General features: G+C 42.5%; 2 protein-coding genes and 1 non-coding gene across 5 annotated transcripts; 1 reads left to right on the forward strand and 2 right to left on the reverse strand.

The window, feature by feature from the left end:
• The first annotated feature begins 3,801 nt into the window (after positions 1-3,801).
• Positions 3,802-24,317, forward strand: PLEKHF2 (pleckstrin homology and FYVE domain containing 2). Of its 3 annotated transcripts, XM_009087009.4 has the most exons (3): positions 3,837-3,914; positions 4,716-4,767; positions 21,075-24,317. In XM_009087009.4, exon 3 carries the CDS (start codon positions 21,089-21,091, stop codon positions 21,836-21,838), a length of 750 nt encoding a protein of 249 aa, XP_009085257.1. In that variant the 5' UTR covers positions 3,837-3,914; positions 4,716-4,767; positions 21,075-21,088; the 3' UTR covers positions 21,839-24,317. The 3 variants fall into 3 exon arrangements, with proteins under 3 accessions (XP_018767743.1, XP_009085257.1, XP_050827188.1); XM_018912198.3 differs by lacking the exon at positions 4,716-4,767 and having other exon boundaries at positions 3,802-3,914; XM_050971231.1 differs by lacking the exons at positions 3,837-3,914; positions 4,716-4,767 and adding an exon at positions 4,166-4,318.
• A 26,547-nt stretch (positions 24,318-50,864) lies between these two features.
• Positions 50,865-62,384, reverse strand: CFAP418 (cilia and flagella associated protein 418). The gene is made up of 6 exons (XM_009090451.4): positions 62,241-62,384; positions 60,284-60,383; positions 57,836-57,906; positions 57,260-57,325; positions 56,365-56,460; positions 50,865-54,409 (listed from the first exon to the last, which is right to left on the reverse strand). Exons 1-6 carry the CDS (start codon positions 62,339-62,341, stop codon positions 54,250-54,252), a joined length of 594 nt encoding a protein of 197 aa, XP_009088699.2. The 5' UTR covers positions 62,342-62,384; the 3' UTR covers positions 50,865-54,249.
• Positions 62,385-62,541: 157 nt separating this feature from the next.
• Positions 62,542-62,623, reverse strand: TRNAS-AGA (transfer RNA serine (anticodon AGA)). Its single transcript has one exon. It is a non-coding gene; the product is annotated as a tRNA-Ser (tRNA).
• Positions 62,624-71,134: the final 8,511 nt, after the last annotated feature.

The following is a 71,134-nucleotide window of genomic DNA, read 5'->3' on the forward strand; positions in this document are numbered from 1 at the left end:
CAATTAAAAAAAACCTAAAAAAACACATGAGAAAAAATCTTAATGGAAAAGTGCCTATTATAACCCCCATCCCTAAAACACACTGCTCTCCTCAGCCAAACACTTCATGGATAACACAGCAGTAACAGCTCAAGTGTGAGAAAAGTCAAAAAGGGCTCCTTCACAATTCAACAAGGTAGTAAATTCATATAGAGGATAATGTGTATGTACAAAACATTGAGAAAAGAGAGTAACATTCCAGAAGGACACATCCAAAAGCTCTGCCATACCAACAGGGGTGGTTACAACACAGTGGAGCCAAAGAAACTGCCAGTGCAGAAGCTGAGACCAGGATAACTTAGAAATCACCAGTTCTGCATATTCATTCTCATTTTCACAAAAGGCAAGATTCAAGAGTAGAGCATTTAATTGCCCCTTAAATAGCTTTTAATTTCTGGGTTTGGTCTCCCTTGGTGGGTGATAAAGAAGAAGTAACCTAAAGCTGGGAAGGTATTCTGCATTTCTGCATTTCCATCAGCTAGAAAAACCAAGATGCTGCTACTTCAAAATGAATTTCGTTTAATAAAGAAGCAAAAGACAAAGATTTTCTTTTCATTGTTTGTAATACTTTTTAAAGTTACTGAAAGCAAAGCATTTAAAATCCCATTTCAATATACCATGACAATTTTGCTGACCAAGAATATATAATGTAAATAATTAAATCTCTAATAATTTTATTTTGTAACACAGAACTCAGCTGGTACTGATCTGTAAGAAGTGGATAGATTCTTATTCCAGCCCAAGGAAAACAAACTGCAAGGTTCTAGTTGCAACTTCTATCAATTGTAAAACTGATGCTTGAGTGTTTGAAAAAAACCAGAGTTTGTGGGAGAGACCAGTGGTCTTCCATGACCACTCCCATTGTACCTGAAACTCTAAGAGAAAAAAATATCCAACTCCAGCTTTTAAAGGCAAGGCACCTTTAAAGGATAATCTTGCCTCACAGTAAATCTCCGAACCTACATATATGATGGTTTCTATCAATTTTTTAAATATTACTTTTTAATTTTCTTAAAACTACTTTTTACTACTGCTAAAAAACCCCCATTCAACAGTGCTGAAAATTTTGCAGCATTTTTATATGTTAAAGAAAGCTGCAACCTCAATAAGGATCCATCAGAATTTCGATGTCAACACAAAATAAAAGTTCACAGCAATTTTCAAATTGCTGGAGAGAAACCTGTAAGCCAAGGGAGTTGTAGACAGCCCATTACTGGAAGCTTTCATAAATAGTGTAAATGTCTCACTGACATGATGAAGTAAAAATCCTTCCTGAAACAACTATTTGCATTGGCTCGAGCCCAGACAGATTTGCTTCAATTTTCATGTGATCCCTGTAAATATTTGAAGTGAAAATGCAAGGCCTGATACAGCTGTGTGTAAACAGTGTCCATTCAAAAAGCCTAAGGCAACTCAGGAAGCACATGTGTTGCAGCATATCACTGCTATTTCATATTTTTTGAAGAAGATATTTCCTCCACCCATAAAGCACAGCTCTGGCATAACTGGCAGTAAGATTATAATTAGACAGCAAACATAAATGTCATTTTAGACTACACTATGCTTTGGAAGAAGTTTTTTTAAGCTAAATTAAAAATACAAATAAATAATCACTCCATGGGAAATAGTAAAATAAATTTGTGTCTACATCTTCCAGTAGAACACCCCATGATCTTCCATCCTTTGCCTTCTATGCATCTTCTCTGTACAGCCAGTTTTTTGCGAGATTGCTTCTGCAGTACTAACAAAGTTGACATGTCAGAGCAAAGATAGATAAATACAAAAAACCCCATTGAAACTGACACACATGATCTGTACGACATTTCGATATAGTGAATACAAAGGAAGAATTACTGGCATTTAGCCCAGTTTTTGAAAACTACTTAAAATTAGGTCAAATGTTTACTTTTTTTATAGATACTCAGAAAGAAGTGTTTGAGGATTTGCAGAGACCATTTTCAGGTTTATTTTCCCCTCTTGCTAAACAGAGTAAAAAAAATCCTAGTCAGTAGGGAAAAAAAAACCTCTGAAGATATAGGAAGATAACAGAAAAAAGTTATGGTAGGCTTTCACAGCACTAAAGTTGCTTTGCATGATAACACTGAGTCACTTTTAGTTCCTAGCCTTCCTCAGACAACTTGGTACTTATGTTACTTACTACTTAGGTTACTTATTCTTCTCTTAACCTGAGTTAAGGCCTTGTGCTGATTTTCCATGACTACATATGGTAGAAAAAACATCTCACTGCTGTTGGTTACATTTTGAAAACCTTTCAGAAAACAGTATCAGTTTGCACTTCGTGGTGAGACTTAAAACAGACACACAGGCAAAAACACTAGGACTGCTTCACTTTGCCTATGTCCAGCTTTCTGCTGCATCTTAACTTGACTGGGTGTTACAAAATTAATTAACCATCTGATGCCGAGAAAATTGATTTAGAGGACAAGTTAAATCTACAGAAATTTACAACACAAAGAGATCTTTTTGGTTCACAAGAACCATCCCAGCCCATACATAAAAGATCCTCTGGTGTGAAGATGTCTCTGCAACTGAAAGTCGCAAAATGAAGACACTTGTAGCCAATTTAAATATCGTGCCCGAATTCTTTACACATGAAGCACCTGCCAAACACACCCTGCTGCACACAATCTGAGATTTGTGGCTTAAGCCACAAGCAGCTGTTTCCAAAAAACTCATGTTAAACAGCTTGGCCCACACCTTATATAAATCAGTGCATTAAGAGTAATTACATGACAGCTCAGGCTGACACACGGGATGGAGTTGAGGGAGAAGTGGAAGACCAGATTGTCATGCTGTAGGGCACTCAGACCTCCATGTCCTGCTCCCTTTCCGGTGTGCCTCTTTCACAGCAGGAGAAACTCAGCTCAGTGATGTGGCTCTTGCCTATCTGTGTCCCTGTCTGAGCTGAGATAGAAAATTCAACTGAAAGTCTGAAAGTTCAGCAGTTTCATGATTACTACTGGAAAGCCCCACTACCTGTTTTTAATCCCCAGAAAAGCCAACCACAATATTGCTCAATAATATGAAATTTGAAAAATGAAACTGCCATATTCCACGTAAGTGAAATTTTCTTTGGGAAAAAAAAAGAAAAAAGAAAAAGCCCATAGGGCCATTTTCCAGCGCAGACTTTGGCATCAGAGCTGCACCATCGAAGCTAATGGTGCTGTACCTTCTAACCTCTCCTTGCTCCACAGCTCTTCACAACCTTCCCAGCCACCCTTCCCCCCTGACAGCATCCATCAACGGCTGGAAATCCTAGAGGATCAGGTGAGCTGCCGAGCAGCCGTCTAGATTTGGAAAATACTGCTCTGGATGACTGGATGTGTACACACAAAAAATTCTGACACAGAAGGTGGAAGGGGCTCCTTGTGTTGACAGTGTTTCTCGTGACAGCCCTTCTGCCATAGCTTCTCCAGGCTGACCTGCAACTCTTTAGACTGAAGCATGTTACTAATTCCCTTCCATGTGCTGCGTAGAGAGAGGTGGTTAAAAACGTGCCCATCCTGAATTACCTCTGGGCGAGCATAGAGCCACAGGCGCGAGCACAAACCCGGGATCATCCACAAAGAGCGTCTCTTCAAAACACCCCCACGAGGCAGCTGTCCTGCCTGGAGTATCCCTCGTCCACGAGGTGCCACTGCTGGGTCGGGATGAGCTGAGCCGTCCCCGGCCCTCCCTCCCGCTCAGGGCGGCTCTGTGGGCAGCTCGCGGCCGAGGCGCTATTCCTTCCCGCCCAAGATGGCGGCGGCCCCGCCCCGCCGGGCGGTGTCCCGGAGCCCGTCCCCCGGCGCGGGGTGTATGACCGCGGCCGTGCGGCGAATAGGGCAGGCGGCGGCCGGAGCGGGGTGTACCGGGTGAGCAGCGTCGTCTGGCTGTGTTCCAGGCGGCCGGGGGATCGGCTTGGGTCGGGGCCGGCCGGGCAGCGAGAGGGAAACTTTTCTTGTGGAGCCCTTCTTCGCCGGGACTCTGGCCGTTCTCCCGCGGCCATGTTGGGAACCGGGGGCTGCCCGGGGTGGGGGAAGGAGCTCCCCGGTGGGAGGTGGCGCTGGGCTCCGCTGTCCCGCCGCGGGGCTGGGGCAGCGCCGCGTCCCGCCGGCAGGGAGGGAGGGAGGCGGCGGGGCGGGCAGGACCTGGGGAAGGAAACGACGGCGGCGGACGCTGGCTTGTCCCAGGGCACTGAGGGAGTTGGGGGTCTCAGAAACGAGTTTGTCTTCAGGAAAGTGGAGAAACAACAACGGCGGCGGCCCCGCGGCGTTACGTAAGTGCCCGAAACTCCGCGACTCGTGACTCCGCCGAGGCGCCTTGAGGCGGCGGGACGGGCGGGCGGAGGGCGCTTCCTGCCCCGGCGGGCTGGCGGGGCCGCGCTCCCCCCGACCCTTCGCTCGCCCGGTGAAACTCCGTGTCGTTTTCGGAACAAGTCGCCTGAAAAGTGTTGGCACTGTTGTGAAAAAACAGCGGAACCGCGAGTCGTGCGGCTGCGAGCATAAAGTGGTTTTTTTCCTCTATGAAATTCGCCTGTTTTTGAGGGCAATGTAACTGCTCTAACTGCTCTGCCAGAGATACGTATGGCTCATAAGCTGTTTTTTGAAAGTAGCTCGAGAAAAGACAGCTGCATGTTTTTCCTCTCGCCTCATTCGAAATACTTATGTTCATAGGCACCGATGTTTATATATGGCAAAACTGCTCATCACGGCAAGAAAGCGATGGGTGAGTCTGCTGAGCAGCACGTCCTGGCATCGGCTTTGTCCCTACTGAGGGAAATAGCTGTAACTCGAGTTTCGACGTGAAGCATCAGTACAGTGGTTGTTGATAATCAAAAGGACCTTTTATATCCTTAACCAGAGATCAAGGATTGTCTTTTGGCTCAATTGATGCAAGTGGTTCCAGAAACATCATTAAGTTCTAATTCAGGCTGTCCTCAGGCTGTGCTACGAGTTACTGAAAGGGTTGATGCTGTTTTGAGAAACACTATATCTGAAGCTTCAATGTGCCTAACAGCTTAAGGTCAGATGAGGTTAATACAGTAGGCAAAGTGACTCTAAAGCCAGACCCACAACACAGGAATCTGTTTCAGAACTGAGACTGCAAATTCCTCTTTCTCTCCTGAAATAAGGAGAACTTAAATATTCTGATCTTAATTTCTGATACTGGTATATTGAATTATTTTAGGGGTGCCTGTCTGAAAGAAGGGAAGTATTTAAAGACAGCAGTGTAATCGGTGCTGAGATCCTACAGATTAATTGCTTTGTGTGCAGTCATCAGCATGCAGAACGGAATCGGTTCTTTAGCTCAGAAGGCAGTGCTCTTGCTTTTAGCCTCTAATCTAAATACTGTTGACTAATCCCAGTGGGTAATAGGAATCCCGCTGTTATTATATGTCTTTTATATCAGCTTAGTTTCTAAAATAATACTTTTCCAAGAGTTTTAGTGCCACCAATTTTGTTGAAAACAACAGTGAAAGTGAAGTGTTGTGTGCCTGAGTCCCAAATTCTTCCTTCTGAATGCAAATCAGCTGTGTGCTGTTTGGTGTGTCTGAGTTTTGCTCTACATGGAAGCCCACATAGAGGAGGAAGTCCCTTAAATGCTAAATGAAAGCTGGTGTGTAGAAATTTTTAGCTGGAGAAGCCGGTTCACTTTCCTCTGTTGCATTCTGTAGAAAGAGTGTGGCATCTTTTTACCTGAAAAGCAAGTTTTCATTAGATTCAGTGATGAAATAATTTTTCAGTTAGAGCTTTGTCCTGTCTCCCTTAAATCAAGGGCTGAGCTTTAACGGCAGTAATTAGACGTGTCCCCATAGTGACAGAAGGATCTATCCATAGTATCCTAAAGCCCTGTAGTTTGCAAAAATTATCATTGGCAAAATGTTTGCTATGTTCAAAAGCTGTGGTGGGTTTTAAGTTTCACTTGGTTAGTGGATGCAGGATAGTTTCAGAGCATCAAAGAGATGGAACTGCAATTTCAGGTGAGGCACATATGACAGCGCATTGCCAAAAGCCCCATGAGTGCAATTATGGCAGAGTACAAACACTGGTTTCATACACTTACAGCATTTTTAGTGGCTTGTCTTTGCCAGAGAGGGCTAGAGGTATTTAAATGAAAGCTTTGGGTCAAGGCATGGTACATAGATAAGGCGGAGTTGAATTTTTTAGTACTTGCAGACCTGATTTTCTGAAAATGTATGTTAGATAAAATGTTGGAAGAGGTGTCCTAGCAAATAAAATGGCATGCCTGTTTTTGTTCTTAAAGTGCACCTATTAATGGGGGTTTTCCAATGCAGGAATCCCAGTATTAGCAACTAATATGATTCTTAGATGATGATAGGTAAGAAATACAAATTCTTGATTTTGTACTAGGAAATGAAATCTTATTCTGTACAGCTTCAAATTGTAAAGGTACGCTAATGACTTATTTCAAGCTGTGTTAATATTCAGGCTTACTTTCTCCATTTAATTTTTGGAGTTTTTTTAAGTTATAGATCATGCTTATACATGTATATTTTATTACTTTCATGAATTAATTCAGTATTTGGATGAAAGTATGATATTCCAGAAGAGAATACATACAGGCAAATATGGATTTCTGAAATAGAAACACATATTTAAAACTTCTTCCCTAATGCTGCAAGTTCCAAGTTTGCTGTTGTAGGATAACTTTTGTCTTCATGATTTGTTTTTATAGTCTGGGGGGGTGAAAAACTACTCTATAGATAGGTGTGGTAGAATATGTTTACTAAAGATTTTTTTATTGTTGTTGTGAACTGTAAGATATGTTTATGCTAGCAAGTAGAGTCCTGCAAATTCAGGGCTGCAAGAGTAGTCTGGTTGAAATAAATGAGTCTTTGCACATGAGAAATGGCTTGATTGAGACTTGTAGGACAAAGATTCTCCTTTTATGAAAATAAATACTATTGTGCAGAAGTGTTATTGAAGAGAAGAGTACTGCATGTTTTTCAGCCTGCCATTTTAATGCTACACAGTCAAAAATGCACACTGTTGACTTTTGCTGCATACATAGGTAAGAGTACTGCTTCTTTGGACAAAATCATATTTTGATTTTTTTTGTTGTTGTTGTTCATTTGGTTGGGGTTTTTTTAGCTTATTAGTGATTGTAAATAATTTAAGTATTTTAAAAATGAAATGGGAGTGAGTTTCTATTTTTTCCTCTTTGCATCATTTATTTTACAGTAAAACAGTGTTAAGCATATTGTGTATCTAATGTAGCAGAATTTTGGCATTTGTCAGACTGTTCTACGATCCTGCTACGTGTGTCAAAAGAAAAAAAAAAACACTTGAAAATTAGGGATTTCCAATACAGGAATGTTGTTGCTGCATCAGCCTGCCCTCCAATCCCCAATGTAATGGGGGTTGTAAGAATATGGGTGAATGTAATAAGATGGCATGCAAGCAGTTATTTACTGTGTTGAGAGGCAATCTCTTGAGAAATTTTACTGATTCAAACAGACACAGGGGGCTGCTAAATAGTGATAATTAGGATCTTTGTATCAGCAGCTTTAGCTTTTTTTAAGTGCTTCTTGTGCCTCCAGCATATCAGCTAGAGGTAACTGTTTTGCTTTTAAGTGCTTGGTATGCCTTCTGAAAAAGGAAAAGTTACAGCATGTTCTTTAACATCTGCATTTCTAAAGTGTACACATAATTTGCTAACCAAATTAACAGCGTACCATACAGCATCCGTTAGGGTTGCCAGCATCTTCCTTGTGCAGGTTAACTTCAGTGCAAGCCTTTGTGCAGTTTTCCAGTTGTCCTCTGTATTGTCTGTACTCCAGTTGCTTTCATATAACTAAAATAAATCAAACACATCTGACAAGCTGTGAAAGGGAAAAGGGCCAGTGAATGCATTTCCCAGGAAGGCCATCACCTACAGTAAGCTGCTGTGATTAAGGGGTTCTTTCAGGAAATAACTCCTTGTTTTTACCCTTCTCCTTTAAATTTCTCCTGCCTTAGCTGTCAATACTTGGTAATGTAAAACTTCTGGGAGTGATTTTCAGTGTACTTCTGTTCTGAAAGATGTGTGTGACAGTGATTAGTTACCCCTCCATCCCTCTGATCTAGGTTAACAGCATCGAGGCAAGCAAACTGCCCTTTTAACAGACAGGTTATGTTTGAAAAGCTGGTTACATTGAAGATGGACAAATTTTATTTATGGTATCATTGTTGTAGCTTTCCTTTTGGCTTTTATCAATAGCTGTCAGATGTCGGTTTTCTAGACCTTCATCATTCATCCATGTTTCACCAGGTAGCAGCATTTGATATAAGAAAGGTCTTATGTCCCTTGCTCAGAAAGAGAATTCAAGCCTTGCCATATTGGCTTATGTGTTTGTAAATAATGCTGGATAAAGATATTTTGAATACTGCTAGGGATCAGCAGTGACAGGTCCATGATTGCAGCACTTCAGTGTTGTCAAGCTTTGTGAAAATTACATGTAGTTTGATTCCAAGCCCTGAGCTGTGTTTTGGCTGCATGCACCTCTGGGATCTCCTGATGCTAGCCCTGCACATGGTTACTGGGGTATGAGCCATTTTTGGTACAAATTTGGGCAACTTGCTTTAAATGGTAGGAGAAGGATTCCCTGCAACCAGTCACGCTTGTTCTTAGTCCGTTCTTGCTGTGAACTAATGGTAGAAGTTACTTGGATCTTTTTTTAATTAAGGAGTGAAGAATTTGAAAGAGTTCAGTATGTTTTTATATTCTGTTTTTCCTACTATAATATTAAAAATGTGCTCCAGCAGTGTTTTTTCTGATCCTGTTAGGTCAACAATCAGCTGCCTGGCCTCCTGAAAGTATTTCTACAGTATAATATATTATTAGGGTTCCCTCTTAAAGTAGAAATTTCTTAGCTTAGGTGAGTCAGGAGCAGGAGGAAGTTGAGGTGATTGCATCTGCTTAGAGAAGAGAAGGTTGAGTGTTGTTACTTGGCTTGTCTTGTTTAGTTTTGTGGAAATGCTTAAAATTACTGAGCTGATAAAAGAAACCTCTTTGTTGTGGAGCTTCTTTTCCTATAACATGATTCAAAGGACACATGCAGGTGGAAAAAAAATTGATATAATAAAAATGAAATAGCAATGATGTTATGTTGCTGTGCTTGTGAATTGTGAGACTCCATGGGAAAACTGTGCTCTCTTTTAAACATGGTTTGCTAAAAGTGAAAGTCCTGTTGTGTTGTAGTCCTTAGTAGAAAATTAATGGCTCTCATCAGGCTCTGACTACTTGGTAACTCTCTGTAGTTTGGTCATGCTGTGAATTATTACCTGTCCTCTAGTCCTTGTTAGACTCTTAGTGAAGTCAGTAACTTCTCTCATAATAGTAATAAAAGTGAACTGAAGAGGACTTATAACAGAAAGTTGTTTGGTTTTTTTTTTATTATTTTTTTAAACTGTCTTGTTTAATTACCTATGCATAATAGAAATGCACGAGCCACTGAACAGGCTAGCATGTCTCTAGTTTGCATTTGGGGGGGGGGGCAGGGGGAAGGAAAAGTAAATTCTGTGAACTTGATGAAGGTCTTTGGAACATGTAGCTGGTCTGGTAGCTCTCAGGTGCTGAAACAAGCAGGTGCCCTGAGATCCTGGAGGTGCTATTTTTAATGTATACTTGTGTCTTACAGATGCATAGAGATCTTTCTGTGAATGTTCTGTACTTGTCAAAGTCGCTGCAAGAAGCATGCTGAAAAATATAATGTATTTCAGTCACTGGAAACCAAATCCTCTTTTTCACATTGACTGAGAGGTCTGGGTAGCCATTAACAAGTTACCTCCATGTGTGTGTTCTGTAATAATCCATAACAACAACAACAAACCACGCAGCCAATCTGGTTTTAGAAAATTGCTTGCAAGATGGATTTGGCAGTAGTTCTTGTAGAGCAGCTGCATCTGCATCTGTGCTTTTCTGTACTAATGATGCTGTGTCCCCTCCTCAAAAGAATTTAAATAGGTCTTTTCAAAAACTTAAAATGTTGATGCCATGGATTCTCTTTGTTACACTGGGTTGACAAAGCTGAAGTGGGCTCTAGCTCAGAAATTGGTCAGGTTCTTTTGGCTGTTTTTTTTTTTTTTTTGCTTTTGTTAAATGTCTCTCACCCAATGTCCATTTAATGTTAAGTGTGTGTGTCTGTCAAGTAATTTGCTAGCCCAGCTGTCCAGATGTGTGGCCCGGTGCTGCCGAAGTGGGCTCTCACCAGTTAAGCTGTTCCTTGAAAAGCAGCGTATCGGATGGGAGGGGCACCCGGCGCCTGTCCAGGCAGCCTGGAAGGGAGGGGTGAGTCCCTGCTGCCAAAATGGAGAGCAACATTTTGTGGGAGAGGCTCTCCAAACAGCTAAACAGTTGGAGCAGGGAGACGTTTAATTGTAAACAGAAAAATGCATCCCAGTGTTTGGTATCACTGCCTGGTCAAGTGATCTTTTAGGCACCCACTCAGCAGATGGGGTTTGTGTCTCCTGGAACTTCTTGAAGTGGAGCAGGATCCCAGGCTGCTGTCCTCTGCCCTTGACTCTTCAGGCACATTTTCAAGGTGCCTGATCTGTTGGCTATGTTTCTTCTGATGTCTTTTATCTACTTAGAACTTTGGAAAACTTCAGAATGAACTTCAGCTCTGTGGAAATTGATTTTGAAACTGTACTCTGGTGTATGTCCCCAGTGCTTTGGTTAAAACGAAAGATGCAGTTTGCTAGCACCAGAAGTTAAGCTAAACCACTGATAGTGCTCTTAAATACCTGCAGATGGCAAGTCAAAATACTGAGGTGTTCTCCCATGACAACAAAAACTTGATCTGAATACTGGACTTTTTTAGCCAGTTGTTGGTTAATTAATTTTAAAGGGCATGCTTGTGTTATGTAGTTTATTAATATATAATTTTTATATATACAAAATATCAGCCTTTTTACTTATCCCTGTTTTAGTATGCTGTGCCTGTAGTTGCCTGGATCGTGTTTTTTGTGCTTTCAGAGACAAGTTAATCAAAGTTGAGCACTATTCATGGTGGATCAAGCCTGCCTGTTCATCTCTGCAGAATGCAAGTTTTCAGGGTTTTTGGATATGTGCTGTGGTTTGGTGGTTTTTGGTTTTCTTTTTTTTTTTTTTTTTTTTTTGGTGTATATTTTTGGTTGGTTGCTTTTATAACAATTCCTATAATTCTAGTTATTTCACATGTTCATGCTGGCAACCTTCTCTTTCACATCTTGAACAGTGTTAAGAATTTCATCTAAATGTGACATCACCTCAGCTCCTGAAGTGCTGCTCAAAGCCATGTAAGCCTGTGTAGGTGCTTGGGAAATGCTCAGCTTATTGAGAGATGGGTAAGGACACAAGGAAGTTAGTTTAGATAGCTGCTCTGTTTGTTCCAACCACTGACTGCCAGGTGGGGGATGAAGAATTATGTGTTTCTTCCCAGCAGCAGCTCTGTCTTGATCATGCCAGAAGACAAAAACAGTACCAGCTACCATGGTTTATTGTAAATAGAAGCCTGACAGTGGTAATAAGCAGCTGACTTTATTAAAAAGTTGGACCTCTTACAAGAATGTTCGTCCTGGACTTCTGCAGTGAGGTATCTTCTCCCCAAGAGGCATTCAGGGATGACTTCTGGTGCTGCAGGGGACAGAAAGGAAATACAACCCCTTCCAATTGGTCTAGGAGTGCATTGAGGCCTCCTGATCATGTACTTCCCTTTGGTACAAACCCTTTAGTACTGCTTGCATTTCCATCTTTCATGTTTTCTCCAAGCAGCAGAAGATAGTGGGAGCAGCTTTGAACTCAGTAATTCTGGGTTTCTGTTTCTTTCATGGGTGCCACATGTTTCTTGCTTGGAGCAGGGGTGCTGCTATTCCTGCACGTGGCCTTGTGGCCAAGATGCTTCCTCTGATCCTTCATGCAGGGCAGGTTTAAAACAGGCCAGACATGTCTGGTGGGACAGTCCTCTTCCACATGCCTTTATTTTCTTTGTGGCTCCTCTGTGATTACTTGGAATTACAACTCTTCTGGTTGTGGGAGTTGAGCTTTCTGTTTACAGGCAGGTCGGTGTTCTATTTCCAGCTGAGGTTTATGGTGTTAAATACCAAACCCTGTGAGCAGCTGATGTGCAGAACTTAGATGGTTTTGCCTGCATACAGCAGCTCAAGGAGTGTGGTAATTGTTCAGCAGGGTAGCCTGGATATAAAACAGCATTGCTCTGCTCTTACTCTGCTAATACATATGCTGCTTGGCAAAATAAATAGTCTTTTGCTAAAAATAGCTTTCATTTGTACCCAAATGAGATTCTGAGTGGGTTAGGGAATATAAGGACATACATCTTGAAAGATCTCCCTAGAAATGATCTCTGTCCTGAAGATAGAATTGGCCTTTCTAGGCAATCTTAACTCAGGACTTCCTAACTCCTTTGGATAATGCAAATTTGAAAAGCAATGCACTTGCTGTGCAGATTTGATAATAAAGTGGGGGTTTTGGTTGTTGTTATACATTTAGAATTATTTACATTATATGAGCAATTATTATACAACTGATGAACTAAAGTGAAAGAGTTCTTGCTTGTAAGATAGAAATTGGATTATACAAAAATTAACTGTAATTTGTAGAAAGAATTACTAAACTTTAAGATGTCAGCCAGTTAAAACAAAAATTTCTACACTGTACTTTTAGGAGTAATATTAGTAGGATTTGCTTTGTGACAGTCATGTGCAGAAGTTAAAAACAAAAGAGTTAATTATACTTTGTATGAACTGTCATATGGTTCATTATAGTAATTATAGGTTGATGATGACATCCAACCAGACAAATGCATGGATTTGCTTTCATGATGTAGTTGGACATGACTATCTGCTGGACTCAGAAATAATCTGAAGGTTTCTAAAGTTTTTGTCCAAGGCAGAGTATTCACAGGCTGCACAGTATGAAGTAATGTGGTTGCTGTTAACATATTTCCGGCATGGTTTCTGTGGTTGATGCCACAGCACTGGCCAACAGGTTGAGACAAATGAAGGGTTAAGATTGCTGGGTCATACTGGATATACCAGTAAGGGGGTGAGTTAGCTAATCTCTGTTTCCCCACAGTGGTGCTATTGCTCCACAGGCTTGCACAATGCAGGGGGAAGAACAAAAATGCATTCTAATAGAAAATCCTAAAAATCATGAGAATCATAAAATGACACTTGGGAGAGATCCACAGTAACAGCCTCTTTCCTGCCAGTGTGCTTCTGATTGCTGCTTACACTGTTTCTTTATAGTGTTCAGAATAAAATGTAGCAAGCAACTTTGCATCTGTAATCTGAAGTAGCCTTGGTGTTGCAATGATCTTTCCTAGTGTTTTATCTTACAGCTTTTTTGCTTTTATTAAATACCAGTATTTATTAAGGGTGTGAGAAATGGTTTGAGGATTCAATGGCTTACATTGCCATAAGGAAAAGGTTGTTTGGGTTTTTTTTTTTTTTTTTTTTTGTCTGTAAATCGAGTCAAAGTTTCTGTCCCACTATTTCTGAACACTGCAGCCATTAACCAGATCAGTAAAAAGTGTTTATCTGGATAAAGAATATGCTGAAGTTCAGAGGGATCTTATTGCCTCATTTCCTGCTGTCATCTCTACCTTGATAAAGTCTCTTTAATATCTCTGGTCTTCTTTCTTTTCAGTATTGCAATGAAGCTTTTTGTTGCACTTGGTATGCGTTTGATATATTGTCAGGGTTATCCTCTATATCCTTACCAGCTGGTTATGATAGTGATAGCAAGACTGTTTGTTAAATACAGCAGTTTGGGGAATACTTTTTTGAAGAGAATCATTAAGAGAACTGCTTGTTAAAAGGCTTTATTTCTCCTGAAGTGACAGTTGTTGTCTTATGTTTTAAAAACCATCCACCTAGCTCCAGCACTGGACAGGCATTTAGTTGTTGCTGTCATGTCAGCATTTAGCAGTGATAAGACCTTTAGAAAACATTTGTCATACCCATATGTCCTATCAACGTAATATTTTTGTGGGTTTACTTCATGCTCAAATTGGTCTTTTTAGTATTTAATAAAAAGCAACTGGTGAGTAATGCAAATATATAATTAACACTAAAAAAGCCATTAGTTAATTGTTACAGATGTATTTAAATAACTGTAAATTGAATGAAATACTAATAGATTAAAAATTGGGTTGATGGATTAACACCTTAACTTAACACCTTATTTTCCTCAGTATTCTATTTTACATGCTAAATTATAGAAATAAAGTTTAATTAAATGCCTCTTTCTATATTATGTTTAATCCAGCTGTTATTAGCCCTACTTGTCAAGGACCATAAAGGTGGCTTGTGCCACCTTTGAATGCTCGGATTCTGATTACAGCTGATGAGATCTAAGTCGATAGAAAATGTAATCTTGCCAGCCAGGACAGGCATCAGTATCATCCTTCTCTGGATGTACTGAAGGATGCGGGGTAGGTGATGTAACTTGTGAGGCTGATGTAAGATTTAAAACATGCTGATTTGTCTTTTCACTTGTATCAGATTTGCTGTGCATGTTTTTAGTTCAGCAATTTTCCACACTAAAACTTTTTTCAGCATGTTAAACATGGATAACTTTCCTTAGACAGGTTGCACTTCAGTAATTTACACTTGTGTTTTACTTGGTAGTAGTGCAAAATGTCAAATGTTGCTCTTAAGAGCATATATATAATACTGATAGAGGACACCATCTTGTATAACAGTACTGAGATGCCTTTATAGCTGGAAGTTTGTCCACACAAAGTAGTGATACTACTGTTTCAGACAGAGCTTTGAGTGAGGGATGTATGAGGGTTCTGGGTAACTTAATTGTTGGTGTTTATGCAACTGTAACTCAAATTAGCCTGTCTTCCTTGCCTAGGTAAAGTGAACGAGGAAAATTGTACGAGTCTGATGTGATAATATAATATATAATAATTATTTGAAATTTGTTGCTAAAATACTTCTGTGTAACTAAATGACTGATTCTGCCTGATGAACTCTTTTTAGGAAGAGTGATATTTTCCTCTGTGAATCCAAATAATGAGTCATCTTACAAGCCAGTCATTTAATGCACATTAGATATCTGGTCTGCAGATAGTTCTTGTCTGTCTTTGGTTTACAATTTACTTGTTTCTGTCTTGCAAAAATTTTTTTTTTGCTCTTCTGTACCTTTTCTATATGTTTGTGTGATTTAAGTCTAAGGAAATAAAATGAATTTCTGATGGAAATTTCTGGTTTATTCAGAACCTTAAAGTTGTGGGGTCAAACCTGATTAAACCTGTAACTTTTGCAGACTTAGAAACTTTAATGAAGCTTGTGTGTTACCTTTAGGTAAGAAGGAGAATTGGTTAATTTTAGTGTATGTGGTGTTGCATAGTTGTATGTGCAGGTGTGAGAACTGGATAATTTAGAAGTTTATTGGGTGGCAGTGTATAACGTGCTTTGATTTAGATCTGCTGTTTCTGCCTTTTCTATCTTTATTCCTTTTTGTACTCCTCCATTTCTTACTCTTTTCTATTCCCTAAATTTGCTTCAGTGCACCCATATCTAGATCTCACTTGGCCGTTCTGATGGTGTGGTTAGTGACACTTTGTTATTGGACTTGTGTTACTGAATCTGGCTTTGAAACATCCAGGATCCTGCTGCAGCTTTAGGGCTGGATGGGCCTCTTTGTGATTAGTCCTGAGCTCTTGTGCTTTTTGCAGCGGCTTAAATGTGCTTTGTTTTCTTTAAAGCTGTCACCTTAACTATGAGTATTCATAGGAATGGATAAACTGACTGTGTCCTGATACCATGTCTCTGAGAAATACAGACTGCCTGGTTTGTATTAATGCAGTGTGTTAAATGTAGTTGTTAACAGCCTAAAAGCAAAGATGATGATAGATGAACTGACAATTATAACAAGGCCAGTAATATTTTTCTCCCTTGAAGGAGTGTTGAAGAAAAATAATGCTATAAATTAGATGCTTATTAATTAACAGCTGTTAGCAGGGACTGTACACTGGACTTGATTTGTTCTTGCTCGAGGCTGAAGTAATGGAACACTGCCAGTTCTGCTGCCTTGCTGAAGAAACTTGGGAATTTGGGTTGTGTCTCTCTTCTGCACACCCTTTGTGCCTGTCCTACAGCCTGAAGGAAGTGCTGGTGATGGTAGTATGCACTGAGCTGGGGTGAGGAAACGTTTTCGTGCTGAGCTGTATGCAGTCTACCTCACTGTGCCATAACAGCTTTTTCATCTCATTTCTCCCCTCCAGCACCTTTGTTATTTGTGGTTCTGCTTATGGTGCTAATGCTAACTGCTACAAGTGCTAATGTACTGGTAGTGAATTGGGTGTAACTATGTCAGTCAGGGTTGCATTCTTTTTGGTTGACTCCTAATGTCTGTCCTCAGCAGCAATTCTGTGCAGTTTAGTCTGGCCACTATCATGAATAGAGCTGTTCTGTTTTAAATAAGACCTGTAGAAGTATTGAGTCTTGGGAGATCATTGGTTTGTTCTCCAGGCTGCAGTGGCAGAAAGAAAAAATTATGTGGAAAATGACTTGTCAGTGTGCAGCAACCCTAATAGAATTATTTTCCTGCTGGAGTAGTTTGGAATGTTAATAACTGTAGTAAGGGCATGACTTCCTCAGCATGGATTGTGTTTTAGGTAAGTGGATATCTTGTTCTTCAAAAATTTCAGTGATGTCTATTGTGTGATCACATTGGAGGTGGTTGTTCTCACCAACAGGATACAAGTGTAAAATTAGACTGAAATGGAGGAGCAAGAAGATCTTGATATCTTGATAACAGATTTGTTCTTTCTCTAGAAGCTTCTTGTGAATAAAAGTGGAAATAACTTAAATGTCAAAACCGGTTCTTTATATTGTAGAAGTGTTGGGGCTTTCTGTGTCATGAGTATTTTATCACCTTTATATAGCGTATTATGCCATGGAAATGAAAGCCTTTGCCCAGCATTTTCATCATGAAAGCTACTAAGAGTGTGTGTGTGAGAGGGACAAACTGAAGGTATTGCAGCATTTTGAGAGTTGAGATTTATTTATTTGGAAAGGCAGCTAAACCCTGCTTAGGAAGTAGCTCTTTGTAGCTAGTTTTCTTACAAAGTGATCTGTTTGTGTTCTTTTGGTTTGTTTGGGGACAGGTTTTATAATATTTTGACTACCAGCTAGTATTGTGCTGCTGTCTGGACACAGCACATGAACCTGATGTCTGTGAGGACCAGTAGTCCATCACAAATGGAGTCCCCCTTGCATAAAGGCCTCAGGACTTTTAAGAGTTTGTGTGCCAGAAGTGTGAAATTAGTCACATATGATAGAAGTGTGAATGATTTCACAGCATCCATGAACTGAGACTATATAAGTGTCTTACTAAACTATAAGACACGCTCCCCTTAAGTGAGCTGACTGACCTTTTATTTTAAAGCCTGTAGTTCTGGTTTGTTCCTCACTTGCTTGAGGAAGGATTTGGGTATGTTTTCAGCAATTTGCCATCAATGAGGAATCGCTTTGTTTGATCAGGTCTTGACATCCTGCATCTTCAGGGCAGTAATCCAGTATCTGCTTCTCATGGTAGCCAGCAGTAGAAACTTCAGAATAAAGTGTAGCTGGAAGAGAGGAGGATATTGCCACCCAGTTCTAGGGCATGATGATCTGCTATCTCTTACAATAGATCTGAATATGCTTTAAGACAAGATTGTAATTTTTAAAGACTGGTAATTGATAATCTTGCTTTTTGACTGTGACATCTTGGGATTAAAAGTTCCTTTGTGTGTCCAAACAATATTTAATTTAGATCTCCTTGGTCAGTGTGCTCATGAGAGGAAGAAGGTGCACTTCTTGTAACTTTAGGTCCTGTCAGTCAGGGATGTCTTCTCTTGTATTTCTATTTTTGTCAGGTTTTATGATTATTTGTAATCAGCATGTATTTTGGATAGTTTCCTGTCCATTTCTGAACTTACTTCCTTTCTTAGAAGAGGCTGGTTAGTGAAGGTGTCTGAGCATAGGTGTGTGCATAGGATTTTAGATGGATTTCTAATTTTTAGTTCTTGAAAAACTCAAGAGAAAAATATCTGAATGCTTATTCTAAAAAGTCCAATCCGTTAGTGTGGGAAAATACAATTAATGCGTTGGAAAGGTGGAACTGGCAGCAGCAGTCTCTGGCATTTACGGCCTTGAGGCTGGCAAGAGGGAATGTTTATCCATCACAGGAAAAAGTTTCAATCTAGAAGAGATGCAATTTATCTTGTTTTTCGTAATAGTCTTTAACTTTCCCAGGATTCTTGTTTAAGGCCAGTTAGTGATTATTTTCACAACAAGCTCAAAATAGTCTTAGGCAGAAGTTCTGGAGCCCTGTCTCTTGATTTCAAGCCATGATGATTATAAAACGATCCTGGTTGGAGTTGTTTTCTCTTAAATTGTCCTAGGGAGCAGTTAATTAAAACCTTTAGGTTTTTTCATCCTTGTTTTCTTCTCCCAGTGACTTGTATTTTGAAAGCTTTTGCAGTGGCCTTGAACTGAGTTTGCAGTTTATTGGCGGGGAGTGCAGTGGCCGAACTGGAGCTGTGGAGCAGCGACTGCTTCCTACAGGTGGCTGTGACTTCGCACCAAGAGCTTGCTTCACTGAAACCCTTCAATATGATTGTGTTTGTGGGGGTGGGGTGGGAGTAGTGTTCCCCCCTGCAGACTACCAAAAGCATTTAACTTTCTGTAACTTGTTGATAATTTGTATAAAAGTGAAAGTTCGTAAGTGGTGCATATGGATTTGTACCTGCAGAAAAATGTATTTTCTGGGCTGTCTGCTTTGCATTCTGATGACTGATGTCAGTTTCCCCTTTGTGGAGAGCATGGGATTACTAAATAACTTTAGACTGACTCTATGACTGAGGCCGTGCTTTTTAAGTTTGAAGGGCTGTTGGTTCAGTTTTGATGTTTGCAAAGGCTGTTGATTTCTCTTATATTGTTAATGTTGTTAATGGGGATGGTTATTTGGCAGTTAATGGCAATTAACCATCGTTCCAGATTCTGGGCTTCAGCTTTCAGGCAGCTGAATTTGATTTTGGAGTCTAGGACAGCAGCAAGTACACATAAAAAAGCTCCTACTTTCTTTTCCATTCCCTTCTTACTACTTTTTACTGGGCAGTTTGTATTTGTCTTCACCTTTTGCAGATGAAAATTGTTTTGTATTTGGTGGCTTTAAAATTCTCCTAAACATAAAACCAGTTAACACAATACTCATGTATTGTAACTAATGCTGTGAGGCATGTAAAGAAAAGTCAGAAATGGTGCTGAGAAATAACTTTTAGAGGTTCTTCTGTCTTAAGTGTCAGACTTCAATACAAGATAATGTATGCAGAGCTTAAAAAAGCTAGTTATATCTGTTCAAGCTCACTTGTCAAACTACTTTAGTATGAAACCACACTTTCAAAGCAGCAACTTACAATAAAATGTGTGTCATCACAGGTAGCATACTTATTTAGATGAGGCCTGGTGAGATGTTTCATCCCTATTTTGTAAGGAAGTATCTGGGCTTTGACTGGTAGGAAGAAGATTCACTGGATCAGGTTGTAGAAGAGCAATGGAGTCTGAGCAGCATCGGGTCTGAGCCTTGTTTCAGCCCAGTTTCCTCTCAGTTGTAGGCTGATGCTGTATTGATGCCAGGCAGTGCAGATTAAAGAAGTAGGTGATGTAGAGGACTTCCCAACCTGGGATTATGTTGTGAAGCACAGGTAGAAGGCACTGGACTATTTGCTGCTCTGCTCTTCTTCACTGTTCAAAGCTGTGGCTGTAGTTGTGAGCATCAGCCCTGTGCGAGGCATGGGGGAGCGTCTTCTACGTGCTGAGAAAGTCTGTCCATAGTACTTGCCTCTGCCAGATATCTCACTGCTCCATCAAGCACAGCAGTTCAGGTTCATGGCTGTACTCACAAGGGGTTTGAAGGGACCAGATCTGGATCAGGCTGGCGGGATTTGCCTTTGCCAGACTTCTGCCTGGGAAACTCCAGGGCAAAAGAGGCTGAAGAGTGGTTTGCCAAGGTATGAATCACTATAATGACTTCTTAATTTTAGTTCCCTGTTGGATGCCTTAGCTATCTCGCACAAGAAAAAGATGTTATTTGCTACTTGGGGAACAACAGGGTGGGGCCTCAATCTGTAATTGGAGCACACAGTTCATTAGCACTTGCTGAAATAAAAAGTAATCTTTTTTAAACTTTGAGCTGGTGCGGGTCACTCTAGTCTTTCTCAGGAGCAGTTGTGAGCTGTGTGGCTTATCCTCTGTGTAGGTTGCCTGAATGTGATGGATGCAGATGTGGTTCATGTCGGTGAGGAGGGAGGGACTGTGGGACTCCTGAGAAATGAAGGCAGCAGCCAGCAGGTGATGAGCCACCAGCCATGACTCATGCCCTGTTCCTGGCTCAAGAGTTTGCCATGAAAGCCGATGTAGTGGGGGGGTGCAAGCTGTTGCCTGTACAAAATGTTTCCAGCAGGTAGATTCATGGTTTTGGCTCATGATTTGAGGTTTTCAAACTGGAAAAAATGAGCAGTAGTGAGCTAGTTTGGGGAGTGTGGTTTCCTATGTGAACAGCAATTATATAATTTGTTTGTTGTGTTACAACTAATGTGGGTCTCCAGGCTGCTCAGTTAACTTGATGTTTTTGTAGCATTTGAATTTGAAATGATGGATGATACTTCCTGTTGCTATCTGGAGTAGATGCAGGAGGATATACAGAGAAATATGAGCATTAAGCCAGGGTGCAGTAGCCTTACTAAAGAGGAACTAGTTTGTTGCTGGAGGTTCCCAACTGCAGTGCTGTAGGTGCTGTCTGTGTGATAAAGATAGCTGTCAGCTGCATAGAACATTTTTGCTTTTGGAAAAAGACTAATCAGTTGCTAAAAATTCTTAATACTTATTTAAATCTAGCCCAAGTCAATGCCTCTCAGCCATTGGGTCCTGTTAGATATTTTAAGAAATGCGGGGTTGGTACCTTCCTTGGGGAAGGCTGCTTGCTGTTGAATTCAGTCCTCTTCTAATAACAAATTTTTTTTCTGATTTTAGGATACTTGTGAAAGATGGTGGATCGCTTGGCAAACAGCGAGGCGAATACTAGAAGAATAAGTATCGTGGAAAACTGCTTTGGAGCAGCTGGTCAACCCCTGACTATTCCTGGCCGTGTTCTGATTGGAGAGGGAGTCCTAACAAAACTGTGTAGGAAGAAGCCCAAAGCAAGGCAGTTCTTCCTGTTCAACGACATTCTTGTTTATGGTAACATTGTCATCCAGAAGAAGAAATACAACAAACAGCACATAATCCCACTGGAAAATGTCACTATTGATTCCATCCAGGATGAGGGAGACTTACGGAACGGGTGGCTTATCAAGACACCAACCAAGTCTTTTGCGGTTTATGCTGCCACTGCTACAGAGAAGTCGGAGTGGATGAACCACATAAACAAGTGTGTTTCTGATTTGCTCTCCAAAAGTGGGAAGACCCCTAGCAATGAGCACGCAGCCGTGTGGGTGCCGGACTCGGAAGCCACGGTGTGCATGCGCTGTCAGAAAGCCAAGTTTACACCCGTCAACCGTCGCCACCACTGCCGCAAGTGCGGCTTTGTCGTGTGCGGGCCATGCTCGGAAAAGAGGTTCCTGCTCCCGAGCCAGTCTTCCAAGCCCGTGAGAATCTGCGACTTCTGCTACGATCTTCTTTCTACAGGGGAGATGACTGCTTGTCAGTCCACTAGGTCAGACTCCTACAGCCAGTCACCTAAGTCATCTTTAAATGATGTATCTGATGATGATGATGATGAAGACAGTAGCGATTAAGGACCAGATGTTTTTCCGTGTGTTGCAAGTTGTGTTTCAAACCATATGGAGCTGCTTTTGGGGAAGTCTGTAGTGAGGTTCCTCAGAGAAATTCTGTTCTAGCCGTGAAATATGCCTGAATATCTTCAACAGCAATGTGCCTCAATCTATGAATTCTCTAGACAATAGTTGTTTTTTTTCTCCTCTGCAGGGATAGACTGGTGCAAATGTTATTAGAATAATTTCCAACTTCATTTACTTGAGTTGTCTAGTTAGACTTTTTTGGAAGATTGGAGAATGAAATGTACTTTCTTAATTTAACAACCCATACTTTCTAATGTTTCACGTTGGTATGTTATGTGGGGTTCTTTCAGAACTAGGGATGAAAACTGTGAGCATGCACGGGATGGTGATGTTTTTGTTAATCCTGTAGACTGTTTTATTTTTCTAGCCATGGTATGCAATTAATTACAAAGTCATCCAGTGCACAAATCTAAATATTGCAAAATTTGGGAAGTCTTGTTTTGTTGTTACTTATGACTTCCTATGCCAAGCAGTGCCTTGTACCAATTGTGCTGATTCAGGAAGAAACAAACTCATTTTATGTCTGTATTTGCCTAAATGCTGGTATCTGAAAGATTGTTGGTGCTATTGAAAATAACTGCTGTGTTCAAAGTGGAGCTTTGACGAGGTCATAACTGCACCCCGTGTTGGATGAGGGACACCCAAATGTTATGTCCTCACCTGTGCAGGCAGGCCTGAAGACTCTGCAGAGTCCCACAGGCTTCAGCAGCTTTCTCCTTGCAGAAGTTGTGTTGTAGGTTGGGATCTTGAGATGAGAAACTTGGGAGATTCTTCATGGGGATTTATATCCTTTATTTTCAGAACAGTTTCTAAGTTTCAAATTTGGCAGATGCATACTGAAATTTTAGTTGGGTGATACAGCATTTGGGTGTGCTAGCCTACATATTTTTGGAAGTAATTCCCAAAGGTGTCACAAACTTTTTTCTTAAAACACTGGTGAAAGTACTGGGTTTTTTCTTCCCCCCAGGAGTTTTATTGGCTTGATTAAAAATAACCTCATATTTTGAACAAGAAGCCTGCAAGTATCCTTGTAAAACTGGCTTTCCTTTTTACACAGCTGACCTCAGGATAAATGTGAGATGCAAGTTCATTTTAAATGTATACCCAGGACCAAGAAAGATGTATTTAAGGACTGTCATGAAATTGTCAGTGCAGAAAATGTCTCTATCATAGTGTTCACTTTAATTTCTTGAATACAGAAGTGTCATGTTCCCATATACATGCAGAATTTACACTTGTAAAGACATGTTAAACCCCCAAATATATGTTTTCTGTATTTTTATAATGATAACCTCAATTTTGAAGCAGAAAAACCTCTTTGAAATAGTTGTATGGCTATAGTAGCAACTGACTTTATACAAAAAAATGTAACTTTTGTATCTATAAATGACAATTTCTGCACTGTTTGCCTTGGTTGGCAATAATTGGGTTAACTATTTATTGAATAAACAATCAATGCTGCATGTTGCACTAGTCTCCCATTCTGTATGCTGAAAGTGTCAGTCATTTTTTATAAAATTTAGCAGTACTTCAGAAACTAGTAAAATTCAGAGTACTTCAGAGCCGTATCCCTCCATGAGATTTCTGGTAGCTAAAGATGCACTTAGCATCTGTAGAGAGGCACTCTACATTCATACTTTGCAAGACATTGCTTCAGGTGAAAATTGCATCAGTATTTTTAGCTTAGACAATTTCTCAAAATAAGGCTTATTTTAGAAGCACTGAAGAGTATTTGTTCTACTTGGAAATGAATACACAAAGGGAAAATCACTTTGATACAGACTTGGGACCAGGAAGATTCTGTAAAATTGCCAGATTGTATATATTGAAAGACTAGTGGAAATAAAGAGTTGCATATACTTTTTCCTTGAAAGATGAGGGAGTGGGGACCCTGCAGCAGGGAAAATGGGCTGTTCTGAGAAGGCACTTTGCATTAATAGTGCTTACTTTTTGTACCTTTTGGTATTTCTATTTTAGGAGTGGAGACTTGCTAGTTTCAGTTTTTCTATGGAATCAAAGTACAAACCTCCCTCGTACATACCTTCCAGTTACTAACAATTGTTTTTTTTTCCTTATCCAACTGTTTCCTCTTTCCTAAGTTGTCAAATATTAACTTGTCTTATTAAAGAGTCCATCTCCTTGTGTACTTTCCCCTTGGTTTCCATATGTTTTGCTTTTCAGCACCTTTTGGTGGTGGGAAAAGGGTTTCTGAGAATTAGATCACATCCTGTATTTTGAGAATGTACTTGTACCTACTTCATATATCTTATCTGTGAATGCAACTTGCACTGTGCTGCACTGACCCCTGAAGCTGTAACCAAACCAATGTGTGTGTGTGTGGAATTTTTCATCTGAAATTGTTGTATATGGTCCAAGCTTTTTAAAAAAGCATTAAAAAATATGTTTTTTTGAAATATTCCTATTCCTTGGTGATATTTGTTTAAAACTTCACAAAATAGACTGAACATCGACTTGTAGTTAAAACATTCTGAAAGGGCTTTTTTCATACTCTGTAATCTTGTTCTGTTAAGTTATTTTATTTACAAATATATGGTATAGCTTCAAGTCTGTGTTTAATTTTCTTTAACTGTGGGCCTTCAAAGGTGAGAGAAGACAGGGCAGCTGGTTTTCATACTGACATGTAGTTTAGCAGCAGGCTTATTCATTGTCAGGAGATACCAATAAACTGGGAGCATAAATCTGCAGAAGGAGTTTTAGGACTAATTTTGAAATAAGTGTGATTTTGGATATAGAAGCCATTTATGCACTTAAGGAATGATTTAAAAGAAGTATGACCAAGTACATTGCAAAGTTTGGGTTTAGCTGGACTGGTGTTGGTTGATGGAACTGATAGTTCCAGTCACTGGAAGAGGCTGGGGGCTCCCTGCATTTGGAGTGGCCCAGCTCCAATGCTACAGGTGTCTGTTCTTGGTCCTGTCAGACCACCCCTGGGGACAAGACTTCTTGGGGTATTGAACAGGAGAGGAACTTGGTGCTTTTTCCAAAACTTCTGCACTCTCCAGATCATAGAATAGGGATTATGTATGGGCATTACATATGGGTTTGTATTTTGTGTACTTTTTGTTTCTGGTAGTTTTAACCTTCCCCCCACCCCCCAAATACAGTGAAATAAAAACAACAGCATGCATGTCTCTTGCAAGGCTCTGCAGTCAGTTTCTGCTTTGTTGAAGGTTCTGTATTGGAAAAATAAGTATGTGTTTGCTTTAGCTGAGTTCACATTTTGAACACTGTTTACCAGTTCATTTGCTGGAAATATTAAAGGAAAGGGAAAAGTCTTTCTTTTGAAGATTTTAATTGAACACTACTAATTTTAGCTTTTGCACCTAAACTGCCATTAAGATAAATTCAGTTGTTCTCCATTCAGATTTGATGCATTGAATTTGCTGCAGCTGTAATCTGAGGGTCAAGCACTGCTACTCAGTTGAAACAAAGTTTAACAAAATGGGGGAGTGGATTAAGGAGTGCTGAGTGTGCAGTGGGGCTTTTAAGGTCCTGTCTCTAACAGGCAGATTATGAAAATCACATTCAGAAACCTTGTATTTATGTGAGGCTTTCCCCCCAGGGGACATGCTTTAGCTAATCTCTTAATGCAAATGAAACGGTGGTTGTTGTAGTTGCTGGTTAATGTTTGTGTGGAAGCAGATTATGGATTGTATTGTGATTTTTGTATTTTCCTGTAAGCCCTGAACTGAGATAAACTTGCCTTGTTCTGTTGGCAGATCCAGTCAGAAAAGAGTTAGAGTATTGATGTCCCCCCTTTCCCCTCCAACAGCAAATTATTGTAGTAAATATTGGAAAGTCTTTTAGCTCTCTATTGCATTTCATTTGATGAAATCTGAGCTACTTGTTTGTGCCTGCAGCCGGTCTCTTGCCAGAGCTGGCTCGTGTGACTCATCGGGTCTCTCCCGGCACTGGGAAGAATCTCTGCTCTGTTCCCTTGCCATGATGGAGTTGGGATGGAGCTGCTTGGGAGCGCAGCACTGGGTCTGCTGGACTGCACCGACCTGAGCATTCCCTGAAACTCTTTCATCAGTAAGAAATTTGAACCTCAGTCTTTGGAATAGACTAGTTGCTGTGTAAAGTGTTAATTGTCTGTGAAATTCTTCATGTGCCCAGAGTAAAAACCAAAATGTTTCAACTGTACTTGGACACATTTAGGATAAAAGCTAACAGAGTGAATCAGTTGAGTTGGCAGTGAAATAATATGCTAAGGAGCAGAAGTCACTTAGTGCATCTAACTGCTCCTATCTTAAGTGAACGAATCTGTCCCTTGGGGTGAAGTTTTACATTTATGAAACTCACAGTTACTTGTACCTAGTATTTTTTAAAGCTCCATCTCAGGTGAATTTCTGCAAGCATATAAAGCTAACACATAACAGCAAAGGCCAAGGTGATGCCAAGAGGCCCGATTGCACTCACAGCCTCCCCCCTGCCCTGTTCAGGGTCATTCTCTGTTACACAGAAGGTAACTAGATTAAATTGTAAGAACTTCTCTAAAAGGAGCCTCCTTTACAAATCCTGTTGGACAAGGTGATACCCCCAGATTAAATAATTGTTCAGGCAGAAAGCAAGAGATTATTTTATTCAGATATTCTGAGGCATAATGTTAATGAGTTCAAGGGCTTAAATCTTTCAACAGTCAGATCTTCAAGAGCATTTGTTGACCTTTCTTAGGTAGTCTTTTTCGCTGATGAAAAGTAGATGAGGTCAGCTCTATTACAGGTGTGACTGTCTTAATGCTCATTCATTTTAGCATCTGGCTGCTAGACTTACTATTTAGATTTTTGTCTCCAAAAGCTGTTGCCTTTATGCAAATTTAATCAGAGGCTGTGTTGTAATAAGAGTTAGGGCTTGCTGGCTATTTTATTTATAGAGCCTGCTGCTGCTGTTGAGCACTTCTGACCTCTGGGCTTGTATCAGATTTGCATAACATCAGCAGTCTCTGAGAAATGTGTCCAGCAGCAAAGGAAGGGGATGTGCTTTGTCTTTTGGAAATAGCAGTCAGTTCCTTCTGGTACCTGTTTGCCCCACTCCAGGCTTGTGCTCTCTCCAGAACGACAACTCCAAAATTAGTTGGGATATCTGCTTCCATCTGTGTAAATATATAGGTAATTTCCTTCCTTCCCCACCTGGCTGGCTGCATACTTGCTTTATCAGGGTATTGCCCTAGCAGATAAATGACTGAGGGCTGAGCCTGCCTCTCTGGTGTGACCAGGATGATGTGAGTGCTCCTGTGGTGTTAGGCAGGTTCTGGGATGTGTACACTGTGCTGGGAATGGGGAAGACAACAGAGCTGAGTGCTTCACTGAGAAAACAAACACTGTGAGGAAAGACCTGGCTTCTCAGTCTACTGACAGCATATATAACGCTGTGGTGCTTACTGTCAGATGCAGAAGGAAAGGCAACCAGCTTCAGTGGGAATGGGCTTTGGAGTGTCTGCAGTCTGGGAGCTAAAGTTATTATTGAAAGAAAAAAAAAAAAGTCTGTAATAGGTCTGTGAAAGTATTACTCATGTGCTTCTGACCTGAAAGCTACTTACAATAATTTGACTTTTTGAATAGATGGACTTTAAGGTTCGAAAGATCAACCTGGCTTTTAAATAATAGTGTTGTGTTATGTTCTTAACAGCACTGAAACAAGAGCATAAGAGAGGAGGAGTGCATGAAAAAGTTTATTTTGAATATTATTCTCTTTGGCTTTTAGTGATGCATATAGTTTGTCTCACATGAGACAATTGGAAGCAGAGGAAATTTACCTTCTGTTGAGGTACTTTGTAGTTCATGCGTAACTTCCCTTCATGGAAGTTAAATGTGGTAAATCCAGGAAAATCTCATCTTTCTGTGAATAAACTAATCTATCTGACTTGTTACAGGGAATATTTAATGCAAATCAATGAGCACAGTGCAGTTCTGCTCATTCTTAAAACAAAGTTTTGATGTCCTGTATACCGGTGGCTTCATCTTAACTGGTGCTAATAGCAGGTCTTGAGCAGCACATGAGTACAGTGTTAACAAGGACCCTCCTTGTCACCCTTTTCCAAGGGACAGGAACAATTTGGAAAGGAAAAAGTTATTTCTGGTGCTGGCCAACGTGTAGAGATTAATTCTGGCAGGTTCAGTGTGTGATTCTTAGTGGCTGCAAATGCCTGAGGATCCTTTGATGTAGTTTTGGAGACAAGTAACTTCCTGCCATGCTAACCACACATGGGGAAGGAGCGTGCCTCATCTGAAGTGCCCTTTGCCTGTCTGCCCCGGAAGAGGGTGCCCAGCACTGTTGGGTGCTCTGCAGCAGCTCTCCAAAATGCAGTGAACCCTTGCTGCCCAGCTGTGTCCCTGCAGTCCTCACCTGAGGAGGCTGGGTAACTCAGAGCTGGTTAGAGGGTGCAGGGAGGATCACCCCAGGATGCAGGTGGGTTTGGTGAAGTTTGCAGTTGGTAGTACAGCAAGTGCAGAGAGTGCAATCTGCACAAGTGTCAGCATGTCTTGTGCCTGTCGCTTGGCTCTGCCGGGTAGGTGCGGCTCAGCAATGAATACCTGGCACCAGAGCTGCTGGCTGAGAAGCTTTATCTGCAGTTTCTGTCTTGGATCAGGTGTTCTTTGTTGGTAGCCGTGTTCAGAGGCTGTTGTGGTTGTCAGAAGAGTGTCAGGCAGTTGTCCTGCTTGTGAAAGCGTCAGTGCTGGTGTACAGGTGACTAATGCTTGGTGCCAGTTTCTGCCTGCCTTGTTTCTGGCTGCTGCTGTTCACCACGGCCCACAGTGGCAGCCTGAGTGGGGTTAAAAGGAAGCTTGTTGGTCCACAGAAAAAATGCAACACAACTGCTGGCAGAAGCAAGGGACCAACAGTGCCATGCAATGTCCCTTCTGCTCCTCTGTCCTGTGTGCTGTCAGATCAGTGACGTGAGGCCGGGACTGACCCGACTCCTTGTCTGAAGAAAAATCTGTGACTTCTTCTCTTGGTCTTGTTGGACCTGTGTAAACTGGGAGGAGAAGGAAAACGGTGTCTGTCTGCTGATTCCTGTGGGAAGTCATGGGACAGCTGAGCGTGGCAGGACCTCTGGAGGTCATCTGAACTAGCCCTCTGCTCAAGCAGGGCCACCTGGAGCTGGTTTCCCAGGAATGTGTCCTGGTGGCTTTTTAATATCCCCAAGGATGGAGACTTCACCATCTCTCTGCACAATGTATTCCAGTGCCCAGTTGCCCTCACAGTGAAAAAATGTTTCCTGACATTCAGAGAGAACCTCCTGTGTTTCAGGGTGTGCCCACTGCCTCTGGTCCTGTCACTGGGCACCACTGGAAAGAGCCTAGCTCCCTCCTCATTGTACCCTCCCTTCAGGCATTTATACACATTGATAAGGTTCTCCTTGAGCCTACTCTTCTCCAGGCTGAACTTTTCCAGCTCTCTCAGCCTTTCGTCATAGGAGAGATGCTCCAGTCCCTTATGATCCTTGTGGCCCTTCATTGGATTCTCTCTGGTATGTCCCTGTCTCTTTTCTAGTAGAGAGCCCTCAGCTGGACTGTATTCAGATGTGGCCTCCCTAGTGTCAAGTAGAGGGGAGGAATCACCTCTCTGTTTGCTGGCAATTCTTCCTCATGCAGCTGAAGATACTGTTTGCTGCCTTTGCTGCAAGGGCATATTTTGCATTGGATCATGAAGTGCTGGGCACATCTATAAACTTCTGCTAACTTGATTTTTTTATTTCAGGTTTGCTGGTCCCACCTGTGTAGTTTTATTCCCTTCCCACCACCCCCCCCAAAAAAAAACCCCAAACAAACAAAAAACCCCACCCTAACCAACTTATATTTTGATGTGTTTTGAAAGAGGAAGGAGGAGATTTTAAAAGTTATGGGTATTTTCTTTATTTGTACCCAGATTTTTCACACAAGGATGTTTACCCTGTTGCCCTCCCCCCTTTGCTCTGTCATGCATTCTCACCCATGTTTCTGGGTGGGAAAAGTCTACCCAACTTCTTAAATACTTCTCTGTTTTCTAGCAGAAGAGCTGACACTGTTTTGATTTGGCCTTCCCAACACAGTGCGAGGATTTGATTTGCTCCAGCCAGGAGTTCCCATGCCAAAAATCTTGGCTGTGTTTGGGATGGTTACATCCCAGATGACACATGGCCACTGCCACACCTGTGGGCCTACCTGTGACTAAAATAGCACATCTGTGGGTGTTGGTTCCATGGCAGCCCGTGGCAGTGGGAGCAGGACTTCCCTCACCTCAGTGTGTTCGTCCTCAATGCCCAAAGCAGCTTTGTGCAGGCTGAGGTGTGGTAGCTGCTGCACTTCCAGCCGTGCAGAAGGTGGGGAGAGGATGTGGTGCTGAGAGCGTGAAAGCACCGAGGGAAGTGGCATTAAACACTCGTGGTGCCTGGGGAAGGAGCGTCTGCTGGTGCAGGCATCTCCCGGCTTGGAGCAGGGAGGCGAGAAGCAGGGACACGGAGGTGAGGAGCAGAGACAGGGAGGCGAGGAGCAGAGACACGGAGAATGAGAAGGGAGCGGTGCTTCTCCGCCTCTGTGAGGCAACACCCCACCCCGGCTGTTACCGAAACAGCCCTGCATCCCTGCTGAGATAAGGGCTTCTTTGTTGCTTCACTTCATAGGAATGCCGAAACCTGCCTCTCTAATTGGAATAAAAAAAGGGCAGATAAAGGAGAAGAGGAATATGACTCACAGAGAAACAACTGGTTCAGGGCAATTCGAAAGAAGCTCAGGGCAGAGTTTGGAGACTGCTGTGCTGTTTTCTTCTTGACTCGTTTTCTCTGCTGTGTGCAGTTTTTTCTCCTCTTCAATCAGAGGTTTGGTAATCAAGCCTGACCCCACATTTCCTGCAGAAGCAGAAGCAGCACTCTCAGGTGTCTCAAGAGGAGGGAGGACAGTGCTGGGGGTCTGGGTGGAAATCCACCTCACCCATAGCATGCTTGTGCACAGGGAGCACCCTCAATACTGATGTGACTCCAGGAAGGTTGCACCAGACTCCTCTTTGCCCCAGTTCTTCACTGTACAAAGTTCATGACGGATACAATGGTGCTATCTGGATGTTAAGAGCTGTATTTTGTGGCTATTGGGATGTGGGGAGCAGGCAGTGGGTACCTGTTAGTGACCAAGCAACCAGGGGTGTCTTTATGCATGGAAAAGTCAGAATAGAGCTACAGGCAAGTTTTTCATATAAGGACAGGAGGGGAGCTGAACCGAGGTTAAATAATAAAGAAATGCTGGAGGTTGGATTTTCCTTTTACAATTTGTGTAACTGGTTGTGCTGGGAATCGCAGAGGCCGTGGTGGGCAGGAGAGGGTTTCCCATGCTGGCCCTGCCTTGCAGCTAGTGGCTGCCAGGGCTGTTTTAGCAGTGGTGCAGCCAATGCTCTGCAAAGCTCTAACTGGGCTAAATCCCTCCTGCATCAGGGCCTGCCTGTCTCCAGAGAGCATCTGCCCTGCTCAGCCGCCTGCACGGCAGTGGCCGTGTCACCGGGTCGGGCATGGGCCACTCCCAGGGATGTGACTGGCGTTCAGTGGAGCCTAGCTCAGAGTGCAGTGCGTGATGCAGCCTTCCAGGAAGCTATTCAGGGCCTTCAGAAAGCTTCCCCAAATCTGTGAGTCCCCTGCTCTGCTGAGATTCATTCCTCTGTCAAAGACGCCATTGATCTCCCTTTCCCCTCGCTGCAGTTCCCTGTGCCTTTGCTCGGCTCTGTCAGTAACTTGAGCTGTGCTTGGTCCATTTCCAGTGCAGCTGATTTAAGAGCAAGGTGGGGTAAGGGGTGCTGCAGGAGCTGCTCTGGTCAGCCCTGGTGAGGGAGGAGCTCCCTGGCAGTGGCACCACAGCCACTTTCTGTCCTTTCCTGTGCCAACGCAGGGGCTGTGCAGAGCTGCTTCGATGCGCTCCACTGAAGAGAAGGCATGAACCTCCTTGTAACTGTGAGGGAGGGCAACTCTTCCAGCCCAGGGAACAACCACAGATAAGGGAACACTTGAATCTGACAGAAAGATGGAGGCTTCTTCCCAAGGGGTTCACAGTGGAGCACCTGTGAAAAAAATTGGCTGCTCTTTTCTCTCTCCCTAGCATGCTGTGGTGGAAACCAGGGAAGGTACAGAGGGGAAAGGAAAGGCAGCCAGTTTCTGCTGTTTGCCTATAAACTGAGGACAAAGAGGAAAACCTCAGTTTTTAGGTGCTGCCAATTGTTTTAGCAACACAATTCTTACTACAAGTAACAATCAAGGCCCTTTTAAGGAACCACTGTCCTTGAGGGTCCAACAGCAAGCTAATGTAAGCACGGATGTACAACTCACTGGGAATCTTAGAGGCCTCTTACAACCTCAGTGATTCTGTGAAACTCATGAATATGAGCTCCCCTCTGATAACATGCTTAGGGTAAGTGACTGTCAGTTGTTATCTGTCCCATGGGGCAGCTGTGTGGCGAGCTGGTGTTACCAGGGGATGCCAAGCTGTCGGTGACACCGGCTCGGGGCTGTGTTTCTCTACCAGTCACTGTGGTCACTAATACACGGTGGGCAGCCAGGCCTGGCCATAAGCAGCATGTGGTTACTTCTTGGATTTTGTGTCTCAAGTTTCAACTCTTCACAGACAAGAAGCTTTAAGATACCATTCGTGTTTTGGATTTGCTGCTTGCAACAAAGGACTGCTCCAAACAGAGCAGCACTGCTCAGCCCCAAACATGTGCCATTCACAGGTCTGGGTTTCTCACTCTTGTAAGTTAAAGTCTGCATGTCTGGAGAAATGTCAAGTAACTTTCCAGCAGTCCCAAAGCACTTTGCAGAGTATGCTGGGTATTGTTTTCCTCAGGATGGGGATATCAATGAAGTTATGACTTGTTGAATGTCAGGCAGTGGATTGGATACAAACCTTTCCTGCTGTTTTGCATGCAGATGTTTTACGTGATGGACTCTGTCCCTCCTTTGGTGAAATGATGCCAGCAGTGGGGGAAGAAGAGTTTGCCTCCCTTTACCAAGAGTCACTGCCTTCCCCTGCACAAGGGGCTCCCAAACCTGTGGTGGTATGCAGAAACAGTTGGACATTGGCTTCTGCTTGGTCCTCAGGTGACATCCTCCCCTGGGGCTGGCACTCACTTTTGCAGAATCCACAACTTTTACAGGATCCACAACCAAGAAAGAGGATGAATCCCATATTCCTTCTTTCCTCTCTCTGTTTTAAGCCTGGGCTTTTCGGCCATGGTCTCTCTAGAGATTTTCTTTAGTCTGAGTCTGTATGAATGTGGCCTTTTGGCCTTTCCACTTGGTGGGGAAGGACAGGAGGTGGCATCCGCCTCCTCTCCTGGCCAGAGACAGCTCAGGCAGCCCACGCTGCCATGCCAATGAACTGGGTTGGAAGGTAGACGTAAAGAGCAAGTGCAGAAGAGGAGCCAGACCTCAGCAGGCATCTGGCTCTTTCCCAGCACATTACCATGGTATGCAGTGGTGCAGCTGCCTCGCCTGTTTTTCGTAAAGTACAAAACTGGTAGCTGCTTATTTATCTCATGAGCTGAGGGAAGTGCTAAGAGAGCAATCTTTTCCCCCTGCAGGCTGCATGTGTGGGTTTTTGCTTTTAACAGGGAGAGAAGAAAGATTTAAAGATATTTGATCTGCAATCTGGCTCTGAGTTGGTTGAATATTTATTTTGTTGTAGGTGCAGTTAGTTATTGAAAATCTTATCGTGGAAGCAAATCAGACAGGAGGCTCATGGTTCAAACCCGGGAGGCACCCAGACATGGAGAACGTCACAAGGAGACCGTGCCACACAATGAGCAGAGAAACCTGCTCATTGCCTAGGCTCACCTACGTCAGGCTTTCCATGGAGCAAAGGGCAGCTCATGGAGCAGAGCCCCCGTGCCCCTGGGCCCTTTCTGCATGGAGCCCCCCAGCATGCAGGCACCGACAGCAGCCCTGTGGTGCCAGAGCCCCTGTGTGCTGTGGGAAGCTGCTGCCACACAGGACAAGAGAAATGTTGCATGGGTTTCTGAAATGCTGTAACTGCCCAAAGCAGGAGTTTTACAGAAGCTCTGTTGACAGGGAGCTGTGTGAGCCAGCAGAGATGGGATTCTGTTGTGGGATTCCCTGATGCCTGCTGCAAGCTGGCTTCTTTTATTTGGCTATTCTCCCATGAGGGTAATGGCAAGATTTTTATTTACTGTTTCTATCTTCACAAGACTTCTGCTTCTAACTGTCTTTTTTTCCCTCAATATGTTAAAATATGGTGGGCAGATTCAAAACCTGTTTAAGCATGTTAAACAGGAGAGAAGGACTGCTTTCCTTGGATAACCTGGCTAAAATTGTAGTTCTGAGTCTTGCAGCACAAACTGGATAAGAAACCAAGAATGAGCTCTTGGAGAAGGCAAGAATTTGTCTGGAAGCTTTGCATGGGGAGACATGCAGTGTGAATTAATTTTTGGGTACAATAGAGTGCTGTTTACCTGACACAGAGCAGGCCTGGATGGTGCTGTATTTACCCAGGGTGAGGGCAGTGTGCTGCTTCAGCAGTGCCTCCCAAAAAGCAGTGGGGAGTGAATGACATGGCTGGTTAATAATTTTCTTCTCAACCAGATTCTGCCCCTCTCATGTTTTACTGTCATATTTTTTGAGTTGGTAAGACAACACTGCATTCCTCTTCAGCAGAGAAGTCAGGATGGTTAATTTGCTCTGGAAATTAACCATCAGAAGAGGAACCCTTTTGCTGGCTGTTAGAATGGCAGCTGGCTGCAGAGTGCCATGAAAAACACGCTGCTGGCTCTTGATGTATTTGGTGTTTTATTAAAGCTCTGCCTTCCCAGAGTAATATGAAGTACATCAAAATGTCAGGTTTCATTATGCAGTTAGTGGTTTGGGAGGAAAACTGAAACACAACTCTAAAGGCTCCCAATCTGAAGGAGAAGCCAAGTGCATTGTATGTAAATTCTTGCTTTTTAAGCATTGAATTCTGACCTTTACATTCTTGAGAGTTGGCAACTCTGTGCAAAGTGGTATGCTGCTCCTGCTTTTTATCTTTTGTTTAGCAGCTTTGGTGTATTTCCTGGTTAAGCCATGGTGTAACTTAATGGCTTAGAGGCTTTGATGTGCTTTTCAAAGCCTGATTCTGCTGCCTTGGGTGCATCTCCACTCTCTAGCCCTTGGTTCTCCCTGCATCAATTCCTCCCTCTTGGCCTCCTACAGCAAATAGTACAATGGTCTAAAAGTACAAACCCTTTAAGCACGGTAGCCCCCTCTTCTTACTAATTTAGGAGGATCTTTCCTTGCCAAAGCTCTGTCAGTGAAGAGCTGGGGCTAGCCTGGGCAAACCCAGCCTCTCCATTCCAGGTGTGATTGCTGCTGTAGGCACTGCCTGGGCTCCTGCCAAGGTCCAGAAAAGTGTCAACTGCTGTCTGCTTGGATGGAAACAGGGAAGAGCCTGCAATATAGCACCTAAGCTTGCAAGGCAAGAGTTACAGGAGGGCTCACAAGGCTGTCATCTGCACTGCTGAGTACTGGCAGCTATATCTAGGGGTTTACCCTGCAATGCTGCAAGAAGGGAGGGGAAGACAGCTGGGGAAGGGGCTGCAAAGGAAAACCAGGGAGAGAAGGGCCTGGAAGTGAGATAAGATAGAAGAGAGAAAGGTAGATCAGAAAACAATAAAGTAAAATGGATTAGAAAAAAAGAAGAACCAGGATTTGAGATGTGGTCAGGCTGGTCTAGGATGACTCTTGTCCTTCTGGATATTTCTTTTGATGGGGTACATGCCAGTGTCTGGCCAACCTTGGGCCAGGAGCTCGGACCAAGCCCTTTGCTGATGAGGTGATGACAGAGAGGGGGTAGTTTGGGATGGATCTGGAGTGGACATGGATTTACTGATGGGCACAGCCCAGCCCCTGGGGATGAAAGCTGCAGGAGAGGGGAGAAAGCACTGCCCACCCCTTGGAGAGGCCAAGATTGCCTTCATGGCACCATCTGTGGGATAGTGCCAATGAGTCCTCGGGCCAAGCAAGTCATCTGCTGCAAAAACTTGCCTCACAGAAGAGGTTGCAGGGTTGAGTAGTCTCCAGTGTTTACAACAGAATAGCAGGATAATGTGGTAGAAATTGCTTAAAGGTTTTGGGTTTTGTAGCCTTTCACACTACAAAATCATCTATTTCACCCCTCAGCATAGGGCTAGCCCTGGTCTTTCACTGCCAACAGAGAAAAGTGGGCTTTAGATGGCATCTGCACCTGGGAAAGGGGGGAGATGCCCAAGAATAATGAATATGAAATTAGCAGCATTTTGGAGAAAGAATCTGAGTCTGCATAAGTGTGTGATAAACCATCCCCATCCACTACCAGTTGTGTCTGTAGTTTGCTTTTGAGGTTTTTTTTTAAACATGAAGACGTGGTTGCTGGTGGTGTGGCAGAGTGTAGGGAATCAAAATGTAATTTTTAACATCTCAGCCTGTCTTAGCCTCATTCTTAGGTGTCTGATCACTAATGAAGGGCAAGCTGATGCATGGCTAAATACCCAATAACCTTTCAGCACTCCTGAGTGTCTACAGCCTGTTTTGCACAGCTGTTTGTCCAGGTTTGGAGTAGGGAGGTAAGAAGTAAAATAACTGCTTGAAGCATGGAGCAACTGACCTTTAACAAGGCAAAGCTAGATGGGTGTTATCATGCCCTAGCAGTCCTCTACCTGATTGCAATCTTCCTGAAGTTACAAGGAGAATTGAGTGTGTAAAACCAGGGATCTGGCTCCAAAAGGTGTCATCTTTCATGGCACATCTTTCAAAGTGCTGGAGAGCAGAGGACTGCTGCAAACAGCAGCTCCTTGGGGACAGTCCCCACATGCTGCCTCTGAGTAGTGGTGACACCTCATGAAAGTGAACATGGGGAGGGTCAGGGTCTCTGCTGTGGCCATGCAGCTGGGAGGCTTTTTAAATTTTTCATCTGTGGCTGGACCCCCACAAGTTGTACCATTGCTACACAAGTACATCCTCAGCAGTGAGCAAAAGCAGATGGAGCAGAACTTGCTTCTCTCTTAGGACAGCCAGAAGCACTTGACTGTGATGAGACTGTCCCAGGGGGAAGGAGAGCCAGACCTAACCCAAGGACCCTGCAATGCCTCCTGCTCCTGGCTGAGCTTGTTTGCCCCTGGCCTGGTAACTCTATGTTGAGGGATGAAGTGCAGGTGGCTGCTGAGAGAGGAGGGGTGGGACAGGGATGCTCCAGCACCTGGCAGGGGAGGAACAGTGCTACCATGCAGTGACATGTGATGCTACTAGCAGCTCCACAATATTGCTGGTTTGGGGGCCACCATGGGTCAGGTCTTCACATGGCCTTCACTGGGACCCCAAAACCCAAATCTCTTTTTTTTCTTTTCTTCTTAGCTATTAGCTGTTATTAACTGATGGGTTTAGCAGAAGCTTAGCATCTTTAGCCATAAGGAGGTACTTGGCAAGCTCTTTTACATCCCCTACGGGATGTCCTTGCCCTCACTGAGATAAACACTTTCAAATTAGAGGGACTCTGACAAAGTCCCTCCCTGCTCCTGTAAGCAATTTCCACTTGTCACTGGATGACTGTGTTGCCTTAAAGGATTTGGGTGTGCTGACAAAAGTGGGATGGAAATCTCAGCCCTGGCTTCCTCTCCCAGTCTTGCCATTTCTCTGGCTAACAAGGCAAACCCCCTCCTCCGACATCCTGGCTTGAGTCAGCAGAGCCCACACGCCCTCATAAGCCAGGTTTTAACTTAATTCCTGCCTTGCTGAGGGGGAATAAGCACAGAGCTCAACTATGAGTGCTCTCTGACCTAGGGATCCTGCCAATCTCTTGCAGCCCTTTTCCTTAGCTTCCCATTTTGAAATCCTGGCTCTGGGTTGGAGTCCTCAGTGCTGCTGTGCCAGTCCCTGCTGCAGGTCTGGCCTCATGGGAACCCCAGAAGCAGGGGGTGCCTGTGTGAGCTGGATCAGCTGTAAGCATGATGCATAAGCAAGGTCACAGTGTAATCTGGTTTCCTGAGCCTGCACTGTGTTTAAGGGCAAGGCCTATGAACACAGCCCTGGGCTTCAGGTGCTGTATAATGCACCTGAGCTGCACAGTGCTCAGCAGATCCATCTGGTTTTCCTTTGATGAAACAAAAGGACTGTTTGTGGTGATTAGGGCTGAGTCATAACCAGCCTGGCCTATTTGTAAATTATCATGTCTCTAACCAGAAGCCTGTGCCAAGGGAAGCAGATGCTCATGGCTGCTGTGCTGGGAAGGTGACTGGAGCTCCAGGACGCCTGGTAGGGCAGCAATAAACCACCTTTTATTGGCTGCTGTGAAAACAGGTTCTTCCAACTGAATCCTGGCCAGATTACAAGCAGCATGATGAATTAGTACCAGTTAATGTGCTCATCATAACTACTTCAAGGGAAATTACTAGGAATCACAAAGGCACTCTTCATTTAGATATTATTCATTTATTTTAACTTGTCGAAAGTGGGCAGGCAGGAAGGAATGCAGGGAGTAAACAGTGATTAGCTCTAATTGGCAAGGCTCCATGGCTTCATGCAGGGGATGCCTCTGGATGCCAGGGCATGTCCTGTGCTCTCAGCATGAAGGAAGTGGTAATTTTAAATATCCCAACCATCAGGCCAGGCACGTGTGACACGTGTGACACGGGGGCTGAGAGCTGGAGCTGCCTGGGCAGTTGCATGGTGCCAGAGGGCCAGCCCACACCACCCTTCTCTAAGCATGTTGGGGTGAGAGATCCCCTTCAATGAGGGCAATAAGGTCCCCCATCCTGGTCTGTATGGATGATCAGGCCTCTCTGGGATGAATTCATTCTGGACAAATGTCAAGGGCTCATCTAATTTTATCTTTGTTTCCAAGCATGCAGATTTTCTCCTGAGCGTTAGCCCCTCCAAGTCACATTAACACAACAAAAATCAGTTCTGTAGCTCTCCAAGTGCAGCTCACCCATGGCAGCACCACTCTACAGAAGCTTTGCAGAACTTCTAAGCATGCCAAAGTGGCTCTTTTAATATTTACACTGGCAATTGCCTACACCAGCAAACGCACAAGCCTTATAAAAGTGCTGGGGCAATGGATCAGTGGTGAGTGGCCACTGGTGGGGATGAAGGGGAGGTCCTGCAAACTCAGAGGAATGTCCCTTGTTCACCAGATCTTTACTTACCCAGCAACTGGGAATCTAAATACAGCACCTTGCATTCCTCTTGCACCCAGCTCCACCCTGCCATGTGCCTGTGGCTCAAGCAAAACACTGCAGAAGCCGAGGCCATAAGAGATGGCCTCAGATGGGTTTGAGGCTGAAGCCACAGAAATGGTGCTTTTTGAAAGTCTTCCTGAGAGAAGAAAACCAAATAAATACTAATTTTTTCTTTTGCTTCAGCCATTTCCCTGATGAATAAAAGCAGTGCTTGTGTCTCTGAGCAGAGCAGGCAAAATGTCAAGGACTGGCACAGTCAGTACCTGGGGGGCTAAACCTGCTTCAAAACCACTCTGAAGCACGTAGATTTGGGTAAAGATGTGGGTCCTCCTTCTGTGGGCTGCACAGGGGGAAGCTGCCAAGCTGGAGGCATCCACAGAGGCACAGGAATGACATCTGGAACCCTGGGATATGAAAATAGGCTGGGAATGTGGGGATGTTTGCTCAGGTGTCTCCTGCTAAGCTCGCTACTCTGAAAGAGGCATTGATGATCAGCCCCAGCCACAAGTGGGGTCTGATCCAGTCCAGCAGGTGGTTTTTCCCAGTTCCATGACACCTCATCCAGGGTGTATTTTGGTCTGGCAAGGCAGGCAGCATCTACCAGAGAAGGGCACTTCAGGCCCCACAGTGTCCTTTTACTCCCACCTGCCCTGTTGTCAACGCTCTGTGGGACTTCAGGGTGTTTTCTCAGCAGGCTGATGTCTCAAACCAGAGTTTTGATTTTGAATAAATTTTTAAAAAAAGGCAAAAAAAAAAAAAGGTTTTTCACCCACAGAGTGGTTGGTCACTGGAATAGGCTCTCCAGAGAAGTGGTCACAGCACCAGCCTGAGACAGTTCAAGAGGTGTTTGGACAATGCTCTCAGACACATGGTGTGACTCTTGGGTTGTCCTGTACACAGCCAGGAGTTGGACTCAATGATCCTTATGAGTCCCTTCCAACTTAGCATATTCTGTAATTCTATGGGTTCATGATCTGTAGCTTCTCAGGGTTTTTGGCTTTTCTCATTTTTGCAGTACCTGAGCTTTTCTTCTGCAAGCTGAGTATTCCTAGTAGGAATCAGAAATAGCTGAAACCTGTCTATAATTCATCTAGCATAAAGCTGCTGTTTCCAAAGTTGCTGCAATGTCCACATCCAAGCAAGCAATGGTGGACAGAACATTCCATGGGCCAGGCATCCTGCTGTGTCCTAAAGAGGCTTTCAGCTTTGAGTGCCTGTGTGCTTACTGTAGAATTTAGTAAGGGCCCCTCTGTGCAGGCCATATGGCTGCAGGGTTCATGGAAGATTCACTGCTTGGAAACAGCCTTTGAGCCAAGAACCAAGAGCAGGAGAGGTACACATGGGTGCCGAGGGGAACAACATCACTCCTGGGGTCACAGAGGGGAGAAAAAAACAAGGGTGGCACTTAGCTGGCACTCATCGTAGGCAGCAAAAATGCATCCTCCTTACTGTTTCCACAAGGAAAGGAAACTTCCACAAATTTAAAATTTCAGTGAAAAATATCTTTTGAAAATATCTTTTTTTACCCTGTTTGGTGGGACAGAAACAGCTTGTGCTTTGCCCTTCTGCAGATCCACAAGCAAATGGAGGTAGCTGAAGGTTCTTGATGTCTGGGATATGGAAGGGAGGCACCTCTGGACTTGTGTTCAAGTACAGCACAACCCTGCATATGCTGGGGTAATGTTCTTTGCTTGCAGTGTGTTTCCAGCTGCTGGAATGAGGAAAGGGAGTGCCAAGGAGGACAGTGGAAATAGGTTCCTTATTTTGCCTAACTTGCTTTCCTGTACTTAAGTTCTTTCAGGCAGCTGGAGAACAGCAGCTGTGCTATTAGTTGCCCTTAGCCCTTCACAGTTTCTGATAGCCACTGAAATAGAAATACACAGCTAATGTAGGAGGTAACAGCATGAGCCTTTGTTTCTTGCCTCCTGAGTGAGGGCTAGATAACCCTCCAGATCTTACTGCTGATGCCATGTAGTGTGGTAGTTGAAAAATGACAGGAAGGGCAATAAGAGGCTCAAAGCCTGTCCCTACAAATGGAGAGCCCTGCCTGGGATGGGAGGAGGGCTGAGAGACCTCAGGGTGCTGAGGAGGTGCTGTGGCACAGTCAGCCCTTGCTCACCCAAAGCACTTCAATGTTCCATGAGCCTCTCCCAAGCTGCTGCTATGGACATGAAGCAGCTCCTCCACTGGCCAGTGTTGTTGGCATAGTGGTGTCTTCCAAGGGCATTAATGTCACCCATTGCCATGCTGTGTCTGTCACTGTCCCCTGTGGGTTCCTTGGCACAAATATCTGTCCCCATCACTCCCTGTGTTTCCCCTAAAAACATGAATGGGTCCTGCGCTTCCCAAACACACTTCAACCTCTTCTTCTTTGCTGTGTGTTGCCTTCTCTAGATTCTTCACCTCAAGCATTATACTCAACCTCCCATTGAGTACTCACTGCTAGTTGTGCCCTGTGCTCCTCAGTGTCACCTTTCCTCATCTCAGCATCTCTGAATCCCCCCACCAATTGCCTGTGGTTGAAAGGGGAGTGGTAGTGACAGCACAACTCCTGACAGATTATTTCTGTGTTAAATAAGCAGTCTCTCATCTGCCTTAATGCCAGTCTGCTCTGACAGCAAGAAAAAGGTTTGTGAGCTTCAGGCACTCTCACTGTCCAGAGGAAACAAATGCACACTGATATCTGCTATTGTAGAGGTGATCTCTTCATTTTAAGTGCATGCTTCTTGAAATCAATGTAAAAAACTGCAGGAATAGCTGAGGTCCTTTCTCCAGGTTCTATCTTTTATGAGATAGCTAAATACTGGTTTGGTAAAAGGACATATACATACACAAGCATTCCAAAGGTTCTCTTTCTTGATAGATTTTTCTCTGTGTATTTCCCGTTTCGCACATAAATTGATTTGACTATAACTGAAGTATTTGGAATGGTGGTTGTTTAACGTGTTGTTAGATCACTAATTTAAAAGCAGGTAAAGACAATGAAATTGTACTTGATGTTACTTTCTTACTTCTGCAAAAACAGATCCTTAAAAAAGAAACCAAAGTGAAAAAGGGGTGAGTGTACAGGAAATGAATGGACATTTCAGTGAGCAAAAGTTATCTGTATTTATAAAAATTATCTAAAAGAAATCTATTTACATTTCAAGGTTTAACACTTTAAGGAGGACAACTCTGTTGGGAATGATTCTGCCAGTCTGGAATATGATCAGATACTGTGATTACTGTAATTTAAAAATGTGGTTTAAAGATGAAAAGGGGTGAAACCACTGTGAGTCTTTCTCCTTCTCACCACGTGTCACTAGCCCAGCATTTGCTTCTGAGGGGATCTGTAGAGTACATTTTTATACAGTAATAATAATTCAATACAATAATCAGTGCGGATGCAGATTTTAAACCCCTCAGCCTCAATGCTTTGGATTTTAGCTATGGGAACTACTGAAATCACACAGACAAAATTTTCCCTGAAGAGCCAGCTTGGTTCAGCTCCCACCTGCCAGCAAGAGTGAGGGTTCTTTGTAAAACCAAACCTCAGCCATGTGGGGACATTCCTGTGTGTAGGACCACATGTGTTGATAGGGGACAGCAGGAAGGGCAGTGCCATGGGTGCCTTAGTGGGAAGGGCAGTGCCATGGGTGCCTTGTGTGTGCTGGGGTTTGGTCACCCAGGTTTGCAGCTGGACAGCGATGCTCTGGAAATCACAGCAGACCTGAGCACCTGGGTTTGGCAGAGGTGAGGTGGTGAGAGGCTGTGATTTTTAAAATTTATTTTTGAAGCCTGTGACATGGAGACAATATGTGGTGGGATGGGATCCCAGTTTGCAGCCAGACCCCTGAGTGCCCTGCCGTAGCACCTCTGCTCCATGCTGCTGGGCAGTCAGTCAGGTCACTCCCAAGGCACTGGGGTCTGAGGGAGAGGTGGGTTTCATCCCCAGTTTAGCTATATGCTTATTTAGCTCACTAAAGAAGCTGGTCGTTTTTTTATCTCTTAAAATTTGCCATTTGCACTTTCCAGTGCTTATCCAAGGGGAGTTCAAACCTGCTGCCAAACTGCTTCACTCAGCTGTTTTTTGTGATGTGTATGAATGTGGAGGAAGCACACAGCAAAAAACACTGGAACAAGCAATGGTGGAGGCAAGTATGAAAGACACTTGTTTAAAATGCAAGTGCACAATGTTTTGCAAAAGCTTCAATTAAGTTAATTGTTCCTGTTGAATTAATGCAATCCTACATTTAGATAAGCTCCTGAGGTATGACCCTTAAACTAGTTTTCTTAGGAGAGTATCAAAGTCTGGCTGACTGTTCTTATTTCTGGCTTTCTAATTCTAGACAGTGCTGAAAGGGATGATCATCTCAGCTGGTTTGATGGAACCACCACAGTCTTAAACAAGCAAAGACACTGTCAGCTTGTTCCCCAGCACACATCAAACCAGTCTTAGAGGGAAGCTGTCCTAGAGCCAGCTTGCCTTGCCTGGTTATAGCATGTTTTAGTGCTCAGACACATGATCAGTTTAGGGGAACACACCAGCCAAACATCTTCACATTGCCTTTAATCAGTTGCAAAGGAAGACTTTTTCTAGTGTACAATATGAAGTTTAAAGTTGTCCTGTGTGCCATATACAAGGCAGCTCTGCAAGGGCAGAATGCATTACAGGCCCTATGCAGGCAGCAGCATCTTAAAATCCATTCTCAGGTTGTGAAGCACACAGAGAGGTATGTTCCCTTGAGGTATCTCTCAACTGAAACAAAACCAGAGGATTTAGTTCAAACAAATGGCATTTGTGTATGTGCCATTACCTAAATCCAGACTCAAGATCCCCAAGGAAAATCTGGAATAATCCAGTTGAAGGGTGTATTTGAAGTGGAGCCTCCCGCTGGTGTGTGGCCTTGCCTGTGCTCTCCCAGGACGGAATGCCTCCGGCGGGATGAACCAGCCGTGGCAGGCATTGCCCTGGCTCACACGGCCTGACCCCAGCTGAAGATCAGGCTCTACGTGACTTGGGAACACACCACAGTTTTTTCCATGGCACAGCAGCAACTGCTGTGTGCTGTATTTTGAAGAGTGAGTTGAAAGGATCGCTGTCAACAAGCAGCGTTGCGTGGGGAGCATTCCCCTGCCGTGATGCGGAAGGATTTAGGTATGTAACTCCTGACGCAGCTGCATCATAGACACAATAAACTGCTTTTACATCAGTCCCTAATACTTTATCCATCTGCCTTCCCTGGAAAGCAATGCAAAGCTCTGTGGAGAGCCATTGCAACCTGTGGGGTGAGCAGGGTCAGTCTGGAGCTGTACCCTCCAAGCACTGGGTGTGGATGGGGGGGAGAGTGGATGCCAAACCCCTTCTTGAATACCTTCCTCCACAGCCACCGCTGCCCTGAGAGCCAGTTTGGTCCTTTTAAGAAAACTGCTGCACTCCTCAGTGGAAATTTCTGTATTTAAAAGAAATTGCAACTTCTCTAACCCTACTGTCAAGGCCTCAGCAGTGACCAGGGGTGTGCTTGATCGCTGCCCAGCTGCCCAGTCCTTTCATCCTTTAATTCAGGTTAATGCTCCAAAGAAGTACTGTACTTATCCCCATTACACAACCACAGTCTGGAGGCATTTCAGGGCTGGCATACCTTATTTTAGCATCAACTCCTCTTAAAACTATTAAGTTCCCGATGCTGTTTGCATCATGTTGATTTATTTTATGAATCAAAGGAAGATAATTTCTCAAAGCTGTAAAAACCTGTGTCATAAGACTGTGGCTGTCGCTTATTTTCTTAATTTTTTTGCTTTTTTTGCTAAGAGGTGAATTTTTTTTTTAAATGACTAGCAGTTTATGGAGAGATTTTAAAAAGTATGCTATGCATGTGAGTACTCATTGTCTGAACTCCCCAAACTTCTAAAAACATGCAACCTGCCTTCTTCATCTCATCTTCCTCTGCTTTCTGGCTGCTGACAAGCCTGCCCTGAAGCACAGTGCACTTATGGCTTCACAGACGCCTTCTCCTTTCATGGTAGAGCCCCAAATCCCTACTAGTAGTGTGGGATTTAGGAGAGGAGGAAGTGTGGAAGGTCCTCCATCTCTTTCCCCTTCCAAACTAACTGCTACTCTTTTTGGCAGCAACCACTGAGGAGCTCCTGCTAGGACCCCTTTCCTTTGTATTTAAGGTGCATGGAAAAAAAAGGAGCCCCTTTGTTGGCAGGGTGGGTTGGTGTCATATATTAAAACTCCCTAGAGTATAATTAGCAGAGTGAGGGGAGCTCCTCAGGTGTGCCTTTCCAGTGAGCAGGCTCCTCAGTGCTCACTCACACCTAACACACCTGGATGGCAGCAACTTAGGTGATGATGTTTGTGCACAAATATGTTAATGGTCTACAGTTTACACACAAGTGCTGAATGAGAATATGCTACAGTGGAAAGATTTTCCTGAAAACACCTTTGCATTTCAAGAAGAATTTGGCTCTGTATTTTGAAAAACACAACAGCAGTGGCTGTCCCACTTGTGGCCATACGGTCAGATGTTTCTTTCAATCTGCAAACCCACACTTCTTATTTTTTCCCCAGTGGTTCAGTTTCCAGCACAGAAAATTTAAGGCTGCTAACAACAGAATTGCTTTTCTTAGCTACCTTTCTCAGACTTATTTGATGTGGCCTGTGACCTCCTGGGGCCCAAGGCCCAAGAACCCACAACTCTAGACTGCACACCCCAGAGAATAAATCAGTCTCCTTCAAAATTCAGAAGGATGGCTGTCAAACACAACAGTTGAATTGGCTAGATTTATTGAGAAACTAAATTTACTTCCCCAAGGTTTGCTTTGCAAGCATGCCTTAAGCTTTTCCCAGTCCATTCAGACAGAGATAAGGATTTTTCTGGAGGATCAATAAGTGTAGTTTTAGGTCCGTAAAGAAAACAGCAGCCAACAGGAGGCAAAAAAAGTGTGGGAAGCAATGTTTTATTTTAACCTGTTTGAACAGTGAATGTGCTCAGTTAAAGCAAGACTGTCAAAAATACCACCAAGTGCCTAAAGCCCACTGTGATGTTAGCTTATTGCAGTTCTCCTGCGTTCTCCCACTTATTTCTCTTCTTGGCTAAGACACAGCCCAACCCATCAGTCAGCAGGGAGAGAAGGGTGTTCCTTCCCTTCCTTCTGGGACTCACTGGGCAGCTGGCATGGAACACATGTGTCACTTTCTTTGATGTACCCTGTAGGCAGCTCCCCTGCAGATAGGATGGGCATTTCAGGTGGCAACCTGCACCTGGGTTTAGCCTGAGCTTCCTGAAGGGGTAGTCCTGTTTCAAGGCAGATGGTGATGCCTTCCAGCCCTATGTTACTATCAATCATTTGAACACAGCTGTAGAAAAAGAAAAATATTTAATTCCAGACAAGTTAATGTACTCTCATTTTCAGCCCTTAGTCCTTTAAATAGCAGGACAGGAAATATGAGTAACCTGCAAGATCTGACAGAAAAGGAAAGTAGCTGCTTCATTCTTTTATGGCCTGTTACTCTACTGAGCAATGACGTGAGAACGTGTTGGGACAAACCTGATGAGGTGCTCTCTGCCACGAGGTTACAAACAAACAAACAAACAAACACTCACCTCTTTGTTTTTCCCCTACTTAAAGGTGTCATTTGTCTTATGATGGATCCTGAAAATACCCAAGGTAACCACATGCCCAGCACTGGTTGAGAACCTGGAGTAGAAAACTGTTATTGCAAAGTCTGCCAACTGATTTGACATCTGGAAATTGTCCAGTTTACAAACATATACTTTATAACGAAGTAATGTTCTCCAGGTTTGAGGAAGGATTCGCAACATACCACAGAGATAAAAGTCTTTTGCAAAACTAGAATGATTAAAGATTTTAGCTTACCCTAGCAACCCTGGTGTGGAGCACCTGGCTGGATACTCTGGTGCTAAGACTGCTGACAGCTGTGTCACCATGTCCTCCTGTGCTCAGGAGATTTGTGGCACCCACGTTCAGGGAGCAGAACAGATAGACCCCAATATCCTCTTGACTTGAGTTATTTTAGCCATTCGAATCCAGAATGTCATCTTTGCAATGACCCAGGACAGATTGCTTTGTTGCTGTTCAGGACATGGGTAGACTTTTATACCACTCTCCTTTTTCATAGTTTGTTTCTAGCCTTCCTCACTAGAATGGAAATAAATATAAATCTTGCATGGAGGATGGGCAAAGGGAAAGATGTTTCAGACGCATGTGTGAAGATGCAACTAAAAGATTGCTTTAAGCTGCCTCCAGGTCTCAACCTTAGCGAAAATAACTTCTCAGTATACTTTGGGGAAGACATGAGAAATGAGAGTCATCATTCACAGAAAAATCAGTGTGGAGGAGCCTAGCATTTTGTGTCACTTCAGCCACTGAGGAGCACATATTGATGGAATATTGCTTTGCTGTGCTGTAGACTCAGAGCAGATGGATTTCCCACAATATACACACACATAAATCAAAAGGAAAAATGACATCGTATGTTAATGAACAACTAATTACACTGCAAATAGTGTTTTGAAGCCATGCATCTGCCACTTGTAAACAAGACAGCTCACTGATCCAAAGCACTTAAGACAATGCAGCAACAGCTTTTATCTCTGAAGAGGTGGAACCAGAGCTGCGCCAGCACTGATATAAAATCGGCAATCTAAAAATTAAACCAGATATTGCAGTGCATGTTTAGATTCAGGAAAGACTTATATTTTTTTATGGCTGGTAAGACTAATAATAACTCTTACTATGACAAAGTTTTTATTTTTAAAGACACATATCCTTCTACTTCAGCATGCAGATTAATCTCTTCCTTCAAGTGCAAGTATGCCAGACTGAATGAGACTGTAGTACACAAAGCATTATTTTGGACAAGTGGCCCCCAGATATAATCCCTTCCTAAACCCATCTGCACGTGTAAGATTGTACTCTGATTACACTGATGAGAATGGTTTTCCCAGGAAGGGCCAGGCAGCTATCACAGCCTGCTGGAGCAATTTATACACTTTTTCTTATCAGCATCCTGAGCAGCCCGCTCTGCCTAGATAAGGAGTTTGATGCTAAATTCAGCCTTCCTGTCTCTGGTAACTGCTTCCCCCTTCCTGTGAATGCTGTTTACATCAGCGCAGTCAGGACACGGAATTCCGAGAGCACTCAGACTGCTGACTACCCCAAAGCTCCTAGCTGGAAGATGTGTGCTCACTATCACATCTACTGCAATTGTCTTACAGTGAGGCAATATGGCTTGCCTTTAAACAGAGATTGAAAAATTCTATGGATACATCATAAATACCCTATCACCATTCAAGAGTGAATATTTTCTCCCCTCTCCACGCAATCACATTTTCTAAGCAGAGGAATTTAAGGTACTAAGGAGCTAGAATATTATGTGCTGGTTTGACTGCTGTGAAAATGCCTTTCCTCCTCTCTGCCTCCCCGTTCTTTAGCAAAAAGTTCTGAAGCAGCAAGGGTTTCAATTTCACTAAACTCTCTTTAAAAACTTCAGTATCTTTTGCTTATATTTGAATAACAGTTTTTAACCACTGCCTAAGAGGGTTTTACAAACCCTGAATATCTTAGCTCTTATCTCTAAACATAATATCTATGTTAGCTATTATCTCTAAAACCTAACAACAGGAAACAGGTTTCAAAATACTACAGGAAACCCAGAAAAAGGGAATTGGCGTGGGGGTAGGGGGTGGATTCACCTCCGTCTTCTGGGCCAGCCTGTGGAATTGCAATCATAAACGATTCCTAGAAATGACACCTCCCATGTGAAGTTTTGTCCTTGCTTTTGACAAATGGACATTTGAAATTCTCCCTGTACCATGGTATTTTTATTTTTTTCACTTACGTGTGTCTTTAGTTTAGAAGCAAACAAAAACCAATGGCTTATTTCTTATCTGAAAAAATGTTTTATCAAAACATATATGAAACCTCTCACACCTGAATGTGCTACTCAGCCTTGCTTGTTCCTTTCTGCTCTATTAAACTTTTAATTCAATTGTTTCTCCTATTAGAAGAAATCAAGTAAGTAAAGAATGAAGTGTTAACGAGGTCACTCACCCACGGTGTAACTAGGCTTAATTTAGATCATACACCCTATTTTAACAGTAAAATAAGTAAACTTTAGTTTCATGGTTTAGGTATGTTTGTGCTTCTATAGTTAAAAGCACCTTGTCACTTCTGCAGAAACAGACATAACTTCACTGCCTATTGGAAATAATATTTACTTCCATGCACTTTAAATCTGCTTTGTACACTTACTTTCTAGACTCCCAAGGAACCAGAAGAGAGTTCAGAGAGTGAGACTTCACTAACCTCAGCTGTGGCTCATGGATAATGGACTGCAGGATGCAGGTCTTTGGATGATTCTCATGCTGTATCTCAGACTGCTCTGCAGCATTTCTGATGTACACTGCTTTCCTACATAGACAGGAACAACTTTTTTTTGCATTTCTAAATTTTGAACTTTTACTATTTTCTTTTAAAGAGCTGTCACCTTGGGTGATGTGCTATATAAATTTTATATTGAATATTAGAAGATACTAACATATGCAACCTCTACTTGCCAAAATTATGTAACATTTTCAGGGAAAATTAATTTGGGCAGGATGAAAAAATCGCAAGGCAATTCAGGTTTTCTACTGATGTTATTAGAGGATAAACACACACAAACATACCTATGTATAGACACACAGAGTTTTTTATGCTTCTTTACAGTTAAAACAGTTAAAAATTTAATCTACTTCAGTATTCTACTTCAAGTGGTCAAGGACCACTTGAAGACCATTTGGATGAATTCATACAAAAATCAACTGGAATTCCCACAGATCTGGCTACTGCACTTACAATGACACTAGTAAGAGACAAATGCAAGCCTTGGTCTGTTGAACGTAAACCACTATTACAGAAAAAATAGGAGTATGAACAAGTGAAGCAGAAGCCTGAACTGTAACTCTCAGCGGTGCTGCTCTGCCCTCTGCAGACTGGATTGCATAATCACATATTAACCCTGATCACGCACTTCTAACTCAAAAGAAAAAGAAGTTATCGAAGTGAATGAAACACCCATGAACATCACTGTGACACTGCAAGTCCTAAATAAGTTAGGAGTACTCCGGAAGCAGTGGCTGGTTTCTGAGTGTCCTCACTGTGTCCACACTACCAATTAAGTTGGGGAAATAATTATTGCCTGAATAGAACCCATGCCTGGAATCCAAATTTAGAATGAGGTAGAGGAAGTATTTATGTTTGTTACTCTAATGTAAACCACACGGCATCTCTGGATGGTGGAGACACAAGTTCCAACTTCCATATGCAGAGCAACTCCTCCCTGGTACTAAGAAGGGTTTCCTACAGCAAGACCTGGGGCACATGGACCACAGCAAGTGCTTGACTGATACACCAGGGGATCAGCACCCCACTCTGCAAGTTGCTTAGCTATCTGGCACCCTGCACAGCACCTGCCTCCACCTTTAATCCTTGGTAAACATGCAAGAAATGTGGCAAATGCCACATTTATGGCAAAAGTCACCTTTATGACCTCTCTATAATTTCATGTGCTCTCCTCGTGTTAGCTAGTAAAGAATGTTAAAGTTTCTTTAATTCTTCTCTATTTGCTGCATCCCCACTGATGTGAGAAAACACACACAAAAGCACTTATTGCTTCTTATGACCTGGACAATGCTTTTGAACTAAGGCCATGTCATAACACTTCTGACAAAACCCATCATTTTTATAAGGCTTCTCTTGGATAGGAACAGTACACTAGAACTCACACAACACACCATTCAGATTAGCTCAAACTTTTCACTTTATTAAGTGCTGACATTTGAAAAACTTTTTCAAAGCACACAAGCCAAACCCTAGGCAATAGATGTAGACCTCACAAATGAGCAGCACCTGACATTCCCTTACTCCACCTGCCTGCAGTTATCAGGTGTCACACCAGAGACAATGTCAGGTCTTTTGAAAAAAGAGCCCAGCAGGAAGAAAAATTTGCATAGACAGCTCCCAACATAGCACTTCTTGTATTGTGTGACTACCACATGTGCTGGTTATATGACCCAAAGACTCACATGTCAGGAAACAAAAGAAGTGGCAGTCTTTCAGCAAGTGGCAGCATTCGCAGAATATCTTCAGTACAAAATTAAATAGATGTTTGGGCAAAAAACCTCTTTATTTAATATAATACAGTGCAGAGCTTGCAATATGTAATGTTAATATGCTTCTGTAAGTTAATTTTAATGGCAGGGTGATTCTTAATAATGACTCTTCTAAGCTATATTCACCCTCCATAGTTTGCAGATAAAACAAGTGAAAGATAAGTTAGAGCAGCATATTAAAATTTGATGGAATCTCATTTTGTCATCCTTCATTGCTTTTGTTTTTTTGAGGGATCTGCTGCAGACTAGTGGTACAGGCTAGAAATTTCCAAGCATATCAGTAAGCAAAATAGAATTCTTACATCTTCACCTTGCCTATTTCACAAATGGAAATGGTATTATTATTCCAAAGCAAAAAACTGAGGAAAACAGTGGTCTTGTTTATACTTAGCAACACTGTTCTCCAGTACTTCCATTTGACAACAGCTGAATTGCATTCTTATACAGAATTCTTTACATATTCTTGAACAGAATTCTCTACATAATCCCTGCTATCTCAGATAACCAACACAGAAATATCACTTAGGGTCTGGGCTGCATCTTGAGAACCTTGTAAAATCTGACAATACCTTCATCAAACGAACATTCAAGCTCTAGTTTTACACTTCTTTACTTCTTTTTCATCTGAGGACTTTGGAGTGCTTTGTAACATGTAACTGAAGAAAGCAAAGGAAAGGAAATAAAATCTTAATACTGCTCCTCCTTCAAAAAAAATCATTGTACCTAATGATGCAGCAATTATTCTCAAATCTAGAAATGTGATAAATTCTGAAAACCTGTACAAGAAGTACTATTCTGTACCTGTTTACAACTTCCCATGGAAAAAAGCCGTCATATCCCACCACTCTGACCAAGGCCAGAAACAAGTTAATTACACTTGAATAAACCTGATTATTTCAGGGGAATGTTCAGGGTACAGGAGACACGCTCCCTTTCCTAGTCACATAAGACTAGGTCTCATGAACTGAGATGGGAATTAGGATTTCCCCCATTTTTGGCTCACAGGTTGCAAGCCCAGCTTGTTTCTACACTGTGGCACAAGTTCCAGTACAATTCTAGCCAAGATACCCTGTGGAACTATTTGGTCATGAGTTTCAAATAGCCTTGGAACAGAAAAGCCAAGGCAACTCAGCACTTTTTGAAATGCATTCTTCAAGAAGAATGGAAAGCAGGTTTCTTCCCTAGAGCTTGTTACCTACCTCTGGGTTCTTCTCTTATTCTTAGCACTGATGTTCTCTAGGCATGAAAGTCACTTGGGCCCACCTGAAGAACACCCAGGAACACACTGTGTACAGCCCAGGGCTGCATCTTCACAAAGGACAGAAAGGCAAGCAGAGCTCTTTTAAGAGCTGTGGGAGCAGTAGTCAACTGGTCTCTGGCCCTGAAACTGCAGTTTGGGATTCTAGCAGTTGAAACTTCAGCCTGAAATACTAAATTGACTGAAAACAATACATGACCCTAAAGATGTCTACACCATCATGCCAAGTAGTACCTCTCCAAAGCCAACTCACCTCTGACTCTACAGCAAGGCTGAATGGGCACTGGAAGGAGCAGTCTGGAGCACTGAGGAAGCACTGCCAGACTTCCCAGGCACACTGCTGGGCCTCTTCAGGCTCTAAAACAAGCACCCATGGAAGGACAAAGTAAGCAGGGTGCAGAGTGCATGATGCCTCTGATCACTACTGAGACCTGCTCTTCCAGACGGTGACAGACACAGGAATCACCTCTGTAAGACCAAGCAATTATTTTGGAAAGGCTCAGAAACAGAACAAATATACAGATTAGAACCATGAGTAAAACTTCAGAGAAAGGGAAATGGCTCTGTACAGCTGGAATTGTCCAAAGTATGGAATTCTGAATTTATCTGTACAGATACACATACTGCACAGCAAAAACACAGACTATTATGACACTTTTTAATGTAGTAAATGACAGGACTGGTTATTCCTTCCTCCTTCTCCCCCTGCATAAAACTCAAATCTATCTTCTGTGTTATTTATACATCGTGAAAAGGAAAAGCTCATGAACTATAGTGACTGTAAGCAAGACAACTCACCAAGTAGCAATGTTACTGAGGAGAGTGTATTGAAACAGGACAGCTGCACTTTCTAAATACAAAATTTTTTCAAGAGAAGGTGAAGTGAAAGGTAAGTGAAACTGAAAAAAAATCTGAATTTGAACATCAGTGGAGATAAATATTTTCTCACTCTTAAAAGCTTGAGCCTTTTTCCATTTTCCATTGAAAATATTGATAAAAGAGTAACATACTCTTCAGTATATCTTTAAAATTGCATATTTAAAAATTGCACATTTAATAATTGCACAATAGTTTTTTCATCTCTTGAGCAGTGAGGCTGAAGAGAACTTCCAGAAATTAATTGTGGTAGAAGTTCTTAGCAGAAAGTGCTGTGAAGAAAGCAGTAGGAACTGGTAGAAAATGTTCAGCACCTGCACTTTTGGCTACTGGTGGGTAAAAGAAGTAAAGTTTTGGGGTGTGCTGAAACCTTTAAGATGTGAGCTGATCCCACAGTAATTTTTGAAGAGCTAAACAACCACTTGCTCATTAACAACCATGAGCAAAGCAGAAGAGCAGGATTCACTTCTGTGCAGAAGTTCATATGCTTGTGTGTCATGGTTGATTCCCAACCCACCATTTTGAGTCCAGGATTCTGCAGACATGGGAAATAAGACTTTCTGCTAGATGTGAGGAAGAGTCTCAAGATGCTTTGCCCATGCCCAGGTCTGTTATTTCCCCTTCTTTTCTTTAACACTACTGAGTATGAACTTTAACTTCATTTTGCTTCCAGAAAGCCTCCAAGTTGGTTATTTCTCCTAATAATTCAACTTCCCACATTGCTTGTAAGACAGTTAAATTAAAAAAAAAGTTTTCAGGTTGAAATCTGGGTATCTAAGTATTCAATTTTCCATCTGTTCTCAGAGAACTGCATAGGAAACAAATTGATTTAAAGAGTGATTTCCACACAAGTAGGTATCCTACACAAGAAGGCTTCATTGTCCATGTTTACCACAAACCCACCGAAGCTGCTGCTCTGTTTGAAGGTCAGTTAATTCATCAATGGATCTCCAGCTGCACTGACAAGCATATGCACGTGCTCCTTTCTTCTTTACCATCTTTGCTCTTAGCTTACTGAGCTCAGGCATGTTATTCCTGCGAAAGAAGTGAATTCATCTTAGGATCATGCTGGGTTGTTTTTTGGTGTTTTTTTTTTTTTTTTTTTAAAGAAAAAATATTCATGAGGCCATTTCAAATCAGAAGACATCTTGACAATTCTGAGTGCTGCTGTCATGGATTAATTTAGGGATATATTTGAATTCTGTTTTGAACATTCCTTTTCTAAGAGCAGTCTCAGCGTGTAGTTGCTGTGTTCTCAGATAAACTACAGACTGATGCTTTTGTAAACAATGTTATCTGTTGGGTTTAGAGATTTCCAATCAGCCTCCGGAGAAAGAAATGTGAAGAAAACCAAACAGAGCTAATTCTTGTGTTTAAAAATTACCCAAAAATGCATTATCTTCTCAAACTTACTGTAAAAATTGCTATGCACAATGGGTAAAATCATAGAGGTAAAGTTTTCATCAGGAACTGCTACTCAACTCAAAGTGATTGCTAAGTGACTGAAAAGAAATGGCCATAAAAGGGTAGAATGTACATCAAACCAGAAATAATTTCTGTGCAGCCATTTAACCATAACAAATGAAAAATCAGCGTGCTATGACAAGAACAAGTTGTTTCAAATAAAACAAGTGAAAATGTAGCATTTTAGCTATCTCTGCTCTCATGTCCTCCTCATGGCCACTAGCCACTGAATTGCTTGAAAACAACATTAACAAGCCCAATTAAATAAAGAAAACTCAAAACAAGTATCAAGGGAAGAATTGTTAGAAAAAGAGATCAGACACCTATTGATGGAAGGAAAATATTTAAGGTTAAAGTTTGCTTTCTAAAATTCAGGTTTGTCAAAATTAAAAGCTAAATATCTTGTTACAGATTACAGATTTTAATCAATGTGGCAGGTATCTGATACGAATGCTGCTCATGTGATTTTTTTTCTTTTGTTTCATTTATTAATTTCAAGATCTAAGAAGCAAAATAATTTTGACTTTGGGTAAATAAAAGAATCCCACTTTTGTTTAAACCTTTTCCACTACCAAACTAATCTTAGGAGACTAGTGCAGCATGGCATTTTAAAAACTGCTTTAAATAATGGGAAAAATAATGGTATTCAATAACAAATACAAATTTTGAGACTGGAAGAAAAATACTGGAATAACCAAAGATGTAACACAGGAAAAATAATGGAAAAGGAACTGGTATCTCCATTAACGTTCTTCTCTGACTGTCACATCACCCTCCAAGCACATACTCTGAACACATCCACATCAGTTACCAGGCTCACACAGAGACTGTACTAAAATAAGAGGAATCCAAACCTGATGTCTATTAGGAACATGCCTACTACACTATCTTTCACTAAGACTTGGCATTAGCTTTAGAGAAACTGGAAATAAGAACTCCTTACTTTAAAGTCTTCAAAAACTATTTAAAGAATTAAAAGCATCATAATACAAGCAGAAAACAAAAATCCCACCTCTCCATTTAACCAAACTTCACTTCAATAAAGAAATGTTAAGTAATAAAGTTATTTGATTTTCACTGAAGATGACAGCACACCTGATAGTGGAAGAAAGAACATCTGCCTTGAAACCATCACAGTCTGTATGAGTGAAGGTGAGGTGCCAAGCACATGCTGAACAGTCTGTATTCATGTTGCTGACATTGTAGATGCTCTGCACTGGTTGGCAGAGTCTAACCCATCACATGGATTACCTGCTTATTTCAGCAATAAGCTGGCCTTTTCATCCATTAAACTTAAATTATTTTTAAAAGCAGAGGGAGAGTCATGGGAGAAGAGACAGAAATGGATGAAAACAGATTTTGGGAGATGTTGCTTCCCCCTCCCCACAGACTGTCCCACCTGATCCCAAACAGGTAGCATGCATGCTTTTTAGGTGACGCAGCAGTGCTAAGGGCTTTTCCTCTTTCCTGTTCTTATTGAGCTCCAAAGCATGGTAGCACAACACCAATACCCACCCCAGACACACCTGAAAAAAAGATAATCACAGGACTGATCCCAGACGTAGTCATTGAACAGTGACACTCGGAAGTCACAAGCAGTGCAACGCAGCTGATCACACGCTCTGAACAAAGAAGAACAATCAGAGAAGCTGACTGATACAATATACATCCACCATAAACAGGTCAAAGTACAGCACTCACTCAGAAACACTAGAAGCAATGTCACCTAATATTAATGCCTTTACATCTCTGGCATGTTCAGAATTATGGTATGTGATTTAATGATATGTTCATGTATTATTTTTACAGGTTCCTATCCTCACTGAACATATAAAATAAACTGATATTCACTTGATATATTCTCCTTAGTCTTCCTCACTGATACAACACCTGGGCAGCACTCAAATATGGGTTGAGTGCACAATTACTACAAAAAATGCCACATGGAAATGCAGTAATGTTCTAAAGGATGTTGTGGATAAATCCTCAAAGTACCTCTTCTGCTAAATTCAGCTGCAACTGCAAAGTACTCTGACCATTTTCAGTTCAGGTTCTGGGAGATTTCAACCATCCCAACCACTGATTTAAGTCACGTACTTGGCATCACCAGAAAGATAAAGAGAGGCAGGGAAAAATAACAATGCAGCAGCAATTTCCTTTAACTACTTGTTATTGATTTTTGGTTTCATGTCTCATTTGCAAGCATTTTTCACCACCTCAAACAAACAAAAGTCAGGTGGTCAACAACAGAGGACTGGAAGGGACCAGCTGATTTCAAGTGCAGTTACAGGGAGCCACTTCCTTAAATGACTGCAAGGCTGTCCTCCCCAGTTCAAATGAAGAATTTGTACCACCAGAGAAACACAGATGTGAATAAAAATAACAATAAAGCAAGTAGCACATATTTTTCAGGTTTCCTACCTTTTGGAAATATTTGTTCCTATCCCAGATGGTGAAAGGCTTCCACCCAGGTACACTGGACAGCATCTATAAGGATTCATGAAAAAATATTAAACAGGTTGGAGAAAGCAGTATAATATTTCTACTGGTTAAACAGCATGACATTTATAAAAAAAATATAAAATTAAATATAGGCAAAGCATCCAAATGCTTGTAAACTACAGAATTTTAAAATTTCTATTATCAAAGTAGTCAAAGAAAAACTCAATGAAAACCAGTCTCTATGCCAAATATACAAGGATCTACATGTTGCAGCATTTGATAAATGTATATGTCCATAAGGCAAAGGAAGATGTTGTTCAATAGCTCAAATAATTAATAAATTTATAATAAATTATTTTGACCATGTGAAAACACATTAACAATTCTTTGAAAGTACCTGCTTATCTTTGCTTTTTCTTTAAAAAGACTGTCTCTCTTTTCAGTGTCTTTCTTAAGAAATGTCAACACAGATTATAATAACAGCAGCAGTATTGTTAGCCTGATAAGAAGTCATAATCAAGCAATGTCCAACAAGCCAGAACATTTTTCACCTACCTTTTCCCATGTGCCTGTACAACAGCACTATTTCTTTCAGGTGTGAGACTTGCAGAATTAGACTTCAATTTCTGTTTAAAACAACCAAAGAATAAAATGCAGCATTACAGCAAAGTCACAATATCTGTTTTACTTAATAAGCAGGAGCCAGAAAATCTCAGTCACAGAAGAACGGGACTAAGACTGGGAATTTTCTTGTTCAAGTTTGTGAGGCTCTGAAGTAACAGGTAAATGAGGAACAAGGCTTCTCTTCCCACATTGAATTTCCAGCTCTGGCTGAAGGAATTCCACACTACATGATCACACAGACTTTACAATCAAGACTTATTATTTCATGCCCTCCTTTTACTAATTTTGCTTTTAAAACCAGTTGTAATTTGGAACCCTCTTCCTAGATGTTTTTTAGCTTTTGTTTCATTAAAACACATCGAGAACTTTGATTGTTCAAAAAAAAATAGTCTTTGAAAGGTTTCTCATTTCCTGCACACAGAAGAGTTTATTTGAATTCTAGAATATGAGAACTCTATATCCTAAATGGGAAGTTCTAGGGATATGAAATGATAAAATTATACAAATTTACTGGCATAATTCTCTCTCCTTCAGATGTATACAAGTATTTTTTTGTTGACAGATTGAGTAAAGATCCGTAAAAAATCAAAGACAAACAAAACAAAAACAATGTCACTTGTGAAAATAAGGGAATCTCCAGGAGGTTATGAAGTATAAGTAACACCATTTTCTACTGCTGGTACCCAAAAGAATAACTATTTTCAATGCCTTCTATCACTGTAACTGTCTTGCGAATGCAAATTTGTAGCTTCATCTCCATTTCTTGCTGTGAAATGTGAAAACATTTGCAGAGGATACAAAACGGGGAGGAGTGGTTGGTGTATCAGATGACTGAGCTGCCATTGAGAGGGACCTCAAATGACTTCCAGAAATGGGGTGAGAAGAATCTCTTCAAGTTCAGCGGAGGTAAAATGCAGACTCCCAGCCCAGGGGAGGAATAATCCTTATGCACAGAACACCATGTGGGCTGGCCAGCAGAAAGCAGCTTTGGAGAGAGGGCTGCGGGAAATTCAGTCGATAACAAGCTGACCATGAGCCAGCAACGCGCCCTTGCAGCACAGAGGGCCAGCAGTATCTTGGGATACATTAGGAGAGGTGCTGCCAGCATGTCCAGGGAGGTGATCCTTCCTCTCTTCTCAGCACTGATGAGACAGAATCAAAGAATCATTTCAGCTGGAAGGGACCTTCCCCTGCTCAAAACAGGGTCAGTTTTCAGCAGCTTGTCAAGGACTGTGTCCAGCTGCATTTTGAACACCTCCACAGACCAAGACTCCACGACCTCTCTGTGAAGACTCTCCCTGTGTTTAACCATCCTCATAGTAAGAAAAGCGTTTTCTTGTGTACAGATGGTATTTTGTGTGTTTTGGTGTATGCTCATTACCTCTTGTCCTGTCACTGGGCACTATGAAGAAGAGTCTGGCCCCTCCTTTACTAGAGCCACAGCTATTTACACACATTGATAAGATCTCCCCGGAACCTTTTCTTCTCCGGACTGAACAGTCCCAGCTCTCTCATTTGCTCCTCATATGACAGGCATTTCAGTCCCTTAACCATCTCATGGGCCTTTGCTGGAGGTTCTCCAGTAGCTCCATCTCTCTCTTGTATTTGAGAGACCAGAACAGGTCACATTACTCCAGATACGACCTCACAGACATGTCTGGAGCACTATGTCCCATACAAAAGAGTCATGGACATGATGGAGTGTGCCCAGGAAAGGACCTTGAAGGTCATTAAGGATTTAGACCATCTGACAACCAGGTATAAGCTAAGAGAGTTGGAATTATTTAGCCTGGAGAAAACAATGGTCAGGAGAACCTTATGAAGGTATGTCAGGGAGAAATAAAGAAGACACAGCCAGATTCCTCTCAGTGGGATCACTGACAGGAGAAGCAATGGGTGCAAACTGAAGTACAAGAATTTCCACTCAAATGTACAAAAAAACCTTTATGACTTGTGAGGTTGGTCAAACACTGGAAGAGGCTACTTAGAGAGGCTGCAGTCTACATCCTCAGGGATATCTGAAAGCCATTTGGACACAGTCCTGGGCAACTGGCTCTAGGCAGTCCTGCTTAAGCAGGTGGTTGGACCAGATGATCTCCAGAGGTCCCCCTTCCAACTGTGACCATTCTGTGATTCTGAGCATTGACACTATGCTCTATTTTGAACTAGCATGTCCTTTAATTTCCTTTTATTGCCTAGGTAAGTACATCTCTCCTGCTCCTCACCACAAGATTACTGCATTTTCCTTTCTGTTTTATTTTCCAAGTTTATTCTACAGCTTGTTTTCATTCATGTTTTTCTTTTAAAGTTTAAACTTATGGTGCTTTTACTTCCATTGTTGAACCTGACTTGTTCTGAATTTTGCAAACCCCGACTCACCGGAGGTGTTTTGGTAAAGCTGCTGTCATTACAGATTTCATCAATAATGTCATCTAGATCTTCTTCGCTGCTGCCAGCACTCATTAACACTTCAGCTGATCTGAAAAATAAATAAATCACCCTTCATTTTCGTAGCAAGACTACAGCAATTCTAAGAACTATGAGTTAAAAAATATAAACAGTTACAGCCTTTTTCCCCGATATTTCTGCAGTATCTCAGGTAAGCCATCCAAATACTGACTGAACAGATGAAAACTGCAGGATAACACCTTTCAGTCACTGTTGAGTTGTCCCATCATAGGTCTTATTTTTGCTTGCTTCTTTTATTTCCAAACACTCTCAACTGTGAATTAAACTAAGACAGTATAACCCCTGCAACACTTACTGGGCAATTAACTGGACAACCCTGGTTTTTCACATTTAGCTTCATTAGCAGGAATATGACACAGGCAGAGGAAGGTCTCTACTCAAGTTAAATATCTGCAAGTGTCCTGAAGAGAACTCCTGCAGAATTTGATGCATTTAAAAAGATCACCTGCACTTTTCTTTTGCTCAAGTAACACTCAAGTTGCTGTTTGCTAGCTCTTTGTCAAAGAAAGAGGCCTGTAGTACCACTGCATTAACCAATCAAGGACAAATCTACTCCTGAGAAAGAAGAAAACTGTGTAATTTTTTTTCCAAGACTGTAATTAGATCGACTAAAATTAAATGCTCATCTAACCATTATGCAAACAATGTGGAAGTCCAGTAATGTGGTCAAAGGTGCAGGTCTTGCTGGTCTTGCATTAGTCATTGGATTCTTCAAGATCCTTTCCTGAGACTCTGAAATGTGTGTTGGGTAAGGGCTCAGCAGCCCATCTGTGGAGATATCTGGCCAAGCCTCTCTGGTCCACAGACCTTCCAAAGGGAGTTTGAGATGTCTGTGAGGGCTGGGATGTAAAGCTGATGGTCAGAATGGAACTCCAATGTTAGGCAAAGATGCCTGTCAGGGCCAAGATGGAAACCTAATGTCTGGGATGGAAGCCTGAGGGCAGGCCAGGATGTCAGACACTGAATGCTTAGCAGTACTTTAAGCAATGACCCTGCCAGGACCAAACTTGCAAAATCACCATTTTGAAAATTGTGGAATTTGAGGCAGATACCTCAAAGTGTAGCATATAAGTTAAGTGCTTACTGTAGTGGATATGGTTAATAAAGTATGAACAGAAAAATTATGAACAGAAAGACACAGCTGGAGCGAAGAGCATGAAGCTGTGTCAGGAGAGGTTTAGGCTGGATATCAGGAAAAGTTTCTTCACCCAGAGGGTGTTTGGGCACAGGAACAGGCTCCCCAGGGAAGTGGTCACAGCACCAGCCTGAAAGAGTCTAGGAAGACTTTGGACAATGCTCTCAGACACACGGTGTGACTCTTGGGGTGCCCAGGGCAGGGCCAGGAGCTGGACTTCAAAGATCCTCGTGCGTCCCTTCCAATGCAGAATATTCTGCAATTTCAGTGATATGATTGAAGTATCAAGAGAATAGAAACTTTGATAATGCTATTGCTAAAGTTCTTCCTGCTCTAAATCGCGAGATTTATAGATATCTGAGGTCATTTATATACAGAGGGGTTATATCATAAGGTCAGTAACACAGCCAAGTAATCCCCAACCCTAACGCAGAGGCAAATAAGCGGAGCTTTTAACGCCATATTTAATCCAAGGTTGCGGTACACGCAGGGTACCAGGACTGCCTGAAATAACTAAACCCGCTGGCACACGATTTGGGTCTTTCAGAAACAACGGCTGCAGGTGACACACGCCCACTGTCGGCTCGGTTCCGGCTCCTGAGCCCGCCTATTTTGGGTTCTTGAGGTCTGGCCGCACGGGGTAGGCGGGGACGGACTGCACGCCACCCAGGGTCGCCTCGCTCGGCGGGGAGGGTTCCGTGAGGGCAGCGGGACCGCGGCGGGAGCGCTAACCTGCCCTCCTTGGCCGCCGCGGGCTCCTCCTGGCCGCCGCCGCGCCGGTGGCACAGCCGCCCCTCCACCTCGTCCAGCAGCCGGTCGAGGTCGTCCGCCATCTTGCCGCCCCGCGGTTGCCAAGGCGGCCCCGCGCCGCCGGCAGGGGCGGGGTCTGCCCGCCCGCCTGGGTCTGGGGCGGCTCTGGGGCTTCTGTGGGCCGCGGCTGCGGCCGCGGCCCCGCTGTGCCGCTCCCGGGCTTCGGCAGTGAACAGCGGGGAGGGGAGGAAAAAAGAAAACAGCTGAGCCGCGCAGCTGCGGACGTAGTCGGCAGGATTCGAACCTGCGCGGGGAGACCCCAATGGATTTCTAGTCCATCGCCTTAACCACTCGGCCACGACTACGCATGCTATCGAGTCACTTCCCACCTTGCCATGAGTGGTTACCTGAGAAAGAGCGCGGTTGGGCACTTGGGCCCGTCTGCCTCACGGGGCTCAGGGAAAGGTTCAAAATAGAGGTTAGACTTAATGCGTCTGTCATACAGGTCACTGGGCTGGATATTGGTCTGTTTAGAGCACAGCCAGACTGTTAGGCTTTGCTAAGTCCCGCGGGAGAAGTCTGGTTTTGTTTTTTAAAATTTTTGTTTTCTTTTTGGCGTAGATTAGGAACAGTTGTGGAGAGAGCGGCCTCAGTCCCCTTAAAAGCAGGATCACTCCCCAGCTGGCATCCCCAATAGCACCTGGGAAATCGGGGCAGGCATTTTTGAGGAAAGTCCCATAAAAGTTGCTCTGGCCTATCGCCCTGATAATAAATCCAGACAAACGTGGGAGCTGTCTGTCACCAGTCTGCCAAGGCCAGCTCCACCTTCCCTCTCGTCAGAGACACATGGGAGGTGAGATGTCCCGAGGTGCGCCCAGAGTGCCAGCGAATGCTGCATATTATTATATTTTTTTTAGAAATATAATGAAACAATTTAGAGAGAGAGGTCCTGTTAAGCTAAACAGAGCATTGCTATCTCCTTAGGTCAGCTGAGATGGAAAGCACAGTGCTTGTATCCTCCTGTTGCCAAGCTGGCTCTAAATTTCCCAACCTGTGCTGAGGTGGGGTCTGCTGTCCTTAAGAGCTCCAAGCAAAGCCTGTCCGTAACAAGGTATTTTACAATTCTCTGTGTATTTCAATTAATGAGTTGCGAGCCCTGTCTGAATTCCCTCCTACTTAAGCTTTTATTTCATTGTTCCATTTTCCTCCCCACATATCTCAGGTCGCTGTTAATACCCTGCCCGATCCATGGCAGTGCTGCTGGGGGAGATGTGTTGGGTGGAAGGGTTGTGAGCCTTTGCTGGGTTGATGTGATGGAAGAAACTAAATAGCATTGATGCTGCTCCAGCTCTTTAAAGCGGTCCCTTGGCCAGGACTCTGTGTCATGTAGGTAAATTCAATCCAGAAGAAGTGGATTTTTGGGTGGAATTTTTACATTCATCTCTTGCAGCTGTGGAGAGTTTAAACTAATCACAGTTCTCCCCAGTATGCTATCATCTCTGTAATTTGAAAAAGGATCAGGAGCCCACAGGCTTGGAAAATCTTGAAGAAACTCTTGTCCTGAAATACATCATCACATGTGGAAAAGACCACTTGCTGCATCATCTTAAAGGAGCTTAAGAATGCTGAAATCCAGTATCATTCTGGCATTCTTTCAAATGCCCTTAGAAATCTGAGTACATTTCTCTTTTGACTGCACAACAGCTTCTTTCCCTTTCCATCAATCCCGTGTCTGTCAGTGTGTCTGTTGCAAGGTGCCAAAAATGTATGGAGTGTCTATGGGATGATGGTGCCAAAGTCAGGGGTGCCTCGAGGCCTTCTCCCATGAACTCATTGCAGCATTTGCTCAGTTGGAAAGCATTTGAAACCAAAAAGAAAATGAAAAAAAAAGAAAAAAGGCACAGACCTTTAAAAGCTGTTGAACTGAAAAGATTGGCTTTCTGCAGATTGCTGCCTGCTGTTTAGATCCTTGTCGTTCAAAACTTCTGAAAGGCCTGATGCAATCAAAGAGACTTACTGGGTCAAATTGATTCCAGACTAGTCCCTGGAATGACATGGAGGTGGATCTGACATACTGGGCCTTCAGCTAAGCTGTAGCCAGAAGAAAGGAGTTGAGGTCATGGCCTGAATTTTGTCCTCTCTTAGGAAATCAGTGAAGTGGCTTGCTCAGATAATGTCTCCTACTGACTGCTTGGGTACAAATGGAAAGGTTACTGATTGCTGAGGGCTGGAAAATGATGATGGCTTCTTTCTCTCTTTCTTTTTTTTTTTTTTTTTTTTTTTTTTTAATATACTGTCTCAATATATCTTTAGGAAGAGAGGACAGAAAACGGGAAGGCTGTCCTGGGTGGAAGCTATAATGTTCTCTAATCCTCAAGCTACTGAAAGCTTTCTCAGTGATAAAACTGGATTTTGCCACAACAGTGAAGAAGACAAAAAAAATTTTCAAGGGCAGGATGGGCCGAAAAAAACCAAGAGAAAAATTTTTCTTTTTTCTGGGAACCAAAGTGAGCTTAAATTGAGTTGACCAGAACTCTTCTCAGCCTTCTTCTCTGAACAATGAACTCTTGGGGGCTCAGGTAGTAGTAAGAGGTCAGCAGAGCCAGGTAATACCAAAGTCGTTTCTGAGTGCCACCCATTGCCAGACAAGAGGGAAATGATTGCAGGGAGACACTCTTCTTCTTGATATGGTGATAGCATGTTTCAGATCTTTCTGCCTTCCAATCTCTTGCCCCAGAAGTTGGGATGGAGGTAATGCAGTGACTGCCTCTCTCCAAGGTGTTTTGTCGCCTCCAGCATATGTAGAACTTTACAACTCATTGCTCCCAGCTGCAGGATATTACTCTAATCCTGTTCCTCATCACAATCCAGTATAACAACATTTTGAGTGACACTGCTTATTTCTTATTAGTAGTACAGTGCATCAACATGAGAAAATTCAGGGCTAAATCCAGATTTTTTGGCCGTATATTTAACCACTAGCAAGCATTCCTGTGAATGAAATTTTTCTATGAAAGATACCAGATTGGGAGACAGCTTCTTGAAAGACCTCTTGGCAGCAAAACTACCAGTATGTGCAAGATTCCTCATATTACACTGGCTTGTGACATTGAGAGACAGCCTTGGATCAAAGGACAGTTTAAGCTGGAGGCTATCCCAGCCTTGGACTTCACTGTCAATCCTTCCATTGAAGGTGCCAGCTCAGAGGGTGGACTTTCAGTTCAGTTTGCTGGTACAGCTGCCTTACCCATGAGGGGCATGAGGACTGGAAAAACTTCCAACCTTCCTCTCAATTAATAACTCTCAAGGTTAGAGTATGTGAGCAGCCACCACCTGTTGCCTGGGCTACACAGTTCTCTTGTAAAGGAAACTGTGAAGAGCAGGTAAGTGTCCAGAATGGCAATCTTAGCCCTTGCTGTGAGGGGTCAACTTACTTTTGGATGTTTGTAAACATAGATGCTCATTTTCAACTGAGTGTGACCTAGTACTTACCAAGAGAAGTGGAAGATTTTTCAGGACAGTATACAAACCAGAAAAAATACTTGTCTGGGGGCCTCTTAATGAATGTGGCATAATCTTCAAAGCATCTTATAACCGTGACATTTCGATCTCTGTGAGGGCATAGCAAACACTGGAAACTCATTTCTGAAAAAAAACTGTCAGGTTGTAAGGGTGTGTAACAAGGAGGTCACACTTCCAAATCAATGATAATTATGTGTAACTTCAAATAAAAATGGTGTTGCCGGGCACTGTGCAGCTTTACTGTACCCGCATTCTCTGGCACCCAGGGTGTCAGTCCCTGTAAAGTGGAGCAGAGGGAGGCACATGGTGATAAAGCAGGTCGGTGCAGAGAACATATCACAAGGTAAAAATGTTTTATTTAACAGAAATAATAAGTGGTAGTAAATATAAGATAATTGGCCTGTCAGGAAGGACCTAGTCAATGAGAACGTGAGTAGGAAGGAGAAAGCATCAAGCACAGAGGGTTGGGGACTACTGTGGAAAAATTCTTCCTGCTTGCTGCCTGTTGCGCAGCTATGGTGAGAGACAACATCATGTAAAACCAGCTTAGCTGAGGGAGCTGAAACCAAAGCAGAGATAGTGTTCCATCACCCTTGCCAAGGCTGGAAAATATTTTTCAGGAATGATTGTCCAGAAGAGTTGTGAACTAGGAGAAACTATCCCCTAAGCCACAGGGGCATGATGTGAGTGAGCGTGTGGGGATGAAGGTGCTGTTTGTGTGAACTCCACACTAATCTGCTCCTCAGTGGGGCTGATTCAGATTTTTCTTCCTGAGGCCCCAGGATACTGCATCTCAGAGGGAAACAGATGGGGCAGCTGGCAGGGCTGGCGTTGACACACATCAGGTTCCAGATACACTCCTTTATTTCACTGCATAGCTTCCTTTTCTCAGTACTAGAGTCCTGGTCAGTGAAAATATATGTTAGGCAGAATCACACCTGTATAATATGAGTGCCATTTGCATATGTGATTTTGTATGGGCTTTTACAGTTCAAAGACTTAGAATGGCAAGAAGAACAAAGACTTTTCAGGTGAAAGCTTCTTCATAAAACCTCCCTCTCGAGCTCAAATGCCAAAAAGAGATCTTCATGTCTGTGAGTAATGAGGTTTTTATTTGGACTTGAAATAAACAGGTTTTTTTGCCAGTATAGTTTTCAAAAAGAAGAATGTTTAAGGGCAAAGTGAAAATTAAAAGCTAGGACCTCACTGATTTCAGCAGGGTCAGGATTTCATACAGAAGGTGAAAATCCAGTCCATCTCATTGCAAATATCTGTTCCTTGCTGGAGGACGGGAATTGGTAGCTCTGCTTCCAGCTCCAGGCTGCATCTCCCAGCAGAGGGCATTGCAGAATGACATTACTGTTTTTCAGAATTTTGGCAGAAGTTAAACTGAACTTCAAGGGGTTGTTTGGCCAGTCTAAAATTTATTTTTATGACCTCCACTGGAAGAGTAGATCATCAGTCGTTTAAAACCAAAAGATGCTGCTAGCAAACTGTAGCTGGAAGATAAAAGGAATTTTTCCTTGCATCCTAAAAAAGCCTAATTCCTGAAAAAGAAAGCAAATGCCAGAAAGCATTTGTTCCTCAGTTTCTCTATCACACAATTTATTTTCATTTTTTAGATGACACAGTAGGCTGAATTGCTAAGACTTGTTTCAGGTTCAGATCCTTTTGACGTTCTGTAAAAAATAGGAAACGTTCCTATTTAAAAAAAAAAGCAGAATTAAAATGAGAATGATGTGAGCAGCAAGGAGAAGAGAGAAAGTTCAACATTTGCAGTAGATGTGGATAACTGGCATAATTTAAAGTCATGGAGGTAAGAAAGGAGATTTTTCAAAAGACTGGGGTGTGTTGTGTATCAAACCAAGAAGCTGCAGGGTACCCTGAGCAGTGCATAGCCTTCAATGCAGGCTTCTCTTTTCCCTGCTATCTTCCCTGAGCCCTGCGTGCCCCACCCATGACACATCAGGAACACATTCAGGGCAGACATGGCAGTACCTATCCTGCAGACAGGTCTTCTGACCCTGTCTCCACATTCTGGCTGGTTCTGTCACATAACAGTTGTGCCAATCCACCTTCTGGAGGCAGTGTACTTGGATTTAATTTAAATGAACAGGTTGACACTGTAACACAGGCATTCTGTTAAGTCTTTGTCTACAGGCAGTGTTCAGTCCAGCTTATTGTGTGGTCACCCAGCAAAGTGAGTGGGCACATACCTTGGCAGAGAAGAGTGAGGGACTGAGGGCAGGGGAGGCTGAGAAATATGTGGAGCAGCAGTACATTCTCTTGTTTAGCATTCGTTCTTTGGCAGGTCACAAGAGGATTCTGTGTGTTTGAAAGTAGCCATTGTCGTTTTAAGGTGGAGAAACTGAGTCACTCAGGTGCTTGTAGCCTGCCCAGACCTATTAGATAAAATCAGGATAGAAGTATTAAGAGCACTCCCACCTCTTGTGTTGATAAAGTCTCAGCTTTGCTGTGCATGCACTGACCTGCACCATGTCTATATGCTACGATGAGAAACATTTTCAAGTCAAAGAAGTCCAGGTGGGCAAGAGTTAAAGAGCAAATTCTACCACCTTGATCCTTGATAACATTCTCACTCAGGTTAGTTTACAGTGTTAAAACCAAAGGGACTTGAAAGGGAAAAGGTCCTGAATTTGAATTTCAATGAGTGATATTGAGGGAGTGATTGGGGTATTTTATACATACCCTAAAAATGCCTAATAGGCATTCAGCTCTGGAGCACTTGAAAGGACTGTAACCTTTCCTAGAGTTTTAACAACATACTTCTCCATAAAACTAACTTGAGAGAAATTCCCTGCATTCCCACACTGAACACTTAGCAGTCTTTTCAAACTTATGTTATTGCAGTAAATATAGCTTATAACCATAAAATTAAGGTTATGTAGACTTGTAACTTTTTATTTTATGCTAGCTCTGTGGGCCACTAGCAATTTCTACAGAGGTTGCTGTCCTGAAGTCTGCAATGAATTACGAGTGAACTAAGAAGAAACAAAACTCAGAAGAGTAAGAAGAAACAGAAAACAACCCTCACTCTTTAAAAAGACACATTGGGTATTTAAGGGGAGAAGGGCAAACAAAAGGAACTTCTCATGCTTAACCATTTCAATTTAAGATAGTTCTTTGTGCTGTGCAGGGAACTTGCTTGTATACATAGCTGTGATTGCACTCATGGGCTGTTTAATGGCTACAGAATTACTCAAGAAAAGGTGATCTTAAAAATAACAAGTAGTGTTTACTTGGCGTGCTACCAATGAGATTCTGACAACCTGTGCCAAGTGAAGCTCCAATTAGCAAAATTTAGATGATTTTTACTGATGATTTTTACTGATTTTTAGATGATTTTAAATAAAATATGTTTCCATCTAGCTGCATCCTTGCAATTTGTTGTATTGCACTAAAGCAGCAATTTATGTTACAGATTGATTGTGAAGTTACAGAACCTCTGGTTTCTACAGAAAATGGGCTCTGCTTTTTTTATGTGGTTTTACAGTGCTTAGAAAACCTTCGGCTTTCCAGTAATGTAACTGTAAATGAAAATCTTAAAAAGATGGTTAGCTTTTCTTTTTCCAGTAGTGACTGTAGACCGACTGTAGAGTCAAGGTACCTCAGCTTTTGAATTCCTGAACAGAAGTTCTTTAAAGTCCGCTGCTTTTAGGGAAATAGATGATCAGAAATTTTTGGAAATTAGCCCTCTCTATGGCAGATTTGTTCCCTCCCACTACTTCTGTTGTCTTGAAAATTTTGAAGGCCAAGAACCACCTAATGAACTGCCTTGTTTTTCATGATAGCTCAGTTTATTGTAAATCTGTGATTACAAGCATTTGGACAGCATGGAAATTGGATGCATCTTTTGTGGCTCAGACCCTTAGCTAAAAGAAATACAGCCACAGCAGGAGGGGGCTAAGGAAAAGAGCAATTAATTTAGTTTTCCAATAGTATTGCAACAACATGGGCATCATAATTTAAAACTTTGGAACAGTCTTCTTAATTTCCTCCTATCCCATTCCCTCAACTTCTTGTCTTGGTCTGGCTTTTGTTCAGTTCATGCAGCCTGCCAGACCAGCCCAAGGCTGCCTGAACCCAACCAGTTGGTCCCTGACGTAATCCCGAGTGGTGACCTGTGAGGCCGACCTCACCATTTGCCAGGCGGAAAAGGACCCACTTGGTTTTAAAGTGCTGGCTCTGTTTTGCGAAGAGCTGGCAAAGCATGTTTTTCTTTTTACTTTTATAGCTTGTTCCAGAGTCCATGGAGGATACACAGCTGGCTGGCAATACCACAGCTAATTCCATGGCTGCAGAGTCTTAAAAAGGCTCTGGTGGTGATGCTCAAAAGCAACGCACAGGAGTAGTGTGCGCTGTGTAATATGCGTGCTGCCTACAGACCTTCGTGCTCTCCACAAATGCACAGCATTAGTGAGGTGTTTCATTAATCTGTGATGGAAGTAAAGCAGATGTTTCTCTAGATAGCAAGTTCTAAGTGCTCCTGAACTATGTCAATCCTGCTTTTACCTCCCTGCTTCTTGCTCTCTGTATCTAATGCTACCGAAAGTGAATGACAATTCCAAACCTGTTTTACAGTTTGGAAATTGCTTGTGTCAGGGAAATAGAAAGCTGATCTTTTGAAACTCTTTAAATATTCAAGTTCCAAATGAATTAGTATTTTTCTCTTGTTCAGTTATTTATTGATGGTAGTTCTATTTTCTCTAGAGTATCTATTTTTATGGCCTTCCTTGTTCCTTTTTGATGTTTGTGGCTTTGCAAGTAGTCTGGAAAAGTCTGCAGGACAAAAAAGGATACAAATTTACTGAAATTTCATCTAAATCGTTACCCAGAAAAAGAGCAAGTAGAGAAATAAAGAGTAATAACCCTTTTGGAACTAATCTCATCTCTCTCTTCTGGTTAAGGAGAATTGCAAACATAATACATGTCTCTGTAGTAGCAATCCCAAGGACAATTGTGTGAAACATGACAACTAGACAGGTCTCCCAAACACTTGCTGGTAGCTAGGATGAGGTAGTTTGTATTTTCCTGTTGTTGAGTAAAGTCACCCACCCAGTCTTTACACAATGGCTGCCTGTGTGCACTGACGTGAATTATCTTACTGTGACCATTACACAGCTCATCACCTTCAGTCAGCTAAATGTCAGCATGTCTTAATAACATAAAAAAATCAGCATGTCTGCAGCTGAGGCTCACACTTGAGTTAGATTTATGTCTCCAAATATGAGAGATCTACTTTATGTTCTTAGAGGAACAGGACAGTCCCAGCTCTCAGGACAAGATCCCTAAAACCTCAAAGGAATGCATCAGAGCTTTTTTTCTTTCACAGG

This window comes from Serinus canaria, chromosome 2 (assembly GCF_022539315.1).
Source record: "Serinus canaria isolate serCan28SL12 chromosome 2, serCan2020, whole genome shotgun sequence".
Taxonomy (NCBI): domain Eukaryota; kingdom Metazoa; phylum Chordata; class Aves; order Passeriformes; family Fringillidae; genus Serinus; species Serinus canaria.

Bases quoted from the DNA above. Each gene is read 5' to 3' on its own strand.
- PLEKHF2 (XM_018912198.3), top strand. From the start codon at position 21,089: ATGGTGGATCGCTTGGCAAACAGCGAGGCGAATACTAGAAGAATAAGT.
- CFAP418 (XM_009090451.4), bottom strand. From the start codon at position 62,341: ATGGCGGACGACCTCGACCGGCTGCTGGACGAGGTGGAGGGGCGGCTG. The intron at 57,907-60,283 runs GTGAGTCGGGGT...TGTTTTAAACAG, and splicing joins GCTTTACCAAAACACCTCCG to AAATTGAAGTCTAATTCTGC. The intron at 57,326-57,835 runs GTAGGTGAAAAA...GAATCCTTATAG, and splicing joins GTACAGGCACATGGGAAAAG to ATGCTGTCCAGTGTACCTGG.